Source organism: Bidens hawaiensis, unplaced genomic scaffold (genome assembly GCF_021521415.1).
Source record: "Bidens hawaiensis isolate Kalapana, Puna unplaced genomic scaffold, B.hawaiensis_p1.1 tig00051768_1, whole genome shotgun sequence".
Classification (NCBI taxonomy): Eukaryota; Viridiplantae; Streptophyta; class Magnoliopsida; order Asterales; family Asteraceae; genus Bidens; species Bidens hawaiensis.
Window position 1 is genome coordinate 32,258 of NW_027499303.1, and position 62,124 is coordinate 94,381.

Genomic DNA, 62,124 nt, shown 5'->3' on the forward strand with positions numbered 1-62,124 from the left:
TATAATGCAATGAGAAACAAAGAAAGCACAAAACTAAAAATAAAAAATTGATTACCACTGGTGAATTAAGATTTTGACTTGAACTTGCATTGACCTCGAAAGTAAAACTCTTTTCTTCGTTTGTGTCACTAATTGAAATTGTGGCATTATGATGCATGGAACCCTTGGTGAGATCATCTTTTGCACTTTGAGAAAGTTCAATGCTTTTTGTGTCTGAAAAAGAACAACTTTGAGGTTTATCCAAAGAAGAAGGATTAGTGTCGCGTCCAGATGAACCATCTACATCAACCGAACTCTGCTGCTGATCTGGCTTATTAACTGCAAAAGCCAGATAACTAATCAGGATAGTATTCACAAAAGAACATGTATCTGGACATATTTGATCCGGCATAAATCCATAATAACCTTGTAAATCGTATTATAACCTATTAATGTTTTATCGTTCAAAACTTCTATTACGTGACCATCTCAAAACGCACGTCTGTGAACAAAAATGTTATAGTACCCTAACATTTAATAATCTTAAAAACAGCCACTTTTTTTACAACTATGTAGCCTTTTGCATTCTTTTATATAATTCCATCATCCTACGGTATGAAAAAAGAAGTGAAGGCGGGTTTTTTTTATTTAATAGGATTCCTGCTATTTATAATCTAATCAAACTTATGTTTGAAAGCACCATTCGTTTCCATCATCAAACGCGGATCGTATAGCAATTATATGCAAAATTCCGCCTTCACTAGTATATAAAATGCACTTCTTTCCTGTATAATATATAAACATTTATTATATCTAACGAAAAGAAAATAAAGATCACCTGATAGATTTAGAGGTTTCGTCCCATCTTCTCCTGTCTTCAATTCCTTAGGATCCAGAAGCCTTGCTGAGTCAGCGTCTCCTGTTTGTTCCCTTTGGCCCGCATTAAAGTGTACACCCTTTTCAGCACCATCAGAAACTGTGCCCTGTTCAACTTCTGGGGCCTGTTTCTGGGAAGTTTCCTCACTGTTTGATCCCACTTCTACTTTTTCTTTATGATCGCCCGACAATAAACTGACCCCAAGTATAGGAGATCTTGGTTGGTCTTCTGTACCACATCAGATGTAACAGCAGTTCCAGGAGGTAACTGCACACCATCAGTTGTGTCAAGAGATGATACTTTACTCGATTCCGCAGCCACAACTGATTAAAACAATTAAACAAAAATTAGTTCAAATAATATCACTGTTATCTACATTTATAATTATAATCATAAATTAATATACCATCGTCTGTTAGAACATCCATATTAGAATCAGCGTTCTTTGAGCTATCAGCAGCTCCATCATCATTTACATCCGTATTTCCAGCTGTATCATCCTTACTTAAGATAACTTCAGCTGCAGTTTCAGCTGAAGAACACACTCTTAGTAATGATTTACGAGAAATATTAATCTCAAATTGGTTAATGTGTGAAGAAAAGAAGCCATGTTAGTACCTAAAGTAACACGTTGGACATCACTACCAACACCATTTTCTGTTTCCTCATTAACAGAAACAACAGTTTCAGCAACAGTGTCATTGTTGATTGAACTATCGATACTATTCTCTTTGCTCTCAATAATATTATCAGGGTCGTTATGACACTCGTTTTTTGACACGTCACTAGCATTTTCAACATTCTGTGAGGAGCCTGCGTTTCCATCTTGTAATTCATTAGCTAAAGATTCGGTTGGTATTTTACTCGCTTCCTGACTTACATCATCACCTATCTTATCAAGTGTTTCCTCACCAACAGAAGAATTGCTTTTGCCACCTACACCTACTGATTCTAATGTCCCCTTGGGATCCATAACATTAGTTAAGCTACTGTACCTATTACTTTCTTCTAAAACTTTCTCTTCTTGTCCAACTGATTTTAGAAGCATTTCAACCGACTCTGAAGATGTTGCTTCAGACCATACATTTTTCCGCGTTGGTTTCACAGCAGTTGAATACTCCTCAATCCAGTGATTATCTTCCTGACTTGTGATTTCAAGAAAAGCCTCGTTGTCAACAAGATTATCGAACCTTAAGTGACCCTGTAAGCTATCATCAAATTCGAATTTGGGAAGAGAATATGAAGGGGATACAGGAGAAACTTTGGAGCTCTCTTCCTCAACTATGTGAAGATGTTGGTCTTGAGCATCATTGTCATCAATATCCATTGAGTATCTCTAGAGTTTAAATAAAGTAGTAAGGAAGATATATTTATATACAAAAACAGATCATGTATATACATTTAATATAATGAGATCTAGCAAATATCATCCTAAAACTACACACATGTTCAAACTAAAACTTCTAAATCTGATCCACACCTCAAGATCAAGAGATAGAATAAAAAGACCTAGCAAGATTGTAAAGCATCTACATACAAATTTCCTGGATTCAAGTATTTACTACCTCAAAATCATAGAAAACAATAAAGCCATGAAAAAATTTCTCCTTTAATCATGTTATCATTTTTGTTACTAGATACTCTATTAATATCACTACACAAGTACACATCACTCAAATTTATCTGGCTATTCATGTTGACTGAGTCAAAGATCTAATTAATAAAGTAGTCACTTGCATTAGCTACATGCACTCCTTGTTCCAATCTGGAAGAAGATAATCACTGCTTAAAAGGATGCAAAAGGGAACTTTACTTGCAGTTAAATCTCCTTGTTCCAATTTGGAAGAAAATAGAAAAATGCTTAAACGTTGACGCATGTAAGATGACTATACATAACTGCAGGGTAGAAGCTTCAGCTCAAGTTCAAAAAAACTTAACAAACACACAGCTAAAGAACCAAAAACTAATTCAAGTTTAAGCTAGAGCCTAACAATATTCAAAAACTCCAAACCCTTTTTCCCACTATAACTGCATGCAAAAACTCACATTCTATGAGCTTCAAAGCAACAAAAGATATCCATTTAAAACCATAATAAGGCCGACAGTCAAAAAACCCTTGTTTACACCAAAACATACATGATAGCAAATTATATGATAAAAGTCAAAAAACAGTCAAAGTCACAAACAGTAAGCATGCAATTCTATTTTCATTTCAAATAACTCGATTCCAGTAATAATCAATTAACCAAAATCAAATTTAACATGCACACAACAGTCAATACAATTTAACCTAGTTTTCATACTTATCATACTCAAAACCCAAAATCAACCCAAACCCACCTCCCAAACTCACCAATTCCACATAAAAACACTAAAAAGCAAATCTTTACAACAACCCACTTCCTCAAATTCACCCACAGTAAAATTGCACCAACACCAATAAACAAAACATAGCAATTAGTAAACAATTACCAGAACAATTAACTGTAGAAGAAATTGAAACCGTATCACTACCTCCCTCAATTCGGCGATTGAATCTGACCGTTCGATTAACGTTTCCCCCAATTTCTGCTTCTAGGGCTCAAATAATTTGCAAAATTGGTCGAATTGAAGACGCGAAAGAAGGGGTAATTGGTGGGTTGAAGGTTGAATTGGAAGTAACTTGATTGGATTGGATGAAGATTATTGGAAGTTGAATTGGGTGTCAATTTGTTCGATGAAGTGGCGAGTGAAATGAAACCTAGAGAGGATGGTGAGTGGTACATGATGTTTTTATGTGTTGGTGTGGTGTGAGGGTAGTTTGGTCATTTGGTGGGTACACGTGGCGGGGTGTGATTTGTTCATGTGTGAAATGGTTGTTCATATGTGATTTGTTCAGTCTTTGGATAATTGTTATTATTATTCTACTAAAAATAAAGAGAGATTGAATTTTAATGATTATAACTTTTGATTAGTTGGCTAATATTAATCTTACATTTAAAAATTTTCCTTTAATAGTCTTAATGTATAAATTATCTTTTTTCATTGAGACTATTCTAACTAGGTCTAACCTTGTTAGTTTTTTGGTGACGTGGAGGTTGACATGACACAAGCATTTGTTATTTGATGAGGTGGTTGCTTATGTGGCACTCCCATCACCATCTCACCTGCGCCACCATCAGCCACCACAACCAAATCGCATCATGTCAACCCCTAATCTTGATCTAAAAACTCCATTAGCTACCACCAGCAAGTATCATCTGTCTCAACACGCCATATACCAATAGTTTGGCGAGGTGGATGTAGCAGGGAGGAAGTTTAATGATTTGGAGGCGATGTGGGGTTGTAGACGTGAAGGGTAAAGGTGTGTGATTTGGCTGAAGGTGGCGGAAACACAGTGTTTGTGGTGGTATTTCGTGATTTTCGACAAGGCATGTGAAAACTCTGGGGACGTTACGTAACTCGGTTTTTGGTCTGTATTGTTCGTAATCAGGGCTATATTAAAGGTAACTGATAAGACTTAAAGTTGATTTTGGCAGCTTTGGTAGATCCGGCAAGTTATTCTAGGGTTCTGACCAAAATCATTTATCCGGCAAGATTCAAATTTGGGGGTTTTCAATAAGATTTATATTGTCTAGTTCATTGAGACTCTGTATGCGCATACATGAGGTTTGGTTCGAAAAAGACAAACAAAAAGAGCCAATGTTGTCGTAGGCTCACTAAAATCTTTTTGAGTGCATGTTTCTCATCTGATCGTCTACCAGGTTAGAAGGCCTTTCCTTGAAAGCGAGAAGGACTCTGCTTACTCACCCAGGTTTACAGCGACGGAGTGGCATACCCACACTACATTTGCCTATAACGCTATTTACTAGATTATGTACGTTTCGGATATAGCATAGCGTTCTCTACCACATAATTCAGCCTTCGGGGTCAACCCGGCGACTTCTATTAGGAAGGCAGCGCCAAGGAGGCTCGAGGGCTTGTTAAGGAAGGCGGAAAGGGCCGACGGGTAAGCTGGAGGAGGCTCGTCAGGGGGAGCAAATCGAGAAGTCCTTCGAAAGATAGGACTTCCTGGAGAATTTGGTGGAAGAGATAAAAGTCATATTAGCTCTCCAAAATGAGTAGAGAAGAAAGTCTATCTTCCCAAGCTAATCATCTCTATCGACCATTGGAGGTTGGAGGTTTTGAGGGTGGTAGTGGCAGGTGTTGGTGGTGATGGCTGATGACGGCGATGGTGGTGGTGGTGGAGCTGGAAGTGTAGGTGAGGATGAGAGTGCCAAATAGATTGCCACCTTGTACAATTGCGAATGTTTGTGTCATATCAGCGTCCACGTCACAAAAAAAAGTAATTGGGTTAGAGCCCAATTAGAAAAGACTTTGGTAGAGGAAAATAGTTTGCAAGTTGAGACTGACAGTGAAAACTTATTATTATTAAATTAGGATTAATATCGGCCAACGAGTCAAAATTATGATTATCAAAACCAAATATACTAAAATAAAAGGCAAGTGTCTTTGGTGGGTATGAATTTATAGTAAGGTAGAATGAGCTTTGCATACCCGATTGTGAGTTTGATAGATTTTTAGCGACTATAATATATTTATTACATTTTATCTATGTGGATATTTCGGTTTATGTATTAAATGTATGATACATGTAACAGGTTTACTCATTAAGCTACATGTAATAGTTTTATTAAAAAGTTAAAATTTAGTGTCACGTCATTGCTACGTAAATAGGAGGGGCTCTATCGACCGAACTCTTTAAAGTGTGTAATAGTTTCACATAGAAAAATAAAAAGAAAAAAATTAGAAAAAGAGTTACAATTGTGCGAATGCGATTGGTGCAAGAAATAAAAAAGCACACATAAACTCACCTATGCCGTGGAGGTTTTAAAGGGAGAAAGGGCACGCCCCATTCACAAGAAAACCTTGGAAGATATTTGTCTTTTGTTCACTTTACTAATATACACTGCCAGTTAAAACCTGAATGGAGCCAAGCTTGATCGCGAACTTAAGTCTAAAAATAAACTTGTTTAGCATATGGGCTTGAGCTTCATTTATCGAGCTTGGGTAGACTCATAAATCTAAACAAGTTTATTATTTATATAATTTTATTTAATATATTTACTCTATATTTATATAATCACTATTATGTACATAAAATTATGATAAACTAAATCATATATATTATGTTAGACTGGGTCACCTAAAATGTTGATTTTACCTTAAAAAAATTTTCAACTTCAATGTAGCAAAATGTGTGATGTTTGGTTTTGAAGGGAACGGACGTGTTGATTACAGTTTCTTGACAAAGTCGCTTCGGTGGGAGATGGACAATTTCGAGCAGCAACAAGTTGATTCGGATATATGGCACAAATGGGTCCCCATTAGGCCTGTAAACGAACCGAACGTTCAGTGAACTATTCGTGAACCGTTCGGCGGGAGTTCGTGTATTTAATAAACGAACGAACATGAACAAAAAACTTGTGTTCGTTTAATTAAACGAACGAACATGAACACGTGTTCCGTTCATTTATTTATGTTCATGAACGTTCGCTTATGTTCGTTTATTTATGTTCATTTATGTATTAACAGAAAATAATTAAATATTATCTAGATAAGTCATCTGCTTAAAGGTTCTATATTTGTTAATTTGTGTTCATTTATGTGTTTTCATTTAAGTTCCTTTATTTTTGTTTGTGTTTATTTACATTTGTTCGTGTATTCGTTTATCTTTGTTCAGTTATGTTCCTTTAGATTTTAAACAAATGAACATAAATGTCCCTTTTTAAATAAACGAACATGAACATAAATATTTGTTCGAGTAAGTATCTGTGTTCTTTTAAAATTAAATGAAATAACACAAACATGTCGTTTTTCGTGTTCATTCGATTCGTTTATAGGATTTCGTTATTCACATTGATGATTACATCAGTCTCAATCTCTAGGCTTTGCCGATTTTATTTGTGTTTGTTTGTGCTCGTGAACCGTTCGTGAACACATTAATTTCCTTAATGAACGAAAACTAACATAAAATCTCGTTCAGTAAGTGTTCGTGAACACATTATTTTCTTAACGAACGAACATGAACAAGGCCTTGTTCGTGTTCGTTCGGTTCGTTTACAGCCCTAGTCCCCATAAAGGTAAAGTGTTTCATTTAGAGGTTACTATTAGATCAAATTGTGACGAAAGATGCATTCTTGTATAGAGGGATAAATGTTGGGGAGGAAGGTTGTGTTTTATGTTGATTGTTACGTAAGGAATCTTCACTACCTCTTATGGTGAATTGTAGAAGATCTAGATGGGTTTGGTCTATTGTCCTGGATTGGATAAAGGGTTCCTAAGGTTGGTGATGTAGGCTCGGTGGTAGAATTGCTAGAACATCCTGGTAACACACAAAAATAATAAATAATATAGGTGAAGGACTTGCGGTAAACGCCATTGTAACGACGACGTGTTAGTTAATTTGGTTGGCTCGAATTGGCATGATATTTAATAACAAGTTGTTCTTCATTGCCAAAGTGATAAACGACATAAAAGTGACTTCATTTCTTTGAGTTAAAAATAGAGGCAAATGTTCTTTGCTTAATCGGGAGAGGTGGTGCAAATATAGTTTTATAAATCTTCCATTGTAATGTTTCAGGCTTTACATTGTGGGTTGGGTGGTTGGTACTTGGTAGTTGTATTTATTTTTTATTTTTCCCATTATTTGTTTGTCCTTTTTTTTATGTAAATTTGGCATTTCAAAAGAAAAATCTAATGGACAGTTAACTCTATCAGGAAACTTTTTATTTGTGTTGAATGGTAAAAAAAGATAAAGATAGTTCAACTATATCTACTAAAAAGATATTGGTAAAAAGACATTTTTGAACGGCATTTATTAAAACTACTAGCCCCATTTGTACTTCAACAACTCAAAAAGTAAAAAATCTACCTTATGAATTGGTATCAATCAATATAGGCTTGTCGTACAGGGGAAACATAAACCATGCATGTTTCTCAAGTCTTTCACCATTGAAACGTGGGTGGCCACTTGTGGATTGTTTTTGTTGAATCCATTGTTCGGACTGTCGATCATCGTTGCATCATGAGACGATCCAACGAAGTCGTCACTATCTTGCGGTTAGTATATCACCTAGGTTGCACACTTGCACTCCCTTTAAAGGGGTAATTGGATGTGTCTATTGAAAATATTATGAGATACTAACAAAATTGATTGTAAATACAAAGTATTAGATAATCATATTTTTTAGTGTTTATTTATGTCATAAAGTAATATAACTACTAGAAATGGCATTCGCATAAAAGCGTTCATAATATGTGAAAAGTAATCGATTTCACATATTGAATTGATAGATGGCTTATATCTCGTAACAACCCGAAATGAGTTCAAAATTATTGTTTGCTTAATGCTTATAGTTATTGGATTCCATAAGCCTATATCGAACCGATTAGTTTATAACCAAATTGTATTGAAATCAACCCTATACCAAAATGAAAGGATATAGTTCAACTTATAATATCTATCTTCATGCCTACAAAAATCCAGATTCCCGTATGTCATTCAGTAAGATGCTAACATATATTCATATCCTCATTAAAAGTTACAAGAATACGCATGATCAATATTGAAGTTGAAAATTTACCACTTGACTTAAAAAGTCAAAGTTTGATTATTATGTCAAAGCTACTGTATTTTAGCTAGAAACAAGTATGTGTCAGTTTGGATCGTTATTGGGCTCTAACCGAACCTTAACTGAACACTTCAGTTGCATGTTTTATGAAACCAATCGATTTCAGTTAAATGCCGGTTAGGTTATTGGTTTTGCAAAGTTCAACTGTTTGGTCAACTGCCTATTGAGCCTACATATTTCGGTCTGCACCAAACAAGGTTGTTTGCTGACTTGCTCGTTTTATAAGGGAATTCTAATATGATTACTTGCAGGCACAAGTGATAGGTACAATTCACAAAGATTAAAATGTGATCATCATTTGCAGGCACAAGTGAGCACTGGTTTGGTTAATCCCGACTGACATATTTTCACAATTTACGAAACGGTTGCATCCATGACCTATGATTTTAACAATGTTTTAGTTTTAAGTTCACTAACACAAGATCTATTTTTGATTATAGGTCTACTGTATAAATAATAGACACACTTACTAACATGACTAGCATCAAAAGCTTAATCACATGAAACAGAAACGAAATACATTAGTAAAAACTCTTTTTTAATCATCCAAGTCATCAAACTATGAAAAACACATATAGAGTAACAAATTGTGTTTGGTACTCTTCAAAAGGTCTAAAACAAGGTTTTTAAAGTAAGAATAACAAGAAAGAGTTGTGATCAAACCAAAATCTTAAGGCCTTCTTTCTTTGGTGCTGGTGTCATGTTCTTGTTTCCAGGGAAAGCAGCGCGTGAAACATTAACGAGAGCCTTGAAGCTATATGGTTCATGCATTGACAGCTCGGACAGAACCTTCCTGTTTAGTTGGATGTTTTCTTTCAGAAGCCCATGCATGAAGTTACCATAATTCACCTGAGATCATTAACCACAATTAATCAACCATGATCTGTTTATATATGTATGTGATAAGATCAGAAACATAACATACACCGTGTACGCGAGTGCCAGCGTTAATGCGTTCTATCCAAAGGGAACGCATGTCACGCTTCTTGTTACGTCTGTCTCTATAAGAATACTGAAGCGCCTTCTCTACCCTCTCTCTAGCTATCCTGATGCAGTTCTTTGCTCTTCCCCTGAAACCTTTGGCTAGCTTGAATACCTCCTTCTTGTTCATCTTTCTACACTGCTACTTTACCTATATTGTTGAGACAAAACCAATTAAAGCATCAAATTCTATAGAATCCAGATGAACTGCCATTATTAAGCATGTCTGTATTATTACGAGTGTAATTGAGCCAAACCGCACACGAGAAACTCGAGATCGGCTTGCAAAAAACTCAAAACAAGCCGAGCTTAAACGAGCTCGAGCCTAAAATTAAGCATGTTTAAGTACGACCCTGAGCCCGGTCTCAAGCTTAAAAATAAGTATGTTTAATGAGCGACCCCAAGCCCAAGCTTTGCTTATCGAGCTCGAGCCGGCTGGCGAGCCTAAACGAGCCTATTGCTTATACAATTTTTATTTAATACTTTTTAATATATATTTATATTATGTTATACATAAAATTATAATTAAAAAATATATACAAAATTAACTATAACCATATAAAAATAAACTAATTGAGTTGAGCCCGAGCTTTGGAAATGGAGCTAGAAATGACCGGGAGCTCGAGCTTTCTAAGAATAAAACAAGCTGAGCTCAAGCCTGGTCGAGCCCGGGCTTGGCTCGGCTAGGCTAGTTTAAACCTATTATACACAATTCAAGAATGCCACAATTTGAACCTAAAAAATCAAAGATTTTGGGGATTCTAAGATTCGTGCACAAGCGTTGGCAATTAAGTGATAAAAACACTAACAAAACTTTACCAACACATTTTATCAAACAGTTGTAGTGCAGATAAATGAACAACTAACAGAACTTAAACAAGGTATTTTATCAACCGGTTGTAGTGTGGATAAATGAACAACTAACAAAACTTAAACAACGCATTATCAAACAGTTGAAGTGCTTATATAATTTGTTAGTTAATACCTTCAAGTTTCAATATATATTTATATTGTGTTATACATAAAATTATAATTAAAAAACATATACAAAATTAACTGCAAGCATATAAAATTGCCTAATCAAGTTAAGCCCAAGCTGAGATTGAGCTTAAAAACTAATCACAGACCAAGCTCGAAATGACAGCCTAGTCGAGCTCGGGCTCTTCTTGTTTACACTGTATGACACACGATTTACGAGTGCAACAATTTGAACCTCGGAAAACAGAGATTTTGGGGATTCTAACATTTTTGCAGAAGTGTTGAACAATTAAATGATAAAATCACTGAACAATGCATTTTATCAAACAGTTGGAGTGCAGATAAACGCATACAATGATACAAAACAGACTTATAATAATAAGAATCCCAAATTAGGGTTTGAAATGGACTAAGATTCAAACAAATCCTAACAAGTGATTGACTGATAATTGAAATGCTGGAAACATATAAACATTGAGAAATTTGAGGTGTCAAAATGAGAGAATAAGAGAAGCGGTTACCTTTACGCCGTGAATGAAGAAGAAGAAGAAGAAGAAGAAGAAGATGGGGCTTTTTTGCTGCTGAGGCACGGTGTTAAAACTTAGCGCTGTTAGTTAGTGTGGCTCGAGCCTGGCTGGAGTCGGAAACAAAGGGTTGGGGTTTACCTTACCCTTGTTGGTTCATTAAGCAGCATCAGCTCGTCATCCGGTTGTAAATTGTTTGTTTGTTTTTTTAGTTTCGGCAGCATACCGAAAACAACTCGGCTCGCTTTGATTCGTCATGCTCGGGTTTTATGGACATAATAAACTTCGCTTTAAATATGCTACTTATTATAAGTTATACGAGTATTATGGGTGTTTACTAATATAGTTTGTAGGTTAAATGCCAGTGTTGTAATGAAGCTCACCAATATCAACATAATTCTTTTTATCAACATGTTACTTTTTTTTATTATGTGTTATACGAGTGTCGCTTTTGTCTTATGCGTATCGGTGTTGGCATCGCAACAAACTTAACTCATACCAACAAAATGCACCGCCGCAATGCTGCATGTACAAACCTTGTTTAATCAAATATTAGATTCTTTTAAGTTCATGTAATATATACATGGATATATCGATATACGAGTTATGAATATGGTGCGTGTGTGCGTATACATTATTTTTGGGCTTTTGATAATAGACTAATAGTTATTTATTTTTCTAAACGACCAACGAATCCTTCAAATGAGCTATTGACTATATTTATTACCATGGGATAAAATCGCCATCCGATCCAAGGAAAACCCTTATATAAGGTTAACGCTCGTGAACGCTCGCCCGAAGGCACGACAGTTAGGGGTGTTAAAAAAATCCGAATCCGTATAAAAAATACCCGAAAATCCGAATCCAAATTATCCAAAATTCGGATATCCGAATTTTTAGATTCGGATAGAGATTTTGAAAATTTTCAGATAGTTCGGATATTCGAACTATCCAAAATATTTTTTTAATTATTTTAAATAATATTATTTATAAATTTTGGATATTTCAGATATCTTTTAGGATATGTCGGATAATATTCGGATATTGCGGATAATTTTTTTTTGATATTTCGGATACTTCGGTTAATTTTTCAGACATTCAAAATATTTTTAAAAGTAGTTTTTTAAATTTTTTTATAATTATTATTTTTCCGGATATTTCGGATACTCGTTTCACTATCCAATCGGATACCCGAAATTTCGAATTTGGATAGTGAAATTCACTATTTGAAAGGTCCGGATATCTGACTTTTAATACCTTAACGACAGTGCAGTGAAATAAAACTCGTTCAATTTTAGGACCCAACTAATAATGATAGTATGCGTCACTTACTCGTCAGTTTCCGTTATCACCTTAATACTCTTGAAACTAATAGTTATTGTACATACTTGTTAAACTAAACTCATTAAAATATTCCGTCTTTGTTGTTGAACTCTAGAATTCCACAATGAGTTTAATTTCTGTTTTGGTGCATGCAACTGCAAAAGATCTGAAGAAACACTAACCGGACCTCTGGCAGATTACTGGTAACCTGGGGGTTAGATAGCTGTTTCCCACGAGGGGTTAGACCCAGAAAAGATGGTTCTTCTGATAACCTGCAAAACAGACACCGTGAGCTCGTCACTGAGAAGGGGGGGTTCCTCCTTGTGACCACCCTCCGGCGTGAGAATCAGACTAGATTGCTCTTTAAATATAAATATATATTAAGAGATTGCTAGAGCAGATATCAGGTATAATATGATGATAATATATGTTAGGATGAGATGGTCATACCATTTGTGGTATTTATAGCCGAAGGTAGGTTTCCAAGGAGGTGTGGCCTGCTGAATAGTATTCCTGTTCAACCAACAGTGGCCTACGCACGTGCCATGCTGGTAGTTGGTGAGTAGGCAGCGGCTGATAGTGACCAGACCTGCTGTGTACTATTCCTTTTTCACCAACTACAGGCTAGGCACGTGGTATGTCAGGAGTTGGTGAGTAGGTAGCGGCTAATAGTGACATACAGTACAGGAGCATGCTGCTCGCCATACTGTTGTCAATGAGCTGTCGTATCTTTGGACAGATCTTTTGCCCATACCTCGTCAGGTACAGTAAAAGATCCTCAGTATCGTACGGACTGGCTCATTTGGGCGGGAGTATTCCCCCTCCCGCCATTGTGCGGGAATGTTCCCGGCTTGCTCATTCCTTCTTCAGGTGACTGCTGAATTATTATGAGAGTTAAGCCTTGTGCGTGTAGCCATGCTGCGCGGGTGGCCTTCCCTGATGGCCGGTATCCGTAACTGCGGGAACAGGCGGAGTACCTGAGAACCATTGGTAGGCGTTTCCTGCGGGGACAGCTTGCGTACCGCACGTGAGGACGTCACGTCTCTGAGCGTGGTGGGTCCTGCTGATCCAGTTGGTTTCTGCGCAGACGTTCCTTTAGTTTAGTCTTGCGGGTTCAACAGCGCAGACGTCCGTTAAGGAGTTTTGCGGGTTGAACTGCGCAGACGTCCCTTTTCAAGGTGAGTATGTGGGTCCAACTGGGCTCTGCTGCCTCTTCAAGATCCAAATAGTTGACGCTGTCGAGTTTTTTGTACGTGTGCTGACCCACGTGTGATTATTGGCATTGCAAGTGATTAAAACCGGCAAAAGAATCTCTCGTAACTTGTCATGTGGTTGTGCTTCCCCCAAATCATGTGATGATTTGCCAAATATTAATTATAACACTATTATATAATAATCTTAAAAAAGTGATACAATTTTACTCCAAAAATTTCCTACCAGTTAAATATTTTTTAAACTTTGTTTTCCTCATAATATTTTTATATTCAAATGACAGTAAAAAAGGATTCAATTACAAGAAAGAGTCAGATAAGCAGACAATTTACACTGCAACCTCATTTTGAATAGCAAAACCGATCATACTAAAAACAAAGTTATGGTTCTTCGTCGTTGATGAGTTGCTGTGCATAACCCGCTGAACTCTTTTCAGGAACACATCAAATGCGGGGGTAGGGGAGCCAAATGTAGCAAAAGCAAAAGAGATTAAAACGTGTTGATTCTAAGCTTTCTCATGTTTAGCGACAAACCCGGCGTCCCTAGAATTCTTTTTTTCCACGTATTATTTTTTTTAGTATAAGTTATACGAGTGTCGCTTTTGTCTCATACGTATTTGTGTTGGTATCGTAACGAACTTAACTCATACCAAGTAAATGCACCGCCGCAACGCAACATGTACAAACATAATTTAATCAAATTATTAGATTCTCTTATATTCATGTAATATATATATATATAGATAAAGGATAGAATACACTAATTGTTTATCGTACATTAAGTACGCGACGCTTCCAACCGTTAGATTTTCAAAACCCAAAATCACAGTTACACTAATCTGTTCGTCCCTCTCACTCAATCCGTCTCCACCACCCCTCACCGACACAAGCACACCTCCTTCACCTTCGCTTGCCGGCGCCATCAACACTCTTCGTCACCATCATCGCCGTCGACAACGAACTCATCGGGAAAACGCAAATCACAGTGTTATTTAGTTAAATTGAAATTGAAATTGAAATTGAAGCCAATTGATCGGTTAATCTTTGAAATCGATTCAATTAATCATCATTTGAAGCTTCAATCGATCAATTTTTGAGTTCTGAATGATGGGTTTTTGAAATTGAACTTTTAAGATTTTAAACGTATTAGCAGAACGTTCTTTTAATACGTTTTGATAAACGTTTTTGATAAAACATATTTTAATAAAACGTTTTTGATAAAATGGTACAATATGCGCACCAAATTAATCCATTTAATACGTTTTTGATTAATACGTTTTGAAATATGGCCACCAAATTAATTGATTCAATATATTATCCATTTAGACTTATTGGGGTGTATGTCAATATGGGCCACCAAATTGATAAAACGTCCAACATAATACGTTCTATGCCAATGTTGATCTTATACATTTTTTATAAAACGTTCTATTAAAACGTTTTTGATAAAATGTTCTATTAAAATATAACAGGTAATATAACATTTTGATTAATATGTTCACCTTTTGGTGCACAAGAAAGCTCGTTATTGAACTGTGTTCCCAACCTTTTTAATCAAATTAATTCAAAGAAATACTATTCGAAACATGATTAATTCAACTATAACGACCTACAAATTCAATTAGTTATGTCGATAATGGGACGCTCGATTTTAGGGGTGGGTTATTGTACAATAATGAAGAAGCAGTTTGGGACGGAATTATCCTTTTGATAACCGTCGTATAGTATCGTATTAATGTATCTAATAATTTAATCGTGTTGAATTGTACGTTCTGGATTATCGTGTACCTAATGTATGATAAGGTATTAGTATACGTTAACCGCCCCTATATATATATATAGAGAGAGAGAGAGAAAGAGAGAGAGAGAGAGAGAGATACGAGTTTTGAATAACAAATTCCCCTCCCATCCAAACTCAAGAACACCTGTCAGTCATAGTGTATAATCAAACTAGTTAGTATTTGTTACATTAAATCCTATAAACCGTATTAACTTTCATGTTTTAGATAATAGATCTTTAAACCTAGTTTTGTATGGGTACATCTTGAAACTTAGTGTTTAAATGCATATATTCATCCGGCCTCCTCTCTCGTCTAAGCCACAGAATCCATACCACAAAATACACTAGGGTTTTTAACATTGCACTACACCAATCGCCAAAGGTCATTGTGTATGCTTTGTTTGTACGCGCATGTGAAAACTCGCAAGTTATGCAATGTTTCAAGAAAACAATATCCTAAGATTGCTCCCCACTTATAAACTCTTGTGTGACTACCATTCTCCCACGACAACTTCCATCCATTGTCACACTTTTTTTTTTCATTTCGAACATATAACGTTAAAGATTTGCTTTTAAATGCAGTGAAACCATATTCAAGTGTTGCTCACAACCCTTGTATTTTGGGATATTGGATTTTTGAAGTCAAACTATTGGCTGGCGCTAAACCAAACTTAAAAAATGTACCATAACAGTCTCAAGTTTCTACCTGTGGGCCGCCAACGAGCTTTTCCCTAGTTGGTTAGATTGTGTTAGTTTTAGATAACGTGGATGGTGATGTGTACGATGACGTGATAAAAATAGTAATGTGGACTGCTTATGTGGTGAAAAATTATTTTAAATTAAAATTAAATTTTTCTAACCAAAATAAACAAATCGAACAACTTTTTTTAACAAAAATAAACGAGCTGAATTTCTTTTTTAACAAAAATAAACGATCCAGACAACTTTTTTTAAACAAAAATAAACTAACCAAACCACACAACTATTTTTGCCACATCATTGTGCGTGTCATTGTCCACATCATCAAAAACTAATGGAATCTAGCCTCGTTCGTGAAAAGCTTGTTGGCGGCCAATAGGCCGAAATTTGGGATTATTGTGGTACGTATTTTTTGTTTGGCTCAGCGCTGACCAATGGAACAAAGTTTGGATTATTAAAATCCAATATCCCTTATATTTTTCATTCGTTATTAGAGGGGAAGGTGCACTCATGGTTATTACCTATGCACCGGTCAATCCCGTACTGCCATCTCATTTCTACCCTCATGTACCCACAAACCACAAATTCACCAGCAGCACCTACCCATAAGTACCCTAGAACTTTTTGTGTTTTTGTTTTTTATAATAATAATTAATCACTCATTTATTTTTTCCAATTGTCATATATTCTTCATGGCAAAGGTTTGTCATGAATTGCAATTTGGCAATCTACCCACATAGATAGGGATGGGTTTGTTTTGTGACTTGGAACCCATAAAACTTACCCTTGCATATGCCCCTTCCCCTCTTATGTTTCCAGCATGAGAGATCAAGATAATAATTTTAAAAACAGTGAAGTAGTCATTTTTTCAAATAATTCGCAACTTGAATTTTAAGCTTAGTGAACGGCAGGCTAAAAGAAAAACCAGATCGTGGAAATAAAATCGGAGCTCTTAAAACAGTTGAAATAGAAAAATAAATAGATTTTAATCACTCTTATATAATAGTATAAATGAATCAAATATTTATATTTATAATTAACACTAACATGATTGGGTTGTACTTTGGTTTCCGTATATGGGATGGATAATAAAGGTAGACTTGATTTGGCTGCTTATTAAGTTATTATTATCAAGTGGTGATCTTGTTTAATTTATGGTTTTATGTCTCTAGAGTTACATGTGATCCATGTGAGTTTTTCTTCTTCTTAATTTCAGGTGCTTTTAACATTTGTTAAATGCCAGAAATTAAAGGTTCAATATTCAATATTATCATTATGTTTGTTACTAAACCTTATGACAATCTTTTAATTTCTTTAGAAATTAAAGAAATTAAAGGGAATTTGTTTTGGCCAAAGTTTTATGCACAAGTTTTAGCATATACATAGGTTTTACAACGTGTTAAAAGCTTCTAAAAACATTAAGAAATACAAATTTATATAATAGCTACAAACTCTATATAAATACTAAAAAGTTATAAAAACATAAAGTATAAAAAGTTTCATCAATGGAAAGTGCAATTGTATCAATGCACTTTATCATAGAGTTATAAAAAATATAAAAACATAAGAAAGTGCATTTTTTTATGTTATTCATTATTTATAACTCTATAAAAAAGTGCATTGATGTTAGAAAATTGAAGAGTACTTTTTTATTTTTTGATTTATTTAGTTTGTGTTAAAATTGTAAACCCTCTAGAAAATAAAAGTGATTTGTTTATTATAAAATTGTTGTAAAGACTATTACAAAACGACTATGCATTAGCAGTGTTTTATAGGCTATTGCTTATTATATATCAATTACTTACCAAATATTGTATTTTCATGAATTAGTGGTGTGGTACATGTTTCTTCGATTAGTATTATATATAACAATGCCATGTGTGTATAGCATATTAAATAATACATCCTTTTGTTACCTTGTATAAATGGTAATGCAGATTCTTTTTTTTGTCACATCAACAACAAAAGAGATCTAAATATACATTACAACACATAAATTAGTACATCAAATACAACTCGTATGTAATAAACAAACAAGTTGAGGGTATTAAAACACAACTTATTTATTTTATATATTAACTAGATTTTATCCCCCGTATTACGGGGTTGTTTTACATTATTCGTTTTTAATATTTATATATGGATATTTTGATTTTAATTTTATTTATCATAAGAAAGTTAATAATTAATATACTTGAGGTTTGATAATGAAATGGTTTCACAAATAAATGATATGTTATAATATGGTTAAAAAGCTATCTGGGTTTGGTGATACCCATTACCCGTTTATTTTCTTTATTATAAAATTGTTTCTTAATTATAAATAATATCTTTTTTTAAATAAAATAGGATATTAATTTTTAGTATATTCCTATTTTATAGGATTTTCATATCAAATATTTGATGAGATTATTTTTTAATATAATGAGATGTTATAACCCGTTTAAGAGCTATCTGGGTTTGGGGAGACATTTACCCGTGAATTTGGGTCAAATGCGTGAGAAACATTCATTTACAAATAAAGTAATCTGATGGTTTAAGAGAATGATTGTTTTACATTTTTTGTTTTTTAATATTTATTTTTTGGATTTTAATTTCTTTATTGTAAGAAAGTTAATAATATACTTAGGGTTTGATGATGAAAGGGTTTCATAAATAAATGATATGTTATAACCCGTTTAAAAGCTATATGGATTTGGTGACCCATGACCCGCTTATGTTTTTTACTATAAAATTGTTTATTAATTATAAATAATATCTTTTTCTTTTTAAATTGGATATTAAATTTTAGTATATTCCTATTTTATAGGATTTTTATATCAAATAATTAGTAAGATTAAGTTTTAATTTAATAAGATGTTATAACTCATTTAAGAGCTATCTGGTTTTGGTAAGACCTATTACCCATGAATTTGGGTTAAATCAATGAGAGGCATCCATTTAAAAATCAAGAAATCTGGTGGCTTCCACAAAATGGGGGAGCGACCACATCGTGGCACATATAATTTTTGGGTTTTCGTTTATATATATTATAGATATAGATATTAAGCCTTAGATAAATAAAAACCATAACTACTTCTTTCTATTTTTTTCACGAGCTCAAAGTGTTGGCCCTTGGAGGATCATTGGGCCATATTTGGCTCTTCTATGTGATGAACTAATTTGATCCCTTTGTTGGTAAATTGTAGTGGTCATTGCCACTTTACAGCATATAGAAAATGGATTAGTCAAAGATTGTCAACTTTTTTCAATTATTAAATTTTTTCATGTTCGAGTTTTAGCTAGATAATATTCATGGATTAAGAATATCAATGTCAAAGAATCGTATGATGGTTTGTAAAAATACTCAAATAGTCATGCAATTAGGGCAGACTTCCTAGTAAGGTTTTGGGTTTTTTTTTAGTGTTATGTATACACGCAGAAAACCCGATTGCCCCCTTACAACTACGGTTAAGCTCCTCGAACCCCCCCCCCCCCAAATGAAAAATAAAATAAAAGTTGGTACGACACTAGTCTAGATACATAAAAATAAAATAAAAGTTGGTACGACACTAGTCTAGATACATATGCATACATTTACTTCAATAAGTGAGATTCAATACATAACCAAATCACAAGAACCACATGTAATTGTAACCTTCATATCTCTTATCATACATACTAAACACCCTGTGGCGAAGTTTGGACGAGAACGCCAAGGGGGCTCAAATTTTAGGACGAGAACAAATAAATTTACACCAAGTATGAAAATTTCCGAACGAAAAACTCACAAATTTACACTATTGTGCAAAAAGCAAGGGGGCGAGCCACCCCTGGCCCTAAAGAAGCTTCGACAGTGTGAACATTGCCATCAAGCTTATGGTCTGGTAGTCAAAAGAGTTTTTTCTTACGGGTTTTCATCCGAAGAGGTTTTGAGTTCGAATCCTTTGAGAAACAACTAATAACTAACCATTGGAACTTCATCTGCTTGATGATTAATAGGCCTAATAAAAGGTCAAAATGCTAAACACTACATCACTATATTCCACTCACTAAAATTGACTTATTATAAAATATTGGTACATATATATACACATTCAAAGAAACAAATACATTTAAAACTTTGCTTGTTTGTTTGTTTGTTTGTTTACCTTCTTCCACTTCCACCTATCAAACTAACTCTATAAATCCACTCACCACTCCCTCGTCTTCCTTCTACTCTCTCAATTACAATTAATATTAATATTAATATCATTTCTAGGTTTTTTTAACTCTTCCTTCCATTTCAATTTAATTCCACTAATTAATTAATTACGCTCTTCAACCGCCTAATTACGCTCAACACCTCATTCAGGTAACCGCAATTACTGATGCCAATATCCTAGTGCTGTCTAATTCATATGTTTACTGGTGTTAGGTTTAACCGTTTAACTAATTGTTTGAAACTTGACCAACATTTAGCTTCATGTGTCATTTTGACGGTGTAATTGCTTTAGCTGATTTGTAAGGATCACTCGGTTACTGTTTGTATGTAGATAGTGTATTGTACTGTATTGTATTGTAGTTGGAGACTGAGATTAATGTGCCGTAGAACTCGCTATGCACTACTCAGAGGTCCACAAACCGGTTTAAAACTAAAAACCGGTTTTGATCAACAAAAGTCAAAACTAGTTTATGATCGGTTACGCACTAGTTAGAGGTGCACAAACCGATTGAAAACTAAAAACCGGTTTTGCTCAACAAAAGTCAAAACCGGTTTATGGTCGGTTTCGGTGCTGATTTTGAACCGGTTTTGGTGGAGAAAATTACAAACTAGTTCCGAACCTACGGTTTCAATAGGTTCCAAACCAGTTTCTACATAATTGGTTTCAAACGGTTCGGTTAACCTGAGTGGAATTTTATATGTAATTATTCAAAATTATATGTATAGGGGTGGGATTGGTACAAATGAAATTAACCTACTAAAGGTATAAATAACTAGATTAATTATTATTACTCTACACTTTTGAACTAGAGTAATTAAACTACAAAAAAATGAAATAGAGTAATAATTACTCTGGTTATTTGTACGCTTCTCACGTTTAGAGTTGTTTTTACACAAAAAAATTATATATAACTTTTCAAAAGATTTTTGACCGGAATTTAGCCAATTTTGACCACTTTTGACCGATTTTTGACTAATTTTGACAGAGTTTCACCTGTTTTGACTGGTACCAATTTTAGGGCCGATTAGGTGAAATCGAACCGGGAGCCCTCAGATTAGCGATTAATTGGCGCCTAATCGTGATTTTCAAAACACTGCATGCAGGCTTCATGCATTGCATTTTCCTAATTTGATAATTTTCAAATGAAGAATGAACAACATAAGAATATAAAAATCGGAGATTGATAAGGAAAATGGGCTGTAATGATCAGTGAAGTGTCTTTATGATTTGAAAAATATGTGCATTTTGTCTTAATCAGGTTCAGGAGTCTAAATTTGTGTAATTTTGTTGTTTGGTACTGTTATTTAATTCAGCATGGTTTATGGTATTGGATTCAAGCTTTGAGCCACTAGCTTCACATATATTTATTTTTTTGTATTGAGTTAGGTACACTACAGCTGTCATTGTGTTTTGTTTATTGATAATTTATGCTCTCCACGATGTAATTGTTTAACTGTGTTTGGCTAACTGGTAAATAATATATTCTGTCTTGAAAGTTGAAAACTAGGGGTGTGTGTGGTGCGGTTCGGTGCTGTTTTGGGCTAAAACCAAACCGAAAACCAAAACTTCGGTTTTTGTATTTTTGAAACCGTTCGGTTTCGGTTTTTCGGTTTTCATTTTGGTTTTGGTTTGGTTTCGTTTTTTTTTTTCAGTTTTTTCCATTTGTTTCGGTTTGGTTTTTTCGATTTGGATTTTTCGGTTTCGGATCGTTTGTTTTGTTTTCTTGATCACCCCTACAGTTGAAACATATTCACCATACGTTTGGTTATTAGCTATCATCAATTATTTGAAACACCCAAAATAAGTTTTATTGGTGAGAGCAATGATTACTAATGGACCTAGATATAAATTTTGATTGGAACATTGCTAAATAAGGAAACTTTGCATATGGGTGATCTCCCTTTTTAGAAACAATATTATTGATGTTTTATGTCCCTGTAGTAAACATGGCCATTGGTGGGGTTTGTGGTGGTTGCAGAGTCACATCAAGAATATTAACATAGTGTGCATGACTCATTATTGCTTATGGTGGTTGTGTGAATAATTAATTGATTTTATTGATTGTTTTCAACTCATATACCACATTTATGACTGGTCATTGAAGCAATGTGCTAGTGGGAAAAATGGCCATACCATTGTTTTATAATAATAAAACAGTTGATCCATGAATGATTTTTACATATTTACTAGTTACTATTTCTTTGAGGGCAAAGTTATAGATTTTGTTTCACAATATCAGTAACTAAAATGTGATCAGTAGTTTGATTAGTTCATATTTGCATCATGTTTCGTTCTAGTCAGAAATTTGTAGGCATTTGTAAGCATGTAACTAACTGGATCCTGTGATTTCTAAGTTAAAAATGTGTGTGATTAATGTTTCTTGGAATCTTGTGATTTATAAGTTTAACAATGGTGAAACAGTTTAAATACTACTGAGACTTTTCTTATTTTCGTTAAGGCTGCTGTATATTTTATAAATGAATACAGATTTCAAGAACATAAATTTTGGAAAAGTGTCAGTAAATCTTCATGCAGAATCTAATATTTTAAGAACATGTCTATGTTATATGCAGTCAAAACTCGACACCGTTTATACAGTTCTTCTACATAAAATATAATTTATTTTCATGAAGTGGTTTATACTAATGTGACTTGGAATCTTTGTGTCTCAGGAAGAAAACAGATTTAAATTATTGAGTTTTGAAGAGCCTTCATGATCGAAAATGGGATTTTAGCACTTCTCATAAATGCATAGCTTCGAAAATGAGGTACACCACATTCGATAATAATAACTTATGAATCAAAGAGCATTAACGAGTAAATACATGAATGTTTTATTTCAGATTTCAGGAATTAGCTTCTACACAATGGACAGCTTAACCAGCACTGGTGATAAGAATACATTGAAAAAGTGGTTTTTTATTGACAAAAGGGTTGGTTAAAGATTGATTGATAGCTGTCATCTCGAAAATATTAAGCATTTGAACTTTTTATTTTTAATTTCATCTTTTGATCAAATGGACCTGAGCTCGGTGAATGCTTCTCATGTTCTTGCTGATCCTATTCCTATAAATCAGACTGTTTTAGGGTTTCATTCCAGTGTGTTTTGAAAAAGAAACCTAGTAAACTTGATGATGTAAGATCGAACGGTTGGCTTGATGCCATGCAAGCTTCTTCACCTCCTTGTAAGAAGATGCTTAAAGATCTTGCAAGTGAGCTTGCTTCTAATGACAATGATCTTGTTTACTATTCTTGGATGGTATGCCTTCTATACATTAAAACTTTATAGTTTATACATATTTACATTCTCTTATTATTTTGTTTTCTTGTTGTTTAAAGCTCAAGTATCCATCGGCTCTCAAATCCTTTCATCATATTATAAACCGTGCACACAAGAAAAAGATTGTGATCTTCTTAGATTATGATGGGACCCTCTCACCAATTGTAGATGATCCCAATCGCGCGTTTATGTCACTTGATGTAAGTAATATCTTCCAAATTTTTCAATCTTTTAATCATCTACCAAAAGGTTCTAACTTTTAACACACATCCCTTTTTAAGATGCGTTCTGCTGTAAAAGGCGTTGCTAAATACTTCCCGACAGCTATCATTAGTGGAAGAAGCCGTGATAAGGTATCACATATTCACATTACAGTGAAAACATATATAATAAATGAAAAAAATCAATGAAATTGAAGTCTTACATTGTTTGTGTAAAACATGTTTATTCAGGTTTATGAGTTAGTAGGACTAACAGAACTATTTTATGCTGGTAGTCATGGTATGGACATTATATTCCCAGCCAAAGACACAATTTCTAACAGCCAAACACACTATGTTCGTTCTACTGACAAACAGGTATTTTATATATTATTGAATCCAAGTTTATATTTTTCTTACGTTTTGTTGAAGTGGTTTCTTTATGTTTTCTTTTGAAGGGCAAGGAAGTGAATTTGTTCCAGCCCGCTAGAGAGTTTATACCAATGATCAATGAGGTGGGTTCTGTTTCTAAATTTTTCTCATTTCCTAGCTAATATTAAGCTAACCAAGGGTATAAAATTTAGGTTTTTAAAACCCTTGTTGAGGTGACGAAGGATATCCCAGGGGCATTTGTGGAAAATCACACGTTTTGTACTTCTGTACATTACCGCAACGTTGATGAAAAGGTGAGGAACTCTGTTTTGCGTATTGTTGATGTTTTTAAAAATTATATCATCGTTGACATATGTAATTTATAACTGTTGCAGTGTTGGCCTTTGATAGCACAATGTGTTCATGATGTCTTGAAAGATTATCCTCGTTTGACATTAACTCATGGGCGGAAGGTAAATACAAACACTGAATTTTTCTTAAAGAAATTGTCCTTTTTGAATGATACATGATCTTTGAAGTCATCCATTTGCAGGTTTTAGAGGTCCGTCCTTCGATTGATTGGGACAAAGGAAAGGCGGTGGAATTTTTACTTGAATCACTTGGTATGTGCACCATAGTTTTTTATTCACATTTTGTGCAAAAAATCACTATATTTATGTTAATATAATATGTATGATTACAGGGCTAAGCAACATTAATGGTGTGTTTCCAATTTATATTGGAGATGATAAAACAGACGAAGATGCATTCAAGGTATAAATCTAATAGTTTGTTTCAACAGTGTTGTTTGATCAAGTCATTGATTATGTCCCAACCTTTTGTAGGTTTTAAGAGAAGGAAACCGTGGTTATGGGATTCTGGTATCTTCGGTGCCCAAAGAAAGCAAAGCTTTCTTGTCGCTTCGGGACACGTTAGAGGTCAAAGAGTTCCTAAAATCCTTAGTTAAATGGAAGGAACAAATGTCTAATACTGACATATGACGCCTATTCGGGTTTTGTTTTTTAAACTTTTTTAATAAGCTGGGTTAAGCCTGCGGGAACCACGGGCTGGGCATGGTATCATTTTGTTTGTGTTATTTCAGATTCAAGTTATTTTTTTATTGGTTATTATTTTGTTTCTATTGTCCATTTGCAATGCATTGTCCAATTTGCTTTTTAATATTTTGGGTCTTTACATTTTGAATATCATTTTGGGCTTATTGCATCTTATATTAATTTGTGGGCCCTCAAGTCTTAAACCTTCATCCTATGTTATCGGTAAAGGCGGATAGGCCCACCAAACAATGTTGCTGGAATTGTTAAATCTGGGTTTAGAAAGACATTTGAAATGACAAAACCACATAATTTAATACCGTGTTTAGACCATCCACAATGTAGAAGTTCGTGGGTTGGTGGAAAAACGCCTATGTGGCTCGTTAGTGTCGGGAGGCCAAAAGCCGCTCATTGTGACATATGACTAGACATAGTTGTGCAAGTTTTGAGCTTGTGAACTACATCATAGGCTCATGGCTAGCCTTATATGGGAAACCATATTTAAGATGAATTATGCATATGATTTTGTGGTGTGAAATATGAGTTTTGGTTATTGTCTTACTTATTTGCTTTGGATCCCACTAATGGTCCAACCTATTTCCTCTTTTTTTCTTAGCCCACAGAAGTTTAATGAAGCCATAATTTTAGAATTGGCACCGAATTTGTGAATTATTGAAACAAATTTACTAGTTGGTAAATGATATTCTTAAATTTTTAAATTTTCTATTTAATAAAGCATTTAGCAACTAGATTTTACTAATATGTTAACTCTTATATTATTGTTGAGTTTTGAAAATGTATTGTTTAGTGTACTATTTAAGTAATTAGAAAGTATAATTTCTGAAATTTAATGGTTTAAACTTTTGTAAGTTTGTACTTTGTAGTTCTTTATTAGGTTAAAACTAGTATATTACATCTTTTCAAAATATAAACATTTGTTAAAGACTATAGGCAATACTACATTCATGAGTCCATGACGTTTAACTGGTGGGTTAGTGATGAGAGGCAAAAGAGCGCAGTGTTTTTGTCATTTAATATATCGACGAATGAGTTATCTATGGGTTGTGGGTGGATGGGAGTTATTATTATTATTATTACTTTTATCTTAATCTAATTTTAAACATGTTATTTTTATAAGAAAAAATATTAATTTTATAAAACAAATGAAAATAAATATATTAAAATTAACTAGATATTTTTATATTTGTAAACTTTATATTTTTAAAATCATGTAAATATATATGTTTTCAAACTTATTAAACTTTTATACGCGCCTTAGGAACTCCTTAAATGCTATTGACACATTAAATGTTCTTGGTACATGATATGATGTTTTACACTTTTACTATTAACTTTGTATGTGTCATTCTTTTACATCTTTTATGAACGTGCCATTCACATACACTCTATTTGAACGGGCCATTCACTTCGAGATATATCGATCTTTATGTTATCATTATTGAATTGACTTATAACGTTGATATGCATGCCACAAACATTACTTGCCTTGAATACATCATCGCATGCTCTTGTGATGATTACCATTTTGAAGTTCAACGAAACTAAAACCCAATCTATTTTTAGTTTTATGCATACGCATACTAACGTATTAACGAACAAACCCATTTATTCCAATGAGCAAACTATATCATGATGAAAAATAGTAAAACCAAAAATAAAATAAGCCACATGTGGGCTGGATTGTCAATTACAAAGTCCAAAATACTAATAAAAAGGATGCGGGAGGTTATTGATCATTTTGAACCTAAGGCGGGTGGGGGTCGTCTGTTATAGCGTGGCCATCACGCGTGATGGTCACGGGAACACCGCCGCCAGTCCTCCCATCACGCGTGATGGGGGGCCGGCCGTGATGGCCATCACGCACTCAATTCCGACCGTTGGCTCCAAGTGACCGTTGAGAGGAGATAAAAAAAAAACTTAATTAACCTATATAAATATAATCAAATCCATCTTCAAATCCAACTCAAATCTAACTCAAATCCTCTACTACAAACAACATTCTAACATCACACAAATGGAGGGTTCAAAGAAACGTGGCTCGGGTTCAAAGAAAACCCAATCCCGACCAAAGGTTCGACAAAATCTTGGCGAGCCAGCGAGATTCCGATTACAAGATGAACCCGACACAACCCAACCATTCCAACAACAACCTTTTCAACCACAACCGTTCCAAAACCAACCATTTCAATCTCAAACATTTAATTCACCGTTTTCATCGAAACCGTATCAAAACCAACCGTTTATTCCACCTTTTTCTAGCCAAATATTTCAAAATAATCCTTTTGAAACGTTTCAATCTCAACCGTCACAAACGTCCGTCGATCCTTTAGAGGATAAAAATGTTATACATCAATTTGCACGTGCTTTTCGTGATGAAGACGACGATGTGGATGAAGATGAACCCGCGGAGGAGCCCGCGGAGGAGGATGCCATCGTCCGTAGACCTTGGTCGTCCGCGGAGGAGGTCGCCTTGACCAAGGCTTATTTACACGCCTCCAAAACAAAAAAACACGGAAACCAACAAAAACGAGAATTGTTATGGAGACGTGTTATTGCACATTTCGAAAAACTTCCCGGTGGAACTGATCGAAACATGGATAAAATGACTTCCAAGTGGGGAGATTTGAATAGAAAAATGTCAAAATTTAATGCTTGCTACATCCAATTGGTAATTATTTTTTTTAATTTATTAGTTAAATTTTTTTTATAATTTGTTACTTTATTTTTACAATTTTGATATATATATATTTTTCGAAATGTTTTGTAGAGCCGAGCTCCACAAAACGGAGCAAGCGAGGCGACTATCATAAAGAACGCCTTGAGCAATTATATCAAGATTTTCCGATATAAATCTTTTCCTCACTTGGATGCGTGGGAGTTGCGAGACACCACCCGAAGTGGGAACCGGTTCCCGTGGTTGACATGGACGGACCGACGGCTCCAAGGAAAAAAGGATCTTCTTCAAAAAGATCAAAAACTTCCGATTCCGGGAACTACACAACATCTACCGATGGCTTGTCAAGCAACACGCCGAACATGAACTTGAACGATTAACCCGGAGACGATCCCGACGAAGACACACCCACACCCACACGGCCGCATCGCAAGAAAAGTGGGGAATCGTCAAGATTAGGAAAGGAAACGGTGGCCGAGGACTTCAACGAATACAAGTCGGCTAAGTTGGCGGAAATGGTCGAGACGAAGGAGCGAAAGCAACTAGCTCTTGCTTCAAAATTAAAACGTGACGAGGCGTATATCAACCATTTGAATGAAAACCAAAAAAAGCCGATTTAACATTCATCGTACAACCGCACGAACATCTTAACGAACCCTTTAGATCGATCATACTTCAACACAAACGCGAGCTATGCGAGAAGTGGGGTTGGGAAGCGCCGTAGGTTTTTCTTTTTGTCGGTTTTTTAAATTTATTTATCTTTGTAATATTTATTTAATCTTGTTTTATTTTTTATTTAATTTAACATTGTTTTAGTATTTATTGTAAAAAAAATAAAAAAATAAAAAAAAATTCCATCACACCACCACCACCACCCCCACCAAAATTCCATCACTAGTGATGGAAAGTGGTGGGGGTGAGGTGGCTCATCGTGATTGGTGGTTGCAAGTTATGGTTTTTAAACCACCCCACCCCCCTAATAACTAACAAATGCAAGAAATCAATATAGTAATATAGTTAACAGTAATATATATATATATATATGTGTGTGTGTGTGTGTGGGTTAGGTTATAATAGGAAATATAGTTTTCGTAGGAAGGATAACAAGTAATCTTGTCCATTGATTTTGAATATGGAGGGTTGAGATTAGTTTAGGGGGAAATCAAGTGTGAACACAAGGTAAAGGGCATAAAAGGAATAACACATTTGTTGACTTTCTCTCTCCACATGCAAGGCACCTGCCAAATTCCTCCATTTTAAAACGCCCATAACTTTTTTTTACGAGGTTTTTATTGAAAAACAAATTCACCATAATAACGAGTGTCTTTTTATCTTTTATATGAGTACCATATTGTAATATAAAAATTAAAAAAAATTAGTGGGTTTTCTACAAATTGTGTTTTACCGAATTGCGTTTTACAAAATTGTGTTATACAATAGTATTTTTCATTGTATTTTTTTTTCATTGTGTTATTTACATTGTGTCATACAATTGTGTTTTTTATTGTGTGTTTATCATTGTGTTTTTTTTCATAGTGTATTTTTCCATTGTGTTTTTTTCATTGTGTTTTTTTGGACTTTTCCGGCGAGGTGGTGGCGGTGGGTGACGGTTGTGGCGGTGGGCGATGGAGTGGTGGCGGTTGTAAGAGATGAGTGAAGATGTAATTGAGTTTTATGTAAGTGGGTTTTTGAAATTAATATAAGTGGGTTTTGAGATTAAAGTATTAGACTAAAATACCCTCCTTCCTAGCCTTCTTAGAAAAATCAAACTTCTTATTTGAACCTGACATATATATATATATATATATGTATGTATATTATAATAATAATAAGTAGCTGCATAAGTTATAGTAATTGAAAAAAAGGTGGTTGGTTACCTTTACGTGGTGCATAGCATGGAGCCCCTTCAGGATAAAAACGCCCCGATATAACTGGTATATCCGTGCGAGGTAACAGAGGACGCTTATCATGCCTAGTGGGTCTTAACTTACCATTCATATTGATCCATCTTTTCAGAGATTCAGATTACAATTTGTTACTATTCTCTCTCTCTGTATTTTTTTTTAACAAATTATATAAATATACCAATACCAAAGAACAAAAATCATACTTTTTTAACCCCCTCCCCCCCCCCCAAAAAAAAAAAAAAAAAGACTTGTTTACACATTTTCATTTCAGACACTCTTCTTCTTCTTCTGGCTTTTGACAAATATTTAAATCTATATTCTTAAATTCTTTTCAAGCTTTAGCATAGAGCTTCTTATGTAGTTTACTTTACTTGGTTATCATGGCATTAGTTTACAAAAGACCTAGCAATTCAAATATCTTAACAAGTGGTTACCAGGACGGGGCCTGCGGCGGGCTTGCCCTTTCGCTAGAGCTCTCATTTCTGTGCATAAAGTAAACAAGATGAGATTGCAGATATCTTGATTAAGTAAAGCCGAAATTAACAAAACCAATTTACATAAGAAAGTATGCCTAAATAATCGAGCAAGTGATAATCAGAAGGTTGGTAGTTGAAAGCCTTTTTACCTTTTGATTTACCTGTTGATTATATGCAAATGTAAGATGCTCGCGATCATAAAAGATACAGAAAAGAAAACAAAGACTTACCAGAAGCAGACGACGCAGAGGGCTGCTTGTTACCTATCATTGATTAACAAGAAAAGGTCAAGTACTATGTTATCTTGAGGATATTGAGGAAAAAATCATACATGCTAAGTCAGTAGATAGTAGCAGCACATAACGAGCTAACAGACCGAAAAGAGTGACTTAATAAACAAGCACAAGAACAATAACTCAACTCAAGTAAAAGAAAACCATACGACACACGATACATACTAATAAGCCAACACTAACTGTTGATTAGCCAAGCACTGAAAGTGAAACAGGTACACACAGCAGCAATTCAATTCATGCCACATAGCATACAATCAAAATCAAGTAAAACATAACCAAAAGACACATAAGTAATTGTTGAGAGTCACTAAACGAAACCGAAAAGAGTGATTGAAGTGAAACAAGTATACACAATTACAACAAATCAATTTAATTCAACTCAGCTCATGCGACATAGCATACAATGAAATTCAAGAAAAACAGAATAATAAGACATAGCCAAACACTGAAAGTGAAACAGGTATACACAGCAGCAATTCAATTCAGTTCATGCCACATATAGAAAAAATAAATAAATAGATTTTGGATCAACAAGTGGTTACCAGAAGACGTAGTTACTGGTGCAGCGTCTTTTTTACCTATTGTTAATTAACAAGAAAAGGTCAAATTAATCCAAATACATTGCGCGCGGCAAAGCCACGTCATCACCAAATACCAAACTTTTTTCTTTTTTCTTTCTTTTTATCTTGCGGGTGGGTTAGTTAAAGGCTGTATGACAGTTATGCGACATTGTGACAAGGATGTTATGCACTTTTTAGTTAACTCACAACAGATAGCTAAACCTGCTTGTTACCTATTTATTATTGATTAACAAGAAAAGGTTAAATATCTTGATATAACATTACAGCTGATCAAAGTTACCAAACAGCACAATTCATATCTATATCTACCGTATAGATTACGTACCCGTATCTGATGCAGAGTTAACAAGAGAGTGTCCCAGAGCCTTTTCACCTATTATTATTATTATTGTTATTACAACAAGACAGGATTAAATTAACCAACTTGTTAAGGATACAAGCCAAGACAACAAAATCTACACATATAAATGTTAAGTCAGTCAAGAGTAACAGACAACGCTTCATACGGCATATTAACATACCAAGCCAAAACCGAAAAGAGTGACTGATTGAAGAAAACTAAGTATAAACACAACAACAACCACAACAACTCAACTCAAGTAAAACAAAATCAAACAACATATGATGCATACTAAGTCAAATTGTTGATTAGCCAAACATTAAACAAAATTAAAATCAATTCAACTCAGTTCATGCCACATAGCATACAATCAAATATAAGTAAAACATAACCATACGAAATAAGTAATTGTTGAAAGTTACTAAACGAAATCGACAAGAGTGATTGAAGAAAAACAATTATAATAAGTGAATCAATTCAAGTTAAACCAGATCCACATGTAAGGGACTGTTTGGTAGCCTCTTCATTAAGAGACTAACTCTGAATTGGCCAGACGTATAGTGTGTTTGGTTACACCTCTTAATGACTCATACCTCTTACTCAGTTAGACCTCTTGTTGATTCAACACTAGACTGTCACACAGCCAATAAACCAAAATAAATAGTAAACAAAACCGACTAAACTCATATTTTTATCCATAATCAAAACATTAAACAAGCTTGCCTATGTATAGTCTTAAACATGCATGATGCATATATAATATATATAGCCACCAATCCACCATCCTAAAACATGTTTAATATGCATGGATGAATGGGACACAATATCAATAAACTACGAACCGTTGTTGTTTCAGTTGTTGCGGGCGACGGTGAGAAGGATGCCGAAGCAGGTGAAGGTGATAGCTGTAAGTAGGGTTTGTAAAGAAAGTAAGTTTTGAACAATACTGGTGAGGAAGAGGCTGTTGAATGAATCAACATGGTGGTAATAAGGAAGAAGAAGAAGATGGTGATGAAACAGTAGAGCTGCTGGCCGGAGTGTGGTGGTGTGAACAAACCACAAGGTATCCTCTCATGTGTGTTCGTGGTATCACTTGGCCATTACAATATATGTTGGAAGACATATGAATCACTTATAAGATATTGCTTTATGTATGCTATGGTAGATGGTTGTGTGTGTTCACACCCCATTGCACAATTATGTTACACTGGAACATGTAGGCCGGCTTGATGTACAAATTTGTTATGCATGTTGATTATGCGAGCTCGATGAATATTAGTTTTTGTTGTGTTCTATGTTGCTCATATGCATGTTTCTTCATTCATATGTTTGTGATACCTATCCATTTGTTTGTTAGTACTTAGGTAAACACACACTCTTAATCCGTGTGTTCATTACGTTCACAAACTTGACATTTTTTTGACTCCCACACAAAAATAACCACTAATATGTATTTATGTTTAAGACCAATTAAAAGTTTTGAAAAATTAATAAACGCTAAAACCTTAAATTTTTATCATTAATTAATAACCCATAATAACTTTCTAACCAAAAGTTATAGTGTTAAAAATTAAATCCCTAAAAGAAAATAAGTTAGGTTAAAGCATTAGAAAACAGACTAGTTATTAAGCAAATTATATTGTTCTCATTTCATTATCGTATTTATTAGGCCATGTGTTTGGTCTTTAGAAATTAGAATGAGTTAATGTCCATTTTCGTCCCTGTGGTTTCCTACTTTCGCCACCTCAGTCCAAAGTTTGAAATTTTATCAATTTAGTCCTTATAGTTTTAAACATTAGCCAATTACGTCTATCCGTCTAACGGCATCCAACTATGCCGTTAGTTTAAGGGGTATTTTTGTCTTTATCCTGTTTATTTTTAGTTAATGGTCATTTTCGTCCCTTTGGTTTGATGCTTTTGCTACTTCAGTCCAAAGTTTAAATTTTTTTCAATTTTATGTTTAATTTAATTCTTTTTTTTGTCTATAACCCCTAAGAGCATAATCCAAGCCCAAAACCATCGAGCATCAACCAAAACAGGTCTACATTTACTTTGTCGACAACAATAATCATACCCCCCTCGTATTTAGTTTCTAGACATTTTCTAAACTCTCCCCCATGGTGGAATTTATTGGTAAAGTGGTCAAGGTAATTCCTTGAAACCGTACTATACCGATAAAACTAAAATCGTTTCTTTGGTTAATGCATAATATTTAGGGTTTAGAGATTAACATATCCTAGCAAGCATCTTGGTCGAAATCAACATCAGGAGGTCGAATATCCCGCATTTCCATGTTCGCTCAAGAAATCGATACACTAGATCGCATGTGTGTTCTTCAAATCGTGGTGTTATTTTTGAATTCTTCAAATCGACAACAACTTTAGGGTTGAATTCGACGAATTCAAGAACAATACCACGATATGAAGAACACACATGCGATATAGTGCATCGATTTTTGAGCAAACATGGAAATGCGGGATATTCGACCTCCTAATGTTGATTTCGACCCAGACGTTTGCTACGATATGTTAATCTCTAAACCCTAACTATTATGCATTAATCAAAGAAACAATTTTAGTTTTTCCGGTATAGTTCGGTTTTAGGGAATTACCCTGACCACTTTACCAATGAATTCCATCATGGACTGAAGTAGCAAAAAAATAATAATAAAATAAAAATAAAAAATTCTGAATTAAATTAAACATAAAATTGAAAAAATTTCAAACTTTGGACTGAAGTAGCAAAAGTATCAAACCACAGAGACGAAAATGACCATTAACTAAAAATAAACAGGAGAAAGACAAAAATACCCCTTAAACTGACGGCATAGTTGGATGCCGTTAGACGGAGGGACGTAATTGGCTAATGTTTAAAACTATAAGGACTAAATTAACAAAATTTTAAACTTTGGAGTGAAGTGGTGAAAGTAGCAAACCACACGGACAAAAATGGCTATTAACTCAATTAGAATTGTAAAGTTTTATCTACAATCACATCTTTTTCTGTTAAGCATTTAAAACTACCTATTTAGGATCAGAGTTAGGTATGATTTTCATCATTGGCTTAGTCATTTTAACTAGTTATGTTTAAAATTGAAGATTTCAATCTTTTAAACGACACCCTCACCGTCTCACCGAGCTGCATATTGTCCAACTTAAAGGCATCGTAGCTCAAAAATTTAAAAAGTAGAATATTTCAGTATTAAACTAAACTAGTTAAAATTTTAAAACTACATAAACGCAAACGGAACTTAAATCTTAAGATTATCTTAAAAAACAATTAAAGATAATATATTTAATTAAGAACTTAAAAGAAAATAGTTGATCAAAATCTATGTGTAGTTTCTTTTCAATTCATTTGTTTTTTTGTTGCTTATTATAGTTTATTTAAATACATTGACGGACTAAACGATGACTCAAATTAAACCTCGACTAGAAGGATAAAGTTGGATCTATCATACTATTGGCCCACATATCCTCAATAAATTATAAAAAACAAAAAAGAAAAACTAACTAACTAAAACCAGAAAATGGCATAAACACTAGAGATGTAAACAAACCAAATCGAGCCCGCAAAGAACCGGGCTCGGCTTATTTTAACTTAAGATCACTCGAGTTTGAGCATGGCTCATTTAAATCCCTCTCTTCAAAGCTCGAGTTTGATCTGTAAAAAGTTTTCCAAGCTCGAGCATGACTAGTTTACATTTTATTAATTATTTTATTCATATCTGACTTTCTTGTGTGTTAGGTCACGCACTCTTCAAATTTAGAGAGCGGTTATAGTGTAAATGGGTGGTTGGAACCACCCGAGTTTCGAAATAATAATGTATCGATATATAGAAAATATTAGAGGAACCACCTTATAAGTTAGGAAGGAGCCACTCTATTTACACTACAAGCGCTGGACTAGCTGGTAAGTTGCTAGTTTGTAAACAGAAGGTCGCTGGGGTTTGATTCCGTGCTGCAAGCTTTTTTTTTAAGTTGGTGTCTCTCTCTCTTTCCCATACTCACTCTTGCTACTCTTTTTAGAATCCTCCTACTATAAAGATAGTTTAAATTCATTTGTTAGATATTTAGTTGTTCTTGGTATTGTTAATTGTTAAGTTATTTGTTAAATTTTAGTTTTAATTTGTTAGTTTGTAATAAACTTTGCCCGAATCATCAAACTAACCTGAAATTTTTTATACTTTTGTATAAAATTGAAACCTATAAAATTAATGCACCAGCTGTCAGCTAAAAAAAAATCCCAAATCCGTCAGTGGCACTCTTTGTTGACTATGTTTCATTAAAAACTTGTATATGATAATATTATCATCATCATCTTCCCCAAACTCCACACCTACTATCATCACTTACTTGCAGATCAAAAATGTCAGTTACTTCATTCCACACTGCTTCACTCTCATCTTCTTCCATTCTCCTTAAGGTACTCCACTACAATTAGTTTCTATATTACATTTACAGTATATACTTCTAATTGACCTGTTAACTGATCACCAGAATAACCGAACAACACGGTTTCCGGTACGATCCGTATTCGTCAGTTCTCGCGGATCCTGTGCTACTCAAATCCGAGCTTCGTACACTGATTACTCTGCTTCACCTAACACCGGTAGGTTTAATTTTAGTTTTATTTGTTTAATTTGTGGATTTAGGTTTAGGTTTGACTGTGTGTGTGTGTTTGGTAGTTGATTAGTTGATGTGGTTGATTTGTAGGTGGAAGGACTGAGTTAGATGCTTTGTCACAGTACAGTGAAGTTGTTCCGGATACGGTCGTGTTCGATGATTTCGAGAGGTTCGGTTATGATTCGTTAGGTTTTGTTTGTGGATGTGAAGGTTTTTGTGTAAACGAGGCGAACTGAGCCTGAAGTCATTAAGGCTCGAGCTCGGCTCGTTTGTTATTTAATTATTTGTTTATGTTAGTTATTAAAGGGGTTAATCGGGATTAGTCGGATTGGAATTTTATATGCAATATTGCAAAATATAAATTTTTAAATACTTTAAAGATTATGACCGATTTTGACTCAAATTTGACCAATTTGGACCGAATTTGACCGATTTCATGAGCTTGACCGACTACCAGTTAATGGTCCGATTAGGTGAAATTTAATTGGTAACTATTTAGCAATTAACCAATCCTGATTTATACAAACATGCAAATTTTTATAGTTATTTACATCTATGTTTATAATTATATATTTTATATATGATGTAATATGATTTACTTAATTTTTTTATCACAGTTTTATACATAATAAAGTTATTCTATAAATATTTTAATTAAAAATTATATAAATAAAAAGCTCATTTAGGCTCCCGAGTCGCCTCGAGCTCGATATGTGAAGCTCGGGCTTGTTTAAGCTCGGTTCGATTCGAGTTTTAACAAGCGGATCTCACATAGCTCATGAGCAGCTCGGCTTGTTTACACCCCTAGTTTTATGTACATAACTTTGTGTTGATCAAAGTAACCGTTTTTAGGTTTCCTCCAACTGCTGCCACTGTAAGTTCATCTCTTCTGTTAGGAATTTGCAGCCTCCCTGATACTGCTTTTAGGGTAAGTAGATTGTATAGTTTTGCATGAATTAGTGTAAGCAATGTCTTCAGTTAGTGAGCCTTATATGTTTACCTGACGGTTATAGGGTGCTGTGGATACTGCATTGGCAGATAAGGAGTGTTATGGTCTAGAGACCCCGAATGCTCGAATGACATGTTTTGTTAATAAGGTGGATCGTTTTCTGTTGATAGTATGCGTTCATATAGTTGGTTTAGTTGATCTATTGAATACTTATGACTAAGAATTGGCAAATAAATAAATAATAGGCGTTAGTGAACGTTGGTGGTGAGCTATCAAAGCTAGTTCCTGGTCGTGTTTCAACTGAAGTGGATGCTCGCCTTGCTTACGACACACATGCCATTGTTGGAAAGGTATAACTTCATATATGGCGACGCCAATATTTACAATCTTGCCCTCAGATTGTTATAATTTTACTGATTTGCAGGTGGAAAGGTATAACTTCATATATGGCGACGCCAATATTTACAATCTTGCCCTCAGATTGTTATAATTTTACTGATTTGCAGGTGGAAAATCTGTTGCAATTGTACAGCACTATTGATGTCCCTGCAGAACGTTTGTTATTCAAAATTCCCGCAACTTGGCAAGTGAGTACACAAGATATTATGGTATGATGTTTCTAGAGAATCATTCGATGTATATAACATAATTGTTTTCTTCAGGGAATTGAGGCTGCAAGATTGTTGGAATCTGAAGGCATACAAACACACATGACTTTTGTCTACAGGTATGAATGAAAGTGATCATAAAACTCAATACTTATAAAGTATAAACCACTATAAAAGGGTTAATGGTAAGATATAAGATTCATAATATTGGACTAGCAGCATTCTGCATGATAATAAGATATAAGATTACAAGGGGAGAAACTTAAAAAAAGCAAGAGAGTAGGTCTTACCTGCATATGGTCAGTCCTAACTTGTTGACCACTTTGTGCTTCTTCAGCTTTTGTCAAGCTGCAGCTGCTGCTCAAGCTGGTGCTTCTGTTATTCAAATTTTTGTTGGTCGCCTTAGGGTAATATGCTCTTATTTCTTGTTTAAAAATATTGTTTTAATTTCAGTATGGTGTATGATTACCGGTCAAAACTTTTAGTGCGGTCTGAAATGGGTCAGGTCCTTTCGGGATACATTACCCAGAGTCCCAGACTGACCCGTTCATAAGTTAACATGTTGAAATTGAATAAGTCATCTGGCATTTCTCACATTGTCAGGATTGGGCTCGCAACCACAGTGGTGATCCTGAAATAGAAGCCGCTCTTAAAAGAGGAGAAGATCCCGGCTTGGCGTTGGTTAGTCTCATAACCTGCTATTTTTAGCTATTTTTTAATTTCTTTTTCTTTGTTTTCATTAAGATATGCTTTTTGTCTTGCAGGTGACAAAAGCTTACAATTATATTCACAAATATGGGCATAAATCAAAGTTGATGGTTGCATCAATCCGAAACAAGCAGGATGTTGTCAATGTTTTAGGGTACATCCTATTTGTCACCCATTACAAAATATTATAATGTACACACACACACACACACACACACATATATATATTATATTCTGGACCAATAAATGATCATTCATCATTGGCTACTAAATTATGCAGGGTTGACTATATTATCACTCCTTTGAAGATATTACAGGCTCTTAAGGAATCTGTAACTCCCGATGACGATAAGTATACATTTGTGAAAAGATTATCCTCACAATCAGCTGCTGCATATAACTTCACCGATGAAGAGGTATTTTGAAATGTTATATTACACTAAATGCAAAAACTAATATTAATATATTTATAACGAACAATGTTTGTGTTGTACTTGCAGCTGGTAAAGTGGGACCAGTTGAGCTTTGCTTCGGGTATGGGGCCCGCAGCTTTGGAACTCCTTACATCCGGGATGGATGGTTATTCTAACCAAGCGAAGAGGGTGGAAGAACTGTTTGGAAAAATATGGCCGCCACCAAACGTTTGAATCCGAAGTTTGTCGACTCATCCACGTATGTTTTTGCTTTGTAACCCTTGTTTGAAAACATCTCATATGCTGTCATTTAGGAGATTGTCATAATGTTAAGAGCCTTGATCAAATCAACTTGTTTCGTTAGACCATGTTAATGTATAATTTAGACTGATGTTTTCGATATAATAATTACCTGTTTGATGTCAACCCTCTGGGAAGCGTTAACTTTGTTATGTTGAATACGTCTAAATGTAAATACAAGTTTTGGTTTGAACATAATGACTTTGACTTGATGCATAGCGGAGGTAGACCTAACAAAGAAATTTCGATATAAGCGAGTAGTAAGCCCTCTTTTATACGGTAGATATAAATGTGTGACGTTTCCGTCCTTTACTTATACGCCCTGTAACTTCATAGTGTAAATTTTGCCATTTCTAGCTCATCTGCTTGTGTTTAGTTTGATCAAAGTATGAGTCTTTTAACACATGGATGACATTTGTAAATTATATAAAACATGTAGATGACATTTGTAAATTAAATTTCTATCTATATCTTGTTTGAAAAAAATTGAACACTGATTCAAAATGCATAAAAATTGAAGGCAGGTGTTATAAAACACATTTAAACATATTGTTGTGTGTGCTTTATTTTCTCTTTACCACACACCTTTTTAGCTGTCCTTACATTTCTCCTAAACTCTTTATTCCCAATTCACAAAATTACTATACAAGTAACCAAAACTCAAACCAAACTAACAACCACAATAAACATTTACCCAATGAGATCCCAAACATCACCTGATGTCGAAAACCCGAGTCACGCACCCCTTCTCGACACTGATTATGGCTACGTCCCGGCTCTGGACGCAAGTGACCAACTGTCTCAACCTCAAGAAACCAACCAACAACCAAGCAAAGTCGTTCTCCTTTTGATATCAGGGGTGTTGGCAATTGGCTTGTTGGTGGCCTTGATTGTTGGAAATGTGCATATTGAAACTCATGATAATAATGATTCAACATTGCCCGAAAGGAGGGATCCAACTGAACAAGGCGTTTCTAAAAAATCATTTGGGTTACCGGCCGATACGCCTTCGTTTTCGTGGACCGACGACATATTGAGTTGGCAAGCTCCCGTTTTTTCATTTCACTCCTGGAAAGAATTGGATGAACGGTATGTCAATGGCATTGTCATGATTCGTGAATATTAAGTGAATACAGTAAACTTGTTAAATTTATCTTACGCATAAAATTAGCGTGTACATGGGTCGATTTTGGACTCAAACCGAACCAAAAACTGAAAATTCACTTTCGAGTTTTTGAAAACTGTTATGTTTCGTTTATTTTTTCCGGCTTTTGGTTCACTCTTCCTTTTTTTGGTTTTTCATTTGGCTTGAATTTTTTGAGCTGCAAAAGAAAACGCCCAAAATACTTATTTTAGGCCTTTTTTTTGGTAAAAAAAATCATTATACATTTATGCTAATATATTTGGATTATACTATTTTTATTAAAGTTTTGTAAATACTTTTTCAAAATTAAGAATGGTTCATATTGGTTTTTTCCGCTTTAGTTACATGCGAAACCTAAACCAAACCGAGAATTCTCTTTTTACGAGTACATAATACTAACTGTCAGTTTTCTTTTGAGTTTGGTTATCTCAGTTACATATCCGTTTCTTCAGTAGTTCAGTTGCAATGTCATATCATACATGAAACAATACTGATTTATTCATTTTATGTATTTCTTCTTATTATATGGTGAACCGGCAATGTTTTGATGGTGGAAATTTGTGCTTCATATTCTTGTAGATCCAAATGGTAAGTTCATCAATTGTAATTAAACTATATTATATTATTATTATTAATTAATTATGTTGGTTTTTATGGGTGCTATATTTTTTTAACTATATTATAGGTCCGGTATATTACAAGGGATGGTATCATTTATTTTACCAATACAGCTCAGCGGCCCCGGTCTGGGGTCTAATCGTATGGGGTCATGCGGTATCACGAGACATGGTTCATTGGCGACACCTACCAATAGCAATGGAGAACGACGAATGGTACGACGTGAATGGTGTATGGACTGGGTCAACAACCATCCTTCCAAATAATGAACTTGTTGTACTCTACACCGGTTCAACTAATGAATCGGTTCAGGTTCAAAACCTAGCATACCCAGCCAACCCAGCTGACCCCCTCCTTGTGAACTGGGTCAAGGACCCCGCAAACCCGGTCTTGTTACCACCAAAGGGGATCCATAAAAAGGACTTCCGTGACCCCACCACAGCATGGCTCACACCTCAAGGCAAGTGGCGTACGGTGATTGGATCAAAAGTAAATAAAACCGGAATCGTGTTAGTGTATGATACCAAGGATTTCAAAAGTTATGAGCTTCTAGACACGTGGCTTCACCAGGTGAAGGGTACGGGAATGTGGGAATGTGTTGACTTTTTTCCAGTTTCGAAAAATGAATCCGGTCTTGATACCGGGGATATCGGACCAGGTATAAAACATGTCCTTAAAGCTAGCATGGATGATGATAGATGTGATTATTATGCAATTGGAGATTATAACACGAAAAAAGGAACATGGGCCCCAGACAATCCAAAAATAGGTCGGAATTGGTTTAAGATATGATTATGGGATTTACTACGCGTCAAAAACGTTCTTTGACCAAAACAAAAATAGGAGGATTTTATGGAGTTGGATCAAGGAGACCGATAGCGAAAGCTCGGATATCAAGAAGGGTTAGGCTTCCCTTATGGTAAAAAAAATCATATCCTTTCAAATAGTAATATCTTGGGCTTAACCCCAAAAATACATGCCAATATACCACATATATTCTGTCTTTCAATGTTCAATTGGGCTTCTTATACTTAATATTGGGCTATGTTTTAGGCGGTTCCAAGAACGGTTACGCTAGATCCATTAACCGGTACCAATTTGCTTCAATGGCCCATTGAAGAGTTGGATAAACTTAGGTCCAATCTTAATGAGTTCAATGAGGTCACACTCGAGCCCGGATCACTTGTTCCACTTAATGTGGGCCCAACATCTCAGGTATGTTATAAATCTCTAAGCTCAACTCAACCATTAAGTATGGGCTGGTCTTTTGTATTTGTATTAAGAAAATTTATTATTTTGTATGTGAAAAGTAACTTATGGATGAATTATCTCATTGATAGGTTGATATAATGGTCGAGTTCGAGTTGGACAAGAAAATTACCAGAAGTTTACCCATCAAAGGCTCTGTCCCATATAATTGTGCGGGTCACGGTGGAGCAGGTGTGAGAGACGCACTAGGCCCATTCGGTCTGTTGCTTCTTGCAAACAAGAACCTAACTGAACACACGCCGACTTACTTCTACATTGTCAAAGACAAACATGGTGATTATGATATATTCTTTTGCATAGACCAATCAAGGTATTGTTTTTTTCTTATGGAATATTGGTTTTAAATAATCCCAACTATGGCCTATTGGTAAATATCAGTCCCAACTTTACACTTGTCTGCTGACCGTCCCAACTATTGATGTATTTGTTTTTAATGGGCTGCGACTAACGGATGTTAACTCCGTTAGTGATTTGCTGACGTGGACCTTCTTCTCCGGCCGGAAACTTGCCGGAAACCTGCAACTTGCCTCCATTCTCCCTAATATCGTCACACCGTCTACCTCCCTCTTCAAAAGACATCGGAAATTAGAAAATGAAGTAGATTTCATCTTCTTTAATGGCCAATCCCTATATACCAAACCCGATTTTATTTTCAAAAATTTGAAATCAATGTTACACGATTTACAAAATAAGCATAGGGCTTTTGTTAAGAGGATAAAAACGAGTCAAATGATGTGTCAATTACCTCGAATGGTGCACGATTGACGAGGGTGGACTTCGCCGGAGACAACGACGGCGGCACGTCGGTTCGGTTTCGAATGAGGGGAAAGATAGAGAGAGATGGTGTAACGATATTAGGGAGAATGGAGGCGAGTTGCAGGTTTTCGGCAAGTTTCCGGCGTGATGCGGCCGGAGAAGAAGGTCCACGTCAGCAAATCACTAACGGAGTTAACATCCGTTAGTCGCGGCCCGTTAGAAACAAATACATCAATAGTTGGGACGGTCAGCAGGCAAGTGTAAAGTTGGGACTGATATTTACCAATAGGCCATAGTTGGGATTATTTAAAACCAATATTCCTTTTCTTATTTACTCGAGTCCAAACGTTTTGCATGCGCACCAATGATCAGTTGGTGCACATCCCAAACGAATGGAACATATGGGGTGGTTTCGAGTGTCATTGTTTTGATTAATGCTGGTTAATGTTGTCTTTGGTTAGATCTTCCATTGCAGAGGATGTCGATAAGTCGATTTATGGTAGCACGGTCCCCGTTCTTAAAGGCGAAAAACTATCCATGAGAATTTTGGTAAATTTTCTTTTATAAGTCGGTTATGCTTAAAATAAGAGTAAAAAAAAGAATATCGGGGCCATAACCGTTTTAACCAAAATCATGTTGAATTAACCGAACTATTTGAGAAACGTGTGGCTCGTTTATTTTTTATTTTTAATAACCGAACAAACTGCTGATTTAACCAAACAAAAATGGGTTATAACTTCAAAATTTAGTTAAGCGAAAAAACAACTGAAGAAACACTAGGTGACCCCGGGCAGATTACGGATAACCTGGGGGTTAAATAGATGTTTCCCACGAGGGTTAGGTCCGGCAAAGATGGTTGTTCTTCTGATGACCTGCAAAACAGACACCGTGAGCTCGTCACTGAGAGGGGGGGGGGGGTACCTCCTTGTGACCACCCTCAGGCGTGAGAATCAGTCTAGATTGCTCTTAAATATAATGTGCATATTAAGAGAAATGACTAGAGCAGATATCAGATAATATATGAAGATATAAGATGATAATACCGTTCCAAGGTGTTGGAGTATTTATAGCCGAAGGTAGGTTTCCAAGCAGGTACAGCCGGCTGAATAGTATTCCTGTTCTACCAACTGTGTGCTACGCACGTGCCATGCTGGTGGTTGGTGGGTAGGCAGCGGCTGATAGTGACCAGGCCGGCTGTGTACTATTCCTTTCCCACCAACTGTAGGCTATGCACGTGCTACGACAGGGGTTGGTGAGTAGGCAGCGGCTGATAGTGACAGGGGTTGGTGAGTAGGCAGCGGCTGATAGTGACCAGGCCGGCTGTGTAGTATTCCTTTATCACAGTGAGCTGTCGCAGCTTTGGTCAGATCTTTTGTCCATACCTTGGCAGGTACAGTACAAAAGATCCTCCAGTAATGTACGGACTGGCTCATTTGGGCGGGAGAATTCCCGGCTTTGAGCGGGAGTATTCCCGGCTTTGTGCGGGAGTATTCCCGGCTTGCTCATTCCTTCTTCAGGTGACTACTGAATTATTTGAGAGTTAAGTGCCTTGTGCGTGTAGCCTTGCTGTGCGGGTAGCCTTCCCTGATGGCTAGTATCCGTAGCTGCGGGAACAGGCGGAATACGTCGACCATTGGGAGGCGTTTCCTGCGGGAGCAGCTTGCGTACTGCGCGTAAGGACGTCGCGTCTCTGAGCATGGTTGGTCCTGCGGATCCAGTTGGTCTTTGCGCAGACGTCTCTTTTAAGGAGTCTTGCGAGTTCAACTGCGCAGACGTCCCTCTTCGAGGTGAGTCTTGCGGGTCCAACTGCGCAGACGTCCCTGTTTAAGGTGAGTCTTGCGGGTCCAACCGCGCAGACGTCCCTGTTGAAGGTGAGTCTTACGGGTCCAACTGGGCTCTGCTGGGACCTACCTCTTCAAGTCCCCCCAGTCCAATGTTCTTCTCATGAATTGTTAATAAGTGAGGTGAACTTTTGGACTTAAGCAAGGGGTTTTGAAAAAGGTTTAGTTTTAAGGTTCTCCGCTGGGATTCTTCCCGCGGGTTTCCTAATATCACGTGCAGAATTTCCCACTGTTCTGCTTGATCTTTGGGTATGATGCGGGTAGCTATGTAACCTCTTCGCAAGTCGGGAGCGTTGAGTTTCGCTTGTGTAGATTCTCCACGGGGTTTTGGTAGTTTTAAACATAGTGATCAATTATGTTAAACAACCAATTCCATCTTGGAGCTTCCAACAATCTAGTTCTCAACGTTCCCGCTATGCGGGGATGTTATATCCCTTTCCGCAAGCATGGCCCAGAAGATCCTTCTTGGTTTCAATTCCCTGCGGAGTGCTAAGTATGTGAAGGGTTTCGCCTTAACACTGTACCCGCACTCGTCTTATAGTTACTTTACTTCCAAGGTATTCCTGGCTTCAATTCCCTGCGGGTGCTAAGTATGTGAAGGGTTTTGCCTTGACACTGTACCCGCACCCGTCTTATAGTTACTTGGTTGCCGAGGTATTCTTGGCTTCAATTCCCTGCAGGTGCTAAGTATGTGAAGGGTTTTGCCTTGACACTGTACCCGCACCTGTCTTATAGTTACTTGGTTGCCAAGGTAAGGGGTATGGTCCCGCTTACTTTTGAATCTTTTTGAAATATAAATGTTTGTGCAAGCAGGCCCGTCACCTTCATTTAGTGGGATGACCAAATTCCACCTATAACTGACCTGCGTGAAGGTTTTCCTCATCTTAGGAATTTTTGCCGTTTGTGTTTATGCGGGTTTTGCCGCCGTCCACACGCAACGACTTACTTCCCCACTTATTTATGCGGTGAATACCGACATATCAGTGTTTTGAATAAGTTAACCTTTCGAAGCGTGGTTGTTACTAGGTTAGTGTTCAGTTTCCTCTATCATGAGTGTGCGGGTAGGACCGTCACTTTCATTTAATGGCTTGCGTTATAAACGTTGTATGACTTGCTCATGCATATTATAGCTTAATTTGGCACTTGTTTTGCCGCATAAACAATATATGATTCGCTCGTGCATACTTTAGTTTAACTTAGCAATTTTCCAAGTGTTTTGAATAAGTTAACTGTTCGACGCGTGGTTGTCAATAGGTTAGTGTTCAGTTTCCTCTATCATGATTGTGCGGGTAGGACCGTCACTTTCATTTAGTGGGATGACCACCCTTTACCTATAACTGACCTGCGTGAAGGTTTGTCGTTTTTTTTGTTTATGCGGGTTTTGCCGTCGTCCACACGCAACGACTTCCCCACTTATTTATGCGGTGAATACCGGCATATCAGTGGTTTGAATAAGTATAAATGTAAGACTAACCTGTTTATGCGGGTTTTGCCGCCTTCCACACGCAACTACTTACTTCCCCGGCGGATGTATGCGGTGAATACCGGCATCAGTCTGGAAAGTTCAAATATAAGACCATCAGCGTCAATGTGATTTGGAGAATCATTTCCATTAGAAGTGGCTCTGTGCCTTTTCTTTTGGAATTGATCTACATGCAGCCTGAGTAATTGAGCTCCATTCCATGTTCTTGGGATGGAGGCGTCATCGAGCCTTTTGAGCCGATATGCACTTGGCTTAGAATCTCGTTGTTTACGCAGTATGTGGTCTCCAACATTGAAGCTGCAGTTTTATCCGTGTTTTCCCCAACTGGGGTTCTACACGCATTAATGATAAGTGATTGTTGATTTTTCCAAAAATGATCGGTTATCGTTTTTTAACAACTTAAGTGTCCGGTTATGGTTCAGTTTAAGGTGATTACCTAATTGACCCATACCCACTCCTACTTAAAAATGAAAACCTTAAACAAAACAAGCTTTTCAAAACTCAATCTACTAATGTTGAGGCATTTGCTAGGTGGATCATTCGATGGTCGAAGGTTACGCACAAGGAGGAAGAACATGCATCACCTCACGTGTTTATCCAACAGAAGCGATCAACGATGATGCTCAACTATTCTTATTCAACAATGCCACTAAGCTTACCGTGACGGCTTCGCTCAAGGTATGGCAAATGGGCATCACGCCAATGAACGAAAACAAATGGGCTTGGATTGGTCCAGCACTTATCTTACTAGCTGTCTTTTTCTTCGTGGCATGGACGTGGCAAAATCAGAGAAATAACCGGTCCTAAGTTAGAAAAAAATGGCCCGACCCAAGCTTGGGCCCTTAGCCCGTATGATATTGGGTTGGGCTTCCGGCAATAATAAGTTGAAGAGACCTCGCAAATAAGATTATGAAATAGATGGACCGCGGATGGCTAGTGTGGGCCTAGCAAGAGATGTGGCCTGAGGTTGATGTTGAGTAGATCATTGTAGGGTTGTGTTCTTTTACTGGGCTGTCCCGACCCATTTGATCTAGCCCAATACTTTTTGTAGACACTTGGTGAATTTATTATGTTTATATTCATGTTGAATATCCTTTATGATGGGTAACTTGGTAAGAAGATACAATGATTATACGAATATTAGCAAATTAATAGTGAAAGATATTATATTGAATTTGGTTAAATTAATATGATCTCTTGAAAGAAGTTATTTAATAACAACGTGTATATTTCTTTCTTAGTTGTTTTGATATAAATATATGATTTAACAATTTAACACACGAAGAGAAAAAGATTAACACACACATTGACACATATATACATAGGGTTCAAGTGTTCAACTAAAGCAATTTTTAATCCGTAAGTTAACAATTCATCATGTAGATGTACATTCTAACCGTGACATGGGTCGTGCTTGGTGTGCGACCATCCTCTCGTTGATATTTGTATTGACCATAGCGCATTTTTGAAATTTCTTGTAGTTTTGGTCAAATCTTGGGCACACTCACTACAATTGGTATCATTGAGCGTTGAGTGTTCATTACACATATTGTTACTTATATATTAAGTGTTCATGTTACACAACAAGCACGATCAATGTCACGGTCGGGCCATACATCTACATGATATTTTTATTTATAAGCTATATGTTAAGTGTTCATGTTACACGTTACTATTTAAGAATGCCAAACAAATTTCTAGCATTCACTTTATTTCCATAATTTATTTTTTCCTTCAGGTATCATAAGTTCACAACTGTATGTTGTTTACTTATTTATTTATTTTTCGCATAAACAATCTTTTTTTCCAAACAAAAACACAATTATATACGAGAATCTCAAGTTCTTTTGGCAAATCATGAAATAAAAAGAACAAGACAACATGCCAATATGTCATGTAAGAACATGACAAGAAATAAACAACAAATGTGTCGGTTGTAATATAATTATTTGTGAAATGGAATTGAATGCTAATGAAGTAGAGTATATTACATGATTTTAGATCAAGCATCTAGATAGTATTATTTTGTTAGAAATATCACCTGATCGTGGTACAATAATATCCTAGTCATTTTCCAAAACAGGAAATGTAATGGGTAAGTTTCTATAAAATCGTTTTCTAAATGTTTTTCTTAAAAAAAAAAAAAAAAATAGAAACAACTAGATTGCAACTCATTTTCACACCATATTATATTAAAATAACAATAAAAATCACGATATACATTTTATTTCACATGTATTATCAAAAACACCCCTTAGAAAAATGCGATTTTTTCTTTACAATTTATATGGATGTTATATTATATTTTCAAACTCACTTTTTTGAAAAGTAACAATGCATTGGGTTTAAACAATTATATTTTTAAATAAGCTTATTGGGTTATGATTTGGGTTATATAAATTTATTATTTTTATTTGTTTTTAATAAAGATAGGCTTAAATGAATTAGGTAATTGGGTTTAAACATTAACAACGTATATTTTTTAATTTTTTTAAACAATTCAAGTATACCGGGATAATCGGGCCAGTTGCAGTCGCTCTCCCATTTGAAGGATTCGTTAACCGTTCAAATAAAATAAATAATAATAAACAAAATAATTACCTTCTTATTATTATATTTATCAAATAGCCGTGAATACGAAGTTAAGTATTCATATGATACACGCAAAGGAAGATTAAAAAAAGATTACAAGTTACGAACATTAATTAAGACATAGATTAATGCTGTCAGGTATACGTTATCTTTTATAACCTTATCATACTAAATTGCGCGTGTTGTGTGGTGTCATTTTGACTGGCTTTGAGCTGTCACTACCCACATTACCTGCTTTTTATAGAATTTCATTTCAGTCCCTAAACTTTATATATATGCACACTTCCAACACCTTAACTATTTAATCATTTGTTTCAAAAAATTTAATCATTCTTATCATTATTATGAAACTAGCAATTTGGGGACTCAGAAAAATAAGGTTTTATACGGGATCATTCTCACAGCGTGTTGGTGCATTTGGAAGACTAGAAATGAAGTCATCTTTTTAAATAAGCCGGTTTGCTTCGTCAAAACTATAGAAGATATAAAATTGTTTGGATTTCTTTGGATAAAAAAAAATCGATCGTCTTTCAAAAATTTGTTGTGGAAAGATTGGTGTAATTTTATATTATAATCTTGTTATCTTTTGTTTGGTTTCTAGCTTCTTGCTAGCTGTTTTAATAAAATTTGCCGTTCAATATATATATATATATATATATATGTATGTGTGTGTGTTACTTTTGTAATAATAAAAATAACATTTTATGAGTAAGATGCATGGAATGGAACTACCGGTTAAACCCGAAACCAACAATGCATATGTTCCCGTTATGAGTTTGATAACCTGAAACAAATGAGTTGAACAAACCAGGAAAAACTGATGGAAAACCAACAATGCATGCATCTTCTTTCTGCCTACGAACCGATTTTTGAGACCTCGCTAATTGGTTGCCTTTTCTAATAAGTTCAATTTTGAGTTTTTTTGTTGTTAAATGCTCACAACTAGTTTCTTGCCTTTTCTACTTTCCTATTAGTTTTGTGTGGTTCTTCATTATAATTTTATCTTGATAAGTTGACATACCCATACTAACTTTTCTCCCATGATTACGCACATTAGTTTTTTTTAAATTATAATACGCACATATGTATGAGATATGCTAAATACAAGCCGCTTTAAGCAAAAAAAAACCTACGAGAATCATATAATACATGAAAGATAATAGAAAGTATTAAGAAAGATAAACGGAGATAGTCGCATAATCATCTTATCAATCACGTTCAAAGCGATAGACATGAATATTTATACCGTTTTCATGATTCTTTTTAATTTAGGCTCTAAATTAAATTACCATATATATATATATATTACTCTCTGACAAAATTTCAATTATTGAACTTTTTTATATTTATATGATTTTAGTCACAACAGTATTTTCAAGTAATAAGTCAAATAAATACATTAACTAGCAATTTTGTGAAATTATTAAGTTGATGGGTCAAACTGACAATGCAAATAACTTAGTGGATGGTGAATGTAACCTTATCTTCTCTTCACTTGACATTTTGCTATAGACCCGACCCAAATTACTACAGCCATTCTTATTCTCTCATATGGACAATAGTCATGCATGCCAGCAAAACCAGACCATTTTTTTTTCAGGTTTACAGTTTGTTTTTTCTTCTTTTTTATATAAATCCAAATGAATAATTATTTCTCTGTTTTTATATGGTTTTTAATAATTATATGAATTAAGAAATGCATTGATTAACCAGCAGTTCTAGCCCAGTTGGCCAGGCAAAGGATGGGAAGACACGGGGAGACCCGGGTTCGATCCCTGATGCCGATCGGATTTTCCCTGATGCATAAAACCTGTCGTGCCTTCGGGCGGGGTGAACGGGGGTTTTACCGGGAATGTTAAATGATCCTTAGGTTCCAGCGTGGGTCCCGATAATGTCAACATAGTCTGGACCGAAGGTGACGGGGCCGCGAATACGGTCGCGTTATCACTTAACTGAGAAAGTCGCCGTTCAAAAAAAAAAAAAAAAGAAATGCATTGATTATTATACTGATCGATTATACATGTTTTAATATCATCATAACACAATTCGTAACGCATTTTATCTTTTACCAAAATTGTATATTAAATTGGCAACCAGTTGGATCCTACTAATAAAAGTAGTAAATACAGAATGAAAGTTAAATGCACGGAAGTATGATAATCGTGTAAGACTTGTATATTTTGTTTTAAGTATGTAACCAATTTAAAAAACTTTTAAAAATATAGTATAGTGTTAAAGGCAGACTCTTTTGTTTCGCAGGTCCTACATTCGAGTCTTGTGAAGTAAAAGAAATCTGTCATTAGAAAAAAAATATAACCAATTTAAATCGATAACTTTCCATATCACTTTCTAATACATAATGAAAAAATTGATTAATACAATATTAAAAATAAATATTTAAGTATTTGAATAGAATGATAATACAAATTTTGTTCATAACTTTTTCTGGAACTAATTTCTATTGAGAATCGTGAAAACCGTATAAGTTCAATAATAAGAATAAAAATGAAAAGAAAAGGTGTTCAAAAACCTGTCTCAATATCAAACTTTAAAAGCATAAATACAAAACATATCAAACATATACATGCATTATAGTTAGGATGTTTGGGCCACAAACCGAAAACCCAAACCAATTCGTGATCCCCCTAATTGATTTTAGCAGAGATGGTGGCAACAGTGTACCTGACCATTGCCCCAAACACCCTTAGTTTATATAATAACCAATATAAATACTAAACCAATTCATGCAGATGTTAGAGTAACCAAAATGAGGTGTGGGTGCCAAGGTCCGTGGTGATGTGCCGCTGGACGTTCGGATGGGAGCAAGGGGTAGCGACGTGGGATGAAGTTCGCGACCGAAGGTTTGCTTCGGAGGACTTACCCACGAACGTCACATGGACCAACCACTCACACTCACATGTACAAATATTATATATATACAAACATAATATTTTTTTAAATGAAATCTATAGAGATTTAGTGTTGTGGAAGACAATGGAGGCTTTTGAGATTCGTTTGTTGTCTTACATGACGCTGATGTGTTGGTTTATAGAGGCCTAACATTTTTTTAGAACGACGACTTTATTGTGTTTTTAGGTTACCGCACCCCCTAAACCGGAGAGCCTCGTTGCCCTATTCTGGCCAGACTATATTGTCTTAACTAGGCCCACAATTGGGCGTTTCCCTAGGAAACCATACCGTCGGCTGTCACTTGACAGTATTTATGCCACTACAATAGCATAACTCTCTGGCTTAACATACAGTGAGACGAAAACCCAGGTGGTGCTCGGGATTCAAATTGCTAACCTCGCAAGACCTAACTCAAATTCTTTATTGCCAATAGCCACCCCAAGTGACAAAAGTGCGAATCTAACTCGGGTCTCTATTAAAAAACCCAAGCCTCGTAGCACTTTTAATATTAAATATATTTGAAAGTGAATCTTATATATAAAAACATTATTATAGGCAGCGAAGAAAGCGAATAAGAAATGATTATTATTACCATAAAAGAGCCGTTTGTATATTGTCCCCACACCACACAAACAAACCCTTTCCTTTCCATGTGTCTAAAATATTTTCCGCTTTCTCTCTTTAAAATAAAATAAAAAATCACCCAATTGATTCCATTCATTCATTTCATCAAATCAATGGCTGCTGCTGCTTCATATCTTCTTCTGTGCATTACACTCTTAATATCCTTCACTTCCGCTGAAGATCCAACTGTTTCCTACCAATTCGAAGTCTCCTACATCACCGCCTCACCTCTCGGTGTTCCGCAGCAGGTATACTTTCATATTATATACGCTTTCCGTCACTCAATTAGTTGTTCGGAGATTGCATTCTGTGTTTTTTTAATCGGATTTTAGGAACTGCACGCCAAGTGTTCGATGAAATGCCACAGTCGGTTTTTTGCTAATATAGTTTTCAATTTGCAAAATATTGTGGTTTTAGCTTCAGATCTGGAGTGTGTTATTAATCTGGCGTTAGTGTTGTTGAACTCACGAGGAGCTATCGGATTTCAATTTTATATTTATTTTTTTCAACATTTTATGTAGAATTTTCGAACTTATTAAACAGATTGGATTAAAAAGTATAATAATTTTTATCAAATACTTCACCGATTTTGACCGGCTTTGACAGGTCACTGGTTTGTTGGTCCGACTAATTGAAATCGAATCGGTAGCATAGCCGATTAATCGGCTATGCCTACCCGTGATTTTTAGAACTCTGAATTCTGCATTGTTATGCTACTTAATTGGATTGAACTTTTATATGTAATTTTCAAACTTATATAAGTACATATATATACACACAAAAAAATCAAATTTTCATATATGAATTTCAGAACTTATTAACCGGATTGGATTAATAAGTATAATTTTTCAAATGTTTTGATCAACTTTTTACCGAAATTTGCTTGGTTTTGACTAGCTTTGACTGATTACCGGTTTGTTGGTTTGATTAGGTGAAATAGAATAGGAAGCATATAGTGATTAATAACCGATCGCGATTTTTACAACACTGATCTGCATTCGATTGTTGTAGGTTATTGCTATAAACGGGAAATTTCCAGGACCTGTTATCAATTCAACCACTAACAACAATGTTGTTGTTAATGTGAGGAACAAATTGGATGAAAACCTTCTGCTCACTTGGTAAGATTTGCTCTTATTCTCAGTGTAAACGAGCCGAGCCAAGCTCGGTTCATTTGACTAACGAGAGCCCGGGCTCTTTTTCTAAAGCTTGAGCTCGCTCGTTAGTAGTTTTTTTCAAGCTCAGCTGAGCTCAGCTCTTAATGTATATACGTATTTAATTATTTTTATATATTTTGAGAAAAACCTTAAACAAGTTAAGCTCGGCTTGAGCTTGTGTAGTACCACCTTAAAGGAGACAAAGCTTGGCTTGAGATCGGTTGTGCAGTGTGAAATTAATACATGGAAGTCTTGAAGAGGGAAAACTTAAAAACACACAAGCCTTGACGAGCCTAAATGAGCTTTCCGTACAATGCTCGAGCTTGGGCTCGATAACTAACGAGCTTTATTTGAGGCTCTGGCTCAGCTCGAGTTCGAAAAATCTCGTCTTGTTTCGAGCTTTTTATCGATTCGATCTCGAGTAGCTTGCAAGTGGTTCAGCTTGTTTGCACCCCTGATTCTCACGAATCCATATTAATAATGGTACATTGGATAATCTGATTAACGCATATCGATTGAAACAGGGCTGGTATACAGCAAAAGAGGAGTTCTTGGCAAGATGGTGTTCTTGGAACCAATTGTCCAATTCCCCCAAAGTGGAACTGGACTTATAACTTTCAAGTTAAAGATCAAATTGGAAGCTACTTCTACTTCCCCTCGCTCAATTTCCAACGGGCTTCGGGTGGGTTTGGTAGCTTTATTATCAACCCGAGATCTGTCATTCCCATCCCGTTTGATACCCCGGCTGGTGATATTACAATCTTGATTGGTGACTGGTACATAAGGAACCACACGGTAGGTGTTCGATGAAATGCCACAGTGAAGATTTTCATTATTTTTTTTGCATTGTGGATTGAGCATTCGAACCCAAAACCCTTTGGTTTTGTAGGCTTTAAGAAAGGCGCTTGATGATGGACATGCTCTTGGAATGCCTGATGGCGTGCTTATTAATGGAAAAGGACCGTACAGATACAATGATACACTTGTTCCTGATGGAATTGATCACGAAACCATTAATGTTGAACCTGGTAAGCTAAAAATCGTAATATTATTCTTATTAGTCTTCGCTTGCTTACAGTTCTAAAAGATTATTATAATAATATTGGCAGGTAAAACTTATCGCATTCGCGTTAGCAACGTCGGTGTGTCGACTAGTTTGAACTTCAGGATCCAAAACCATAACTTGCTTTTAGCTGAAACAGAGGGGTCGTATACAGTTCAACAAAACTATACCAGTTTAGATATCCATGTGGGACAGACATATTCCTTTTTAATCACCATGGATCAGAATGCAAGCAGTGATTACTACATTGTTGCTAGTGCAAGATTTGCAAACGAGTCCAGGTGGCAACGAGTCACTGGTGTTGGTATCTTGCATTACTCCAATTCCAAAGGAAAAGCTTCTGGCCCGCTTCCTGAGCCCCCTCAAGATCAGTATGACAATACTTTCTCCATGAATCAAGCAAGATCCATCAGGTAGATTCACTTCATCAGGCTAAACGAACTGAATGAACACAAATGGGGCATGTTTGTTCGTTTAACTTTAACCAGATAAACGATTGAACATAAAGAGCTAAACGAACGAGGTTTTTTGTTCGTATTCGTTCGTTACGGAAATTGGTGTGTTTGTGTTTGTTTGTTAATAGTATAAACAAACAGTTCATGAACGTAAACGTACACAAACAAACAAATGTAACTAAATATATGAAAAAACATAACCGGGTTAACACCAATTAAATGTAAATGTGAGCATCCATTTGTTGAGCCTAAAAAAGATCATAAAATTAGACTAAATTGTAATGGGTGATATATTATTCGTATAAAAGTAGGCTACATTGTAATGGGCAAACTGAACATAAATGAATGTATACGAATGAGCGTAAATGAATGAACGTCCATGAACATCAATGAATGACAAAACTTTTGTTCATGTTCATTCGATTAACTAAATACAAAATTTTCAGTGCATGTGTGTTCTTTTATTAAATAAACGAACTTCCTGCGGAACAGTTCATTGCAAGCTCGGTTCATTTATAGGCCTACATTCCTGCTAATCTTTTATTATCAATTTATTTTTAATTTATGAAAGTTTATTTATTTTATTTTTGTTTTTTATTATATGAGTAGGAATTTAATGAGTTTGTTTTTTCATTTGGTTTTTTCTTTATTTATCTTATTTTTAAATTTTTTAGAATCGATTCTATTAGCAAATGGTTGTTGTAAAATCTGGATGTGATGAAACATATGCAGGTGGAATGTGTCGGCTAGTGGGGCCCGACCGAACCCACAAGGTTCATTTAGATACGGTTCTATAAACGTGACTGACGTATACATACTGAGAAACATACCACCAGTGACAATCAATGGGAAGAAAAGGGCAACACTCAGTGGGATATCGTTTGTTAATCCCACCACACCAATTAGGCTTGCAGATGAGTTCAAAGTCAAAGGCGCATATAAACTTGACTTTCCGACCGCGCCACTCACGGGACCACCTAAGACGGAAACATCAGTTATTAATGGAACATATAGAGGATTTATGGAAGTCATATTGCAAAACAACGAGACCAAGATGCATAGTTATCATATGGATGGATACGCCTTCTTTGTTGTCGGGTATGAGAAAATTTTACATAATTATGATGTTTCATATTTTTATTTGCAGAGTTCTAGGCTGCGCATACTTTAGCTGAATGGTCTTTTATGTGCATATAACGCACACATTTGTACATAAAAGTATTTTTTTTAAACATGAACAGTTCATAAAAAAGCCATTTAGGTTTGTTATTTTCGTTCGGGTAATAACTTAGAATTTTGTAATGCCTCTCCCGTCATGTTTTATGAATCATTTATGGATATTAAATTTTTGTGATTTGATCTTAGAATGGGCTATGGTGAGTGGACAAATGACAGCAGGGGAACTTACAATAAGTGGGATGGCATTGCTCGGACTACCACACAGGTATCAAGACATTTCTGTTAGATACAACAATTTTTTTAATCAAATGCTATCAAATTTTATCTTAATCGCGCATGTTTTGTAGGTTTATCCTGGGGCATGGACATCAATCTTGATCTCTCTTGATAATGTGGGAGTTTGGAATCTGAGAACCGAAAATCTCGACTCGTGGTATCTTGGTCAAGAAACTTATGTTAGGATTGTCAATCCCGAGAAAAATAACAAAACCGAGTTGCCCATACCCGATAATGCTCTTTTCTGTGGGGCCCTCAGTCATAAGCAAAAGTAAGCATTCGTCTCTTTCTTTCTTCGGGTCAAAGTTTGACTTTTGGAAGTCATGCATACTAATGAAAATTGATAACTTTTGCAGGCCTCAGGATATCTCTTCAGCACTGAAACTGCATGGATCGGTGGTTGTGTTGGGCTTGTTAATGGCGGTTTTGAGTGTTCTGGTGCTGTGATTTTAGTTTTTAAGCAATAAATTATGGTCTAAATGAAAGTATTTATTGTGGTTTTATTTATGTTGAGGTAATTTTTTTTTTGTTAATTATTGATTTATTTTGCTACATTCCCAGAAATGCTTGTGCTAAGTTCTGGGATTCCATCATTCTTTTATTTTTACTTGATTGCTTGTGTAGTTGAAGAGGAATTCGGTGTAAAATCTATTCGTTTTTAATGGATATTTTGATTATTCTAAGGAAGGTTACGAATGATCGTTTTGTTTCTAATTGTTAACTAAGATCCAGTACAACGAATTTGTTGGTTTTTCGGTTCTAAAGTGACGTTGAAGTATACGTCTTCAACTATAAAAAGAAGTATCCAGTTTTAACCTATATATATATTTACACTTCCACAGTCTTGTTTATGCAGCCATTAGCTTCAGAATTTTATGAATCTTTTTAAAGATATTTGTAATTAAGTTTGATTCTCTATTAATTATGAAATTTAATGCTACTAACAAAAATGTACTATTTATCTGTATATACTATAAATAACATAGTGGTTATGGGCAAATTAAAACAATGAATTTTAAAGGATTTACAATTGTTTAAACACATGGTACAACTAAAATGAGGATAAAGTGATTTTAACATTAAATCTCATGTGTTTTCATTTTTCTTCAAAATAGTTACAACAATGCCATCTTAACCATTTATTCTTTTATAGATTTAAAGAATATTTATATGAACATTTATTCTTTATAATTTTATTTTTAACCCGAATACCCCCATAATTTTTAAACGATCATAATTTTTTCGTACGTTAATATTTTTTTAAAAAAATTCCACCATAAAAACGAGCATTTAATTTTCTTTAATTTGAGTATGATATTGTCATAGTTTCTATCCAGTTAAAAAAAATAAAACTTTACGTGTATGAGTTTTGTAACACCCCGGCTTAAGCGGAAACGCCCGAGTGTGACGTACAGGTTGTTCAAACACACGTGACACTATTTGGTGGCAATAATAACATTAATTCATTTAAAACATCATGTAACACAAGTTCCAAAATAAACAAATACATCCAAATCAAAGATAAACAATAATAATAATCCGTTTATTTGAATACTCTAAATAAACTAAGTGTCTTCCAATACTTCATCTTCTAATGGTACCTGTAACATATGTATAAAATACGGTCATGGACAAGTGATAAACGAGTAAGTAAAGTCCTTTCCAATTGGTATAAACCAACGTACTCGGGTAATCGCGCAAGTAAGGTCCTTTCCAGTTGGTAGCAACCAACGTACTCGGATAATGAGGCCCTTTTCCACTCGATACAAATGAACCTCAGTGCAAAGGGGGGCGTATGATCATACTTAATGAGGCTACAACGTGCAAGTACATTCGAGCAAACAAATAAACTAACACACAAGTCCATATAATGAGTTGTAGTTTGTAATTGAAATCATAATACTTTGAATTTTGTAATTGATACATATGCTATCCTAAAATATGAAAATATTTAAAAAGGGGTTGTGAAAAACTCAACTTAGGAAATCGAGGTAAAAGGAAAACTCAAAAGCGTGGAGAATGGCAAAGAATCGAACGCCTCACGAAAGTTGAAACGAGCGATCCGCACTAACGAAATTAGGTAAAAACGAGACTTAATCGATAATCGTACGAGGTTGTTTTATTATATAACTTGTAATGAATATTTGTTAATATTATGCATTATATATTTTTGATTATAATAATATTATTTATGTTTTAACGGAAACTCGGTTATTAATACGATATAAGTGTTTTAAACGGCGAGGATATGAAGTTTGCACGTTCGAAATACTTGAACTAATGTTTATAAGTTTAAATTATAATTGTTGCTTTAGCGATATGGTTTTTAGTAAATTAAAGTTTACGGTTGTTATTAACGAACGATTTTTAATTACGGTTTATGAAAATGAAAATTTCGGTTTTTAAGTGTGAAATGGTGAGATATATTTTATATTTAATTTAAATAATTTTTATTTAATTTAAAAAGGTTTTTATAAACTTATTATGATTTTTAATTGATTAAATGAATATTTAAATAACTGATAATTAAATAATACAAAAAAATTTGTGTCTGACCCAGGTTTCAAACCCAGGTCCTTATGTTACCAACTCAGAGTGTTAACCAGCTGCTATAGGTTTCATACTCATTAAGGACATGGTTTTATTATTTAAATATATTAACAGTTCATGATATATATTATTTATTAATAAATGGTATTATAACAGTTTCAAAAAAACAAACAAACGCGTGGACTATCTTGGTATTTCAGTTTATTTATGAAAAATGATAATTATAAATACACAGTATGTTCATTCCTTCATCTATAAACCCTAAATTTCTAATTGTTTAAACCAGGTTCTGATTGATTTAATTATGATAGGGGTTTTATATGTTGATAAAAAACTATTATAAAACACCTAATAATTACCTGGAGTTGTGTTGTTTTGACGTAGAAGACGAACTCTCCGGAGCCGAAGCTTTTGAACTTGAATACGGCCAAGTAAGAGTATTTTAGAGAGAAAGAAGGTTGTGAGCGAGTTATAATGAAGATCAGAGTCTTATTTATACTACGAATTGGAGCGTATACGCGTTACTAACATTGATTTGATTTCCGTAATTTACTGCGGGTTTAATTAGCGGCTAAAGGTTGTTATAATATAATTAATATGATAGATATCGATGTTAATTGACAGCGTAACGCGTTGAACTAAAAATAAGGGTCAAAGATTGAGGTTTCGAGGTTGTTTGGGAATTCCGGTGCCGCCATCGGCGACGGTGGCCGCTAAAACGGGGGTCACAGGGCGGGGTTGGGTTGGCTTATTTATTATATTATATTTTAAATAGAATTTTCACTTTATACCCTTGTACTTTCTAGTTTCTTTAAATCAGTTTTAATTAATACATTTTTCACTTTAAACCTCGAACTTTGAAGATGTTATAAGTTACGTTGTGTACTTATGAATTTTGGAGATTTACGTGTTTAACTAAATTATCGTCAAGACTTGGAACTTCATAAATGATTTGAACGTAGTAATAAATGAACGAACGTTGAACATTAAATGTCAGGAACACTTTTATTAATGATAATACATCAAAACGACCCAACGGGCCGGGTTTACAAATACGAATACGAATCGAAAATGGACGAATGTCACACGTTTGACGTTCGGTTTTGATGGTTTTAAATTAAACCATGAGCCAAGCCATTATTAACGTTTTTTGGTTACCGACAACTGAAACTAAACCTTTGAAAATTGAAACCAAACAAAACCAAACCATAAACAATGGTTAGGTTATGTTTTCGATGCATTTCAATATTAAATTGAGTTTAAAATAAGAACTATGAATCTACTTATCCCAATAAATGGTTTAATGGTTACGAACGAAACAAGAAGCACCCATAAATCTATAACGTGATTACCAAGGTTATTTCCGCTGCATCGTGCGGACACCCATCTAGTATATTGGAATATGTTTTGTTTTATTATTATTTTTCTTGGTGTGGTACTTGGCTACCAGGGTGTTTTGTGGGTCGGGGGTGGTATGACCGGGGCTATTGAGGAGGTTGTTTGGCCGTGTCCGTTTAGAGGCTTCCACTGTTGCCCGGATGGATTACCGGGGTCCAAGGGGGTTCGATTGGCCGCACATATTAAGCGGCTTCATTTGTCATCGGATGACAAGAAAGAGACCTTACGGGAGGCGATCTCGACAAATTTGGATTTGTTTATTTCGGTTGGTGAGGCTTTAAAGGTCTCGCGTAGGTGGATGTGTGGAGCGTGTATGGAGTCACATGCTCTCCGTCGGGGGTGCCATCATGATGACGGGTCGGTCTGGTACAAGTGTGTCACGGGAGATGTGGAGGAATATATAGTGGGGATTGCGAAGCCATATGTTGGGAGGGAAGTTGTCGCGGTGGGAAGGGTGGAGGTGGATGTAGCTCTCCTTGAGCGTGTCTTCACTCTTCCTATTACGACTGTTAAAAACATTCCTCATAGTTGTCGAATGGCTTTTTCCCAAGCCTTAGTGGGTGCTCTGGGTAAGGTGGCGGCTATGCCAGAGTCTGTTGAGGCGTGGGTGAAACTGTTGTTGTTACCACGTTGCACCTTACGAGTTTTCAGACCTTCTAATCGTCAGCAACGCAGGTCTGGCAATAGAAAGTCTGAGCAATGCCGAATTATTCAACGGTCGCTATCCGCTTGGGGTGACCGTGACGGTTTCTTTGAGCTCCTTATATCGCTTTTTAACCAACCCCTAGGAGATGCCCCGGGTGGTGATGCGTTTGTACCCGAGTCTGACAACGCCGGGTTGGGCGCCAATGTTAAACAATGTTTGCGAAAAGTTGCGGACGGGCATTTCACTGCTGCGGTCAAGGTATTATGCTCTTCAGGGGTTGCACCTTTCGGTAAGGATACTTTGAACGCTTTGTTGTCTAAGCATCCCATCATGGCACCTCCGATTATGCCTGCTTCCTTGCTTTCTGAGTCTCCCCTTATCGTGGACGTTGATAGTGTGCTTGGGTGCATTAAGTCTTTCCCTAAAGGGACTTCGTGTGGGCGGGACGGTTTGCGAGCCCAACACATTTTAGATGCGTTGTGCGGAGAGGGGTCTCCGATTGCGGATGGTTTGCTCAAGGCTATCTCTGCGGTGGTTAATTTATTTTTGGGGGGAAGGTGTCCTAAGGTGTTGGCAGAGTTTGTTGCGTCTGCCCCACTTACGCCGTTGCTTAAACCGGACAATGGGATTAGACCTATTGCCGTTGGGGCCATTTGGAGGCGGTTGGTCTCTAAGGTGGCTATGAGGGGTGTCGGGAAGGAGATGGTTAAATACCTCGGTGACTTTCAATTTGGGGTGGGAGTCCCCAGTGGGGCAGAGGCCGTGCTTCATAGCGCGAACAGGTTTCTAAATCAGTTTCATTCGGATGGGTCATTGGCTATGCTTACTGTTGATTTCTCCAATGCCTTCAACTTAGTTGATAGGACGACCCTTCTACATGAGGTTCGGAGTCGATGTCCTTCCATTTCTCTTTGGGTGGATTTTTTATATGGGCAGTCGGCTAGGTTATATGTGGGTGATACTTTCATTAAATCCACCACTGGGGTTCAACAGGGGGACCCTCTTGGGCCTCTTCTTTTTGCCTTAGCTTTGCACCCACTTGTTCACCAAATCAGAGATCGGTGCAAGCTTCTCTTTCATGCTTGGTACTTGGATGATGGCACGATTATCGGGGATACTAGAGAGGTAGCCAAAGCATTAGATATTATCAGG

At 35.6% G+C, this 62,124-nt stretch overlaps 5 protein-coding genes and 2 pseudogenes across 7 annotated transcripts in view; 4 read left to right on the forward strand and 3 right to left on the reverse strand.

Annotated features, from left to right (window-relative positions):
- Positions 1-1,528, reverse strand: part of LOC143599297 (uncharacterized) — a 1,972-nt gene extending 444 nt beyond the window's left edge. Inside the window, exons 1-4 of one of the 2 annotated variants that reach the window (XM_077077280.1) lie at positions 1,475-1,528; positions 1,263-1,388; positions 818-1,179; positions 56-318 (exon numbers count right to left, since the gene is read on the reverse strand). In XM_077077280.1, coding sequence (XP_076933395.1) covers positions 56-157 — 102 coding nt within the window. In that variant the 5' untranslated portion in view covers positions 158-318; positions 818-1,179; positions 1,263-1,388; positions 1,475-1,528. The remainder of the gene's footprint in view (positions 1-55; positions 319-817; positions 1,180-1,262; positions 1,389-1,474) is intronic. The other variant, XM_077077282.1, reaches the window with a different exon arrangement.
- On the reverse strand, positions 664-3,445 carry LOC143599291 (uncharacterized). The gene is made up of 6 exons (XM_077077277.1): positions 3,371-3,445; positions 1,475-2,192; positions 1,263-1,388; positions 1,091-1,179; positions 818-980; positions 664-764 (listed from the first exon to the last, which is right to left on the reverse strand). The coding sequence occupies exons 2-6, from the start codon at positions 2,181-2,183 to the stop codon at positions 664-666; spliced, it is 1,188 nt and encodes a 395-aa protein (XP_076933392.1). The 5' UTR covers positions 2,184-2,192; positions 3,371-3,445.
- A 5,633-nt stretch (positions 3,446-9,078) lies between these two features.
- On the reverse strand, positions 9,079-9,661 carry LOC143599292 (uncharacterized). The gene is made up of 2 exons (XM_077077278.1): positions 9,455-9,661; positions 9,079-9,378 (listed from the first exon to the last, which is right to left on the reverse strand). The coding sequence occupies exons 1-2, from the start codon at positions 9,638-9,640 to the stop codon at positions 9,187-9,189; spliced, it is 378 nt and encodes a 125-aa protein (XP_076933393.1). The 5' UTR covers positions 9,641-9,661; the 3' UTR covers positions 9,079-9,186.
- Positions 9,662-23,194: 13,533 nt separating this feature from the next.
- On the forward strand, positions 23,195-25,216 carry LOC143599293 (putative trehalose-phosphate phosphatase F; annotated as a pseudogene). The gene is made up of 10 exons (XR_013147275.1): positions 23,195-23,468; positions 23,549-23,689; positions 23,771-23,842; positions 23,942-24,067; positions 24,148-24,204; positions 24,274-24,375; positions 24,457-24,534; positions 24,615-24,684; positions 24,765-24,835; positions 24,907-25,216. The product of XR_013147275.1 is annotated as a putative trehalose-phosphate phosphatase F (transcript).
- A 10,553-nt stretch (positions 25,217-35,769) lies between these two features.
- LOC143599295 (uncharacterized) lies at positions 35,770-39,011 on the forward strand. The gene is made up of 13 exons (XM_077077279.1): positions 35,770-35,833; positions 35,908-36,019; positions 36,124-36,202; positions 36,886-36,961; positions 37,047-37,130; positions 37,228-37,332; positions 37,489-37,569; positions 37,645-37,709; positions 37,928-37,997; positions 38,194-38,271; positions 38,355-38,452; positions 38,579-38,714; positions 38,799-39,011. Exons 1-13 carry the CDS (start codon positions 35,777-35,779, stop codon positions 38,943-38,945), a joined length of 1,188 nt encoding a protein of 395 aa, XP_076933394.1. The 5' UTR covers positions 35,770-35,776; the 3' UTR covers positions 38,946-39,011.
- Positions 39,012-39,708: 697 nt separating this feature from the next.
- Positions 39,709-46,929, forward strand: LOC143599296 (acid beta-fructofuranosidase 2, vacuolar-like; annotated as a pseudogene).
- Positions 46,930-52,361: 5,432 nt separating this feature from the next.
- LOC143599300 (monocopper oxidase-like protein SKU5) lies at positions 52,362-57,088 on the forward strand. The gene is made up of 9 exons (XM_077077285.1): positions 52,362-52,496; positions 53,260-53,369; positions 53,930-54,200; positions 54,295-54,433; positions 54,515-54,881; positions 55,656-56,021; positions 56,289-56,367; positions 56,450-56,649; positions 56,735-57,088. Exons 1-9 carry the CDS (start codon positions 52,362-52,364, stop codon positions 56,823-56,825), a joined length of 1,758 nt encoding a protein of 585 aa, XP_076933400.1. The 3' UTR covers positions 56,826-57,088.
- The last annotated feature ends 5,036 nt before the right edge of the window (positions 57,089-62,124 follow it).

Bases quoted from the DNA above. Each gene is read 5' to 3' on its own strand.
- LOC143599291 (XM_077077277.1), bottom strand. From the start codon at position 2,183: ATGGATATTGATGACAATGATGCTCAAGACCAACATCTTCACATAGTT. The intron at 1,180-1,262 runs GTATATTAATTT...TGTTTTAATCAG, and splicing joins GGATGTTCTAACAGACGATG to TTGTGGCTGCGGAATCGAGT. The intron at 981-1,090 runs GTACAGAAGACC...TCCCAGAAACAG, and splicing joins CTGCTGTTACATCTGATGTG to GCCCCAGAAGTTGAACAGGG.
- LOC143599295 (XM_077077279.1), top strand. From the start codon at position 35,777: ATGTCAGTTACTTCATTCCACACTGCTTCACTCTCATCTTCTTCCATT. The intron at 37,333-37,488 runs GTATAACTTCAT...ACTGATTTGCAG, and splicing joins CACATGCCATTGTTGGAAAG to GTGGAAAATCTGTTGCAATT. The intron at 38,453-38,578 runs GTACATCCTATT...TAAATTATGCAG, and splicing joins GATGTTGTCAATGTTTTAGG to GGTTGACTATATTATCACTC.
- LOC143599300 (XM_077077285.1), top strand. From the start codon at position 52,362: ATGGCTGCTGCTGCTTCATATCTTCTTCTGTGCATTACACTCTTAATA. The intron at 54,434-54,514 runs GTAAGCTAAAAA...TAATATTGGCAG, and splicing joins AACCATTAATGTTGAACCTG to GTAAAACTTATCGCATTCGC. The intron at 56,368-56,449 runs GTATCAAGACAT...CATGTTTTGTAG, and splicing joins TTGCTCGGACTACCACACAG to GTTTATCCTGGGGCATGGAC.
- LOC143599292 (XM_077077278.1), bottom strand. From the start codon at position 9,640: ATGAACAAGAAGGAGGTATTCAAGCTAGCCAAAGGTTTCAGGGGAAGA. The intron at 9,379-9,454 runs GTATGTTATGTT...TAATGATCTCAG, and splicing joins CTGGCACTCGCGTACACGGT to GTGAATTATGGTAACTTCAT.